The sequence below is a fragment of the Apteryx mantelli genome, chromosome 1, assembly GCF_036417845.1.
Source record: "Apteryx mantelli isolate bAptMan1 chromosome 1, bAptMan1.hap1, whole genome shotgun sequence".
Classification (NCBI taxonomy): Eukaryota; Metazoa; Chordata; class Aves; order Apterygiformes; family Apterygidae; genus Apteryx; species Apteryx mantelli.
The window spans coordinates 218431904-218501290 of record NC_089978.1 but is presented as its reverse complement, the minus strand read 5'-3'; the positions used below and the strand labels follow the sequence as shown (position 1 = coordinate 218501290).

At 49.5% G+C, this 69387-nt stretch overlaps 2 protein-coding genes across 12 annotated transcripts in view; both read left to right on the top strand.

Annotated features, from left to right (window-relative positions):
* The window catches only part of RBM17 (RNA binding motif protein 17), a 15456-nt gene extending 6147 nt beyond the window's left edge, over positions 1 to 9309 (top strand). For 3 of the 5 annotated variants that reach the window (XM_067317498.1, XM_067317503.1, XM_013946810.2), the window contains 8 exons: positions 394 to 491; positions 1517 to 1573; positions 3567 to 3708; positions 5580 to 5731; positions 6437 to 6513; positions 6930 to 7028; positions 7501 to 7573; positions 7716 to 9309. In XM_067317498.1, the coding sequence (XP_067173599.1) occupies positions 394 to 491; positions 1517 to 1573; positions 3567 to 3708; positions 5580 to 5731; positions 6437 to 6513; positions 6930 to 7028; positions 7501 to 7573; positions 7716 to 7819 (802 nt within the window). In that variant the 3' untranslated portion in view covers positions 7820 to 9309. The remainder of the gene's footprint in view (positions 1 to 393; positions 492 to 1516; positions 1574 to 3566; positions 3709 to 5579; positions 5732 to 6436; positions 6514 to 6929; positions 7029 to 7500; positions 7574 to 7715) is intronic. The other 2 variants (XM_067317515.1, XM_067317510.1) reach the window with 2 other exon arrangements.
* Positions 9310 to 23907: 14598 nt separating this feature from the next.
* Positions 23908 to 68226, top strand: PFKFB3 (6-phosphofructo-2-kinase/fructose-2,6-biphosphatase 3). 7 transcript variants are annotated; one of them, XM_067317473.1, is made up of 16 exons: positions 23908 to 23940; positions 51446 to 51571; positions 51973 to 52069; positions 52410 to 52476; positions 53140 to 53214; positions 53525 to 53581; positions 55304 to 55428; positions 56014 to 56221; positions 57547 to 57693; positions 58046 to 58150; positions 59184 to 59313; positions 59523 to 59585; positions 59755 to 59819; positions 61469 to 61639; positions 62905 to 62927; positions 65900 to 68226. In XM_067317473.1, exons 1-16 carry the CDS (start codon positions 23925 to 23927, stop codon positions 65904 to 65906), a joined length of 1482 nt encoding a protein of 493 aa, XP_067173574.1. In that variant the 5' UTR covers positions 23908 to 23924; the 3' UTR covers positions 65907 to 68226. The 7 variants fall into 7 exon arrangements, with proteins under 7 accessions (XP_067173574.1, XP_067173552.1, XP_067173559.1 ...); XM_067317451.1 differs by lacking the exon at positions 23908 to 23940 and adding an exon at positions 46068 to 46208; XM_067317458.1 differs by lacking the exons at positions 23908 to 23940; positions 62905 to 62927 and adding an exon at positions 46068 to 46208.
* The last annotated feature ends 1161 nt before the right edge of the window (positions 68227 to 69387 follow it).

Genomic DNA, 69387 nt, shown 5'->3' with positions numbered 1-69387 from the left:
CAGTAATGCAGAATTTAAAAGGAATTCTGTTCAAAGCAGGATGATTAATGTCTGTTATTTTCCTATCAGTTGCATCCTGCACTTCCATTGCAGTCATTCAAAATTTGGGCTAGATTTATTCATATGGTTCATCATTTCCATACGTTTTCCTTGGCTGATTTGAAAGTGGAAAGTGATCCTGTTGCTTTGGATCCATCTCATATTTTATAAAAATATTCCATAAGGATAAAAACAAACAAAAAAGTAAATGCGTGTACTTGCACCTTAGTGGATAACACATTATGAAATGCTGAGTAGAGTATAGCAGTGTAATTTATACCATAAAGATTGTATCGCAAATTAAAGGAAAGCGTAGACTTGATGTTTCTTATCCTAATATATTGTGTTTCCTAGAAGACGTAAAGACAGACATGAAGCCAGTGGGTTTTCAAGAAGACCAGATCCAGATTCTGATGAAGATGAAGATTATGAAAGGGAGAGAAGAAAAAGAAGTAAGGGAGCTTATTTAGTCTTTTGGTAGGGGAAAAAAGAAGGAGAAAAAAAAATCCACAATCCTGTTCTTGTTTTCGTGGATTCTGTATTCCTGTTTTCTAAGCTGATATGTATCATGTTATTTCTGAGCCTCTAGAATAAAGCCAGTATTTTATTAAGACAAGCTAGTATTTTATTATGACATAACTATTGTAGTACAGAAAATTGTTTTTTTCCATGGAGGGAGATGGCAGCTTACCTATTTGTGAAAAGTTCTTTTTACATTAGCTAGTAGGTATCTGTTACAAGTTTCTGCATAGTGTAGGTTTTGGGAAAGGGGGGAACATGAGATAAAATCAGGCTATGAGAATTACTGTGGAATTTTTCACTATTATTACTTACCGTTCCTACCTTTGTTGTTTGAATGCCCTCAGAACGAGTTAACAAAATACCGATCTGGGTGATTAGATATGTCTTTGTATAAACAAAATTAAACTTTATTTTCTTTCAGTAACAAAGTCACAATAGATAAGTCAAGTCTTATTTTCTTTCAGAAATGAAGGAGAGGAGACATTTAAAATATATTTGCTCTGCCTTGGAAGTCTGGGACGACCTTAGAATTTTGTTCATTAAAATAGAACTTGCATTGTACCCTTATGAAAGTATGGTTAATGTTGAACAGATTTCATTTGGCTTAATTGAGCAGTTTTAGAACTGAAGATATGTTTCATTGCAGTCTTTAATTTCTGAAATCCTCCAAAATTATACATATCAATTTAAGGCAACTATGTTGCACAGCGAAAAATTTTAGAGGGTGTTTAGTATCTCACTGCAGTGATGTGCTTCTCAGTCATTCCTAGTTTATCAGCTTTGAAGCTTCTCAGAGTCCTCCCCCTCTTGTCCCTTGTCTTTACCTTTCTGTCGGCAGCGAGATTTGTTAAGAATTGGCTGGTAAGGAGCCAGCAGCTGCGTTAAGCTTCACCGAAGCTATTCCTAGCTGCAGGACCTGATTGTAAGAATGAGTTGTCTTCTGTTTCGTTCATAGGTATGGGAGGAGCTGCGATTGCACCACCTACATCTCTTGTTGAGAAGGACAAAGAACGTAAGTACACCAAAACCCTGTTTGCTAAAACCTAGACATGCTTTTCAGTTCTCACCCAACCTTCTGTTCAGTTAACGTCCTGCTACTCTTCCCATATGGTTCCTTGTGGCAGAAGGACCTGTACTTGTTCTTCGCTGATGGTGGAGGTTATGAGGAACATGCGATATTATTGATATTCACATTTCTATTCTAAATGAGTGTTTCTGTATTGCTAGAGAAGTGGGTTAGCACTCTGGTCTGTGATAACTGTGTTCAGTTACTCGTTTGTTATATGAAAGAAGAAGAAATGTTGCAAAATGTTTTTTTTCTAGGTAGACTAGAAACTTACCTCCCCATCACGGAGAGAGAATTTTTTCACTACCTTTTGCGTTAGGAGGTACTTCTGTGAATGCCTTTTCTGAAGGGGTTATGCATTAAGGACAGGATCTTGTAATTTTTTTATGAGGGATAAAGTATCAGCTAAAAGATGCTTACAAGACGGAGTTTCCTATCCCTGAGAAAGAGGTTGCAGTTGTCCACTAGATGGCATAATCTTGCTGTAAGAACAGAAATGTTCAGGTTTGTTGCATGTCTGATTGTCTTAAATTTTTAAATTAAAATAATTAGTGTATTGTGTATGTTATTATAAATAAAAAATTTGAATATTATACACATAACAAACTTTCCTTTGGAAGTCCTGATTTAATTTAAGAGTAGATTCAAATCAAAAAAAGTGTAGCTTGGTGGAGTAAGTGAATGACATAATAGCAAAAGCATTTGAAGTGTGTAAACACTAAAAACAGAAAGGAAATGTTTTGTATAAATAATTAAGAGCAATTGAGCAGTGTCAAAGAAAAGTAAATACAGGCTGGAAATGGTAGAAATATCCTGAGGGGGAGGGCTTTTAAAATGTGAGATGATCTCACAAGGGAATCTTTGTATGAGTTGTTACTTGACGCTCAAAGCTAGGCTGGACAAACCTCAGAAAATATTACTGTAGCAGAGTTCCATAATCCAGTCCATCTGCTGCCTAAATAGGATTTTTTTTTTCTCGTACTGTGTCCCGAAACTTCGTGTCTGCCATTTTATTTGGTAAGATACAAATGCTAGTTAGCATGAGAAAATATTCTAAAATGAAGTCCATTTAAAAGTATATAAATACATTCAAGAGCATGATCTTCATAGTTTCTCTGGTGTATTTGGTGTGTGTGTGTGGGTTTTTTTTGTTTTTGTTTTTGTTTTTTTAACTTTGCAGTTTGACTTGTCAGTGGAAGTGGTATAATAATCTGATCAGTATGATATACGTACCTCCCAGGAAAGGGCTTAGTTTAGAAATAGTGAGCAAGATCTCGTCAGATTGTATAAATGTTTTGCTTTGAGAAGTCTTTGCCAAAGATTTTTATGGAGAAGGGGAAATCGGTTAAGCAGAAAACAGTTCTAAATTTGCATTATTTTCTTTTTTTAAAGGAGAGCTGATTTTTTCCTTTGTATAAATGTACAGTGTACTTTTCTGTATAGTCTTTAGACCCCAACCTGTGAGCATTCATCCATTATTGTCATAATTCTGTTCCTGATGAATGGTGCTTTAAGTTTGCTTGCCATCTGCCTGGATGAACAAATTGTGGTGCAGTAGCCTCTTAATGTTTCTTTTCTCCAGTTGATGAGTTTGAGGTTAAATGTATTACAGAACTGTGAAAACAAACTCAAGTTATATATCCTATGAGGAAATCCCAGAAGATCTCAAAGCTTAAATCTTGTATATGAGAGAGAGAGAGAGAGAGATGAAGGGATGTTAAGAAAGCATGTGCAAGGGAAACAGTCTTCTGATTTGGATTTACATGAAAGACCTTTTTTTTTTTCTTAATGTGTGAATATTGAAGAAAGGACAGCTTGCAGATGAAGATCTTTCTGTAAATGAGTTAGATTAAGGTCACAGTACTTTAGGGTTCATGACAAATATGTAGTTCATGCAAAGTAATTTAGTGAAAAAGTAAAAGTCTCCATTCCCTTCCAGCTGTAGCATCATTTCCGTTTGAAGAAGAGTCAAGACCTCGGGCGCCCTCCTCTAAAGCAGCTATTCCTCCTCCAGTGTATGATGAGCCAGAAAGACCTCGTTCCCCCACAGGACCTAGTAACTCTTTCCTTGCTAACATGGGGTAAATACGTTTGACATACTAACGTCTTGTAAAAAAGACATTAGAAGATGGTGGAAAACTTAAAATAGTTTGTCAATAAGAGGAGGAACACAACTGGTTGGTATAAGCACATGTGGTCCTAACTGGGAAGATACAAAACCAGCAGTTGATTTCTTTGAATGAGAGAAAAGCATTTGGGGTGGCTGCATTCAGGGCTGTGCCTTTAAGCGAGTTCTGAAGCCCCATTCCAATATAAAGTGTTTATGGTTTGTACAAGCCAAGCTAATGTAATCTACAGGAAAACACAGATGGCGTGTTAGTGCCTCCAGGTTTCCTTTTCAGCTTTGCCCTAAATTTGCTGTGTACCAGTGGGCAAATCATTTCAGCCCTGGTTTGTTTGTTTCTTCAAAAATGCAAAGCATATTTGTATGAAAGTGGCAGCAGCTGTGGCTGCAAATCTGTCCGTTTACTCTTCTGCCTTGGATTAGCGTTGCGTAGAATGCTTCTATTACTACTGCAATGACAAAGTGAAGTTGAATTTATAATTAAGAACAGCTTAGAGACATCATTTGAAAGGTGTAGTGTTTAGCTTCGACAATCTTAGACTTTAGTCATATCAAGCGTTGCGTAAGTGCAGCCTCGGTGTAATCAAAACTACATCCAGGAGGAACACAGCCATAAAAGCAGAGTTTATAATGTTATTACACTGCATTTTTCATTCTTGTTTTCGTGCAAGTGTTTGATATAAACTTTTTTTTTATACATTGTCCAGAAAAAGGACAGCCAACATCAGTACTGTTGGAGCAGTTTGTGTTGTTACCACCTCTAGTTAACAAAATACCCTAGGACCTCCACTTCTTTGAAAAAAGTGCTAAAAATACTACCTAACCTGCCTTATTTTTACTGCACATTGGCGGCTACTTATTCTTAGTGTTTTAACTTAAACTTAGTGTTTTAACCTTTGAACATTATGTAGCCAGACCTTTTGGCCTTTTTTAATGTTCATTTATGTGTTTTATATTGTATACCTAGAAAAATAGTCATGTAGTCACTGATGCTACATTTTCTGTGTAATGCCTATTAGTGAAACAGGTGACTGAGGACAGAATATTGGTGGTGGTGTGAACTACTGTACCGTAGCATATTTTTGTGCCTTCACCTATCTAGCCATAGTATCCAAAGGAAGTGTCAGCACATGTAGGTATGCTTTGATTCTAGCAATTCTTTCAGTGAGTATTTCAAAATCAGTCAGCGGGGTTCCTTTTTGCATTTGCTCTGTAAACAGATTGGGGAATTTTTTGCCTCAAAGTTCTTGAAAATTCAGAAAGATGAGACATCATTTAAATGGATATTAAGAATATTCAAATTTGTTAGAGGAAGGGGCAGCAAAGCCACTTATTCTGGAGCTTAAGCCAATGTTGAACTAGTAGATAGTGGAATGTGATCTAATGTGGGAAACAGAAATACATCTGCCTGTTTTGATATTCTGATACTTTTCTCTCAAGCTTTTTGATACCAGCCACTGGTAAAGATAAACTGGACTAGTGGGACCTTGGTCTAATGTATTCTGCGACTTTCTGCAGAATGTCTGATGCCGACTTGCACAACTAATGGGAGTCAAGTGGTATTTGGAGAGGTGTGAACAACTTTGAGTTAGTCAAATTTTCTGTCAAGTTTTCCATCTGTAATTCAGGATAATATTTTCCATCTTCACAAGGTTCTGTGAAATCGTTAGGTTATAAACTCATGTAGAAGCTTTTATGTTTTCACTGTGTAATGAGATTTTTAGGATGTAGAATATCTGATTAGTCAGGAAAAGCAGTGTTTGAACAATATTTTGATAATGTTTTGTGTAAGAAACCTTTACTGACTGGTCCTTTTTCTCTTTGCAGAGGGACGGTAGCTCATAAAATCATGCAGAAGTATGGTTTCAGAGAGGGCCAGGGGCTGGGGAAGCATGAACAGGGCCTGAGCACAGCACTGTCAGTAGAGAAAACAAGCAAGAGAGGTGGCAAGATCATTGTTGGTGATGCTGCAGATAAAGGTAATTTTGTCCTGCCCCAGCGGAAAAGGGAAGCTTCTGTAGAAAATGGTCAGGAGAAATGTATGTCAGTGGGAGCTCCCAGATCTTTTTTTTTCCCCTCTGTCCTTGCACAGAATATTAGTTAAGAGTTAGAGAAATGACATGTTCCTTCTTGTTCTATCTCTTTTTAAAAGTGGTTCTCTTAATTATTTTAGTTCATCCTCCTCTTACCCTTTAGGTTATCTTCCTTTAGTGTTCTGTCTGTAGCTTCTCTTCAAGGCGTGATCCTGCACAACTCCTGCTGGCTTTCTCCCTGGCACGTGCGTTAGATATTGCCCTAATTGCCCCGGGGGCTGTCTGGTCTAGAGACAACATCTAGGCTTAGTAGAACAGCACCTCTGCCTGAGCACACGTGTTAGGAGTAAGAAGATCTGATTTTTGTTCTTGGTGGAGCTAGTAAAATTTTGAATTTGAGTGATTTCCTTCAAAGAAATAGTTGTCTATGTTTTGGCTTAATTTATGTGCCATAGCAGTGGTTTGTCTGTTTATTGTCCTTCCAAGTAACTAGGAGTTCTGAAAGACTATTCCTTACCAAGATGAAACTACATTTAGTGGCTTTTATTCCATTGTACGATGACAATAAGATTCTGATAAAAGCCCCGACTGTGAGCTTTAAATGGGCTTTAATTTTAAATTATTCCATGATTCACTTTTCTCTCGTTATAGTAGATGCAGCCAAGAAAACGGATTCTAACCCATTAACTGAGATACTGAAATGCCCTACTAAAGTGGTCCTTTTAAGGGTAAGTTGAAAGTAAGGGGACACATCTTGGTACTTTCAGCATGCATGTCTGCTTGAAATGCTTAAACCTGTTACAATGCCTCTATATAGACAGTTCTGGCCTAAACCTTATACCATTTCTATCCCTTTTCAAAATGCCTTGAAAGCACAGTGCTTTATATGTTGTGGAGAAAACAGGTGCCCCCCTGAAATAAGTTATGGCTGTAAAGCCACACTGATTTCGATTATACAGTGACCATGTCGCAGTGTTTTAGTTCTAAGGAATTGTCTAGCACTGTGATGCTTGAAATGGCTTTTGACTTGGTAAACAGAAGCTTAAAATATTCACGGTCACAATTGCACGCGTTCATGATTTGTCTACATAATCATCTACTTGGGCCACATCCGGTGAGTTGGGTTTCCTCTCTTAACTTTCAGAACATGGTAGGTGCTGGGGAGGTAGATGAAGATCTAGAAGTTGAAACTAAGGAAGAATGCGAAAAATATGGCAAGGTTGGGAAATGTGTCATCTTTGAGGTAAGAGATAATCTGTCTCTTGGTGGCTGCTCTGAAAGCAAATTGGGCATTTGTCTTTCAGGACTAACTTGTTACCCCCTTAAAGAAGGGGCATAGATTAAGAAGATTTCTCAGAGTCCCTTGCAGCCTTGTGATTCTGTATTTTCTGTATCTATAAAAGTACAAACTTTTAAAGTCAGTTTTAAAGTGGGCAAAATCTGTGGGTATTGTGCGTTTGGAGCCTTCTTTAGTTCCTCCTGCTTGAATTAGTCTTTTACATAGAATTGTTTGGAGTTGGCCTGTAGAAGCTTCTCGCTCCAGCTTGCTTGAAAGATTCCCTTAGAGAAATGGGACCCATTTTGGCAGTTTTAAATCTCCCTTCGGCAACTGGACAGCTATGCCTGAATTTTCTATTGTGGTCACTACTTCTGTGAAGAACAACAATTTAAAGCAGTATCTTGGTAATGCTCTAATCAGTTCTGGTTTTCTTCAGATTCCTGGTGCACCTGATGATGAAGCTGTAAGAATATTTTTAGAGTTTGAACGGGTTGAATCTGCGATCAAAGGTAGGATGCTACGTTGTTTCATATTAATTTCAGAATTAACTTGTTTAGAGATTAAACAGCCTCACTCATTAGACTGTTAGCTAAAGAATTTTTTATTTTACTGAATTGCTGCTTGCTGACATGTTTTTTATTTTAATTCCAGCTGTGGTGGATCTAAATGGAAGGTACTTTGGTGGCCGAGTGGTGAAGGCTTGTTTCTACAACCTGGACAAGTTCAGAGTACTGGATCTGGCAGAGCAAGTTTGATTTTAAAAATCTAGCTCGAGGTGTCACTGTTTTGGCAATCATGTTTTCAGCAGTAGGCTGGGAATAAAGAAGAGAAAAGTAGCTTTCCTAGCAAACTGGAAACAAGCCTCATTGAATGGATTTTTCGCATTCGTTGTGACTTACACTTTTTGTAATATAAAGCCCTTTGAAAGTAAAATTCACGTCTGTGTGTTTTTGAATTGCACAATTCTGCTTATTGCTCTGGGAATCCTAATTTTTTTGAGCTTTCAAAGGACTCATTCTTTTGAAACCCACTGCTGAGGAGATGCTTTGTCTGTATTCCTGCTTTCCTTGTTCTGGTGCTTCATCATGGAGTCCACTGTGCTACATCCATAATAAGTGGGAAGCTTTGGAAAAGGACTGTGTGCTATCATGCTTCTCTTTCCTGACGATATCTCCCAGAATTCCAGCCTTGCTCCTAAGTCCTCAGTCTCCGCACTCCAGAGTGATTTGGGGTCGTTGGATGATTGGCAGCTAGTTTGTTCTCTCCTGACTCCAGGACAATACTTCCCATACCAGAATGGAGAGCAAAATAACAAGGAATGAATCTGTGTTTCTTCCCAAATCCAAAGAAAATACATAAGCTTAACCCAGGGAAATGGAAGGAGGAAGGAGTTTAAAATGCCATTTAAATCAGAATGAGTGGACTGTCAGCGGAAGCTCTCTGCTGTTGGGCAATCTTTGCTAGAAATATCGAGCGTTAACTGATTACAGGTCGGTATTGAAGTGCTGTAGGTAGAACTGAGGGACACTCATTCTGCTATCTGGCCAACTATGTGATTCTGACCTTCTCTAACGTCGCACTTAGGTAACTAACTTTTTTAATTGATTCAAACCTGGCATGTGCTCTCTCTCTATATTTCTATATTTGCGGTCAAATAACATTGGGGGGCATTTTTTAAGAAGGCATGCCAGCTGGAGTTTTCAAAACAGTAGGCAATGAAATAAAATTCTCATACGAAAATCTGAAGAGTTGACAAACTAAACTACTAAACGCTGCAACTCTTATTTTATTTTTTTTCTGTCTGATGTAAAATAATACATAGCACTGTTCCTGGTTTTATGTTCGCTTTTTGTTTGGAAACAGTATGTGACAAAGAGTTAGCAAGAGGTGGCTATGCAATGGCAGTTGTCTCTGTGCTCCATCATACCTAGAATTGCCACTGAACTTGTACAAATATTAAAATGGAAGAGAGCTTTGAGGGCATTTTAGCTGGTTGGAAGTTGATGCTGGATGTCTTTTTTCCTGTTGTACACATGTATTGGGGGGAGGGGGTATAGACCTGTAGTTGATCAATGCTGTGAGTATCTCCAGTTATTGCCCTTTTTTTAAGTTTTGGCTGCAGATCTATATGACAAATTCTTGGTCTTGTTTTTTGCTTATTTTGTCCGCTTGTGTTCCAACAACCTCTGTACAAACATTCGCTTGTAAAACAAAACAATTTTTAAAAAAACTTGTATTTTACCTACTGTGTGTCTGCTTCCTTACTGTCATCTTCTGTCGTACAAGACCTTCCCTTCAAGTCGGTCACTTCAGTGCTGTGTGCTGATAATGGCAATAGTTGGGATCTACCACTAGACCCAACCTGACTAATGCTAAAATCGCAGGGCTTGGGGCAATAACAGAATCCAGATTCTGTGACTGGCTCTGCTGTTAACTTTCTGTATGATCTTGAGCAACACTTTAAGGCCTTTGGTATTATACAGTAAAACAAATTCATCTAATATGAATCAGCATGGATTTGCTTGTAAAAGTCAAATAATTCAAATGAAATGCTGTGAAAATGCACTGATAACTGATTTAGTGCGATCTGAATTTAGCGTGAAATACGACTTGGCTTTAGGCAAGGTGATTTATTTATGACTCTTATTTCAACAAATACTGCTGTTCTGAGTTACTGGCTGCTACTCGCTGTAAGCATTTCCTGAGGGTTACAGATGGGTTTTTGTGTCTTCTAACTAGCTGTTCTCCTGCCTTTTCCTCTGTAATAGCAACTTCTGAGCTTCTGATGTGATGAATTTGGGGCTTGATAAAATTTGTCATTTATCGACCGCAGGAATTGGGTCAGCTTAGGCCTGTGTATTTACAAAGCAAAATGCTTATCTTGCCCACTGACATAGGAATAACCTGCTCTGTTTTCTTGTATGCTTTTGCCTTTTTGCTTTCTTTAGGCTTTTGTCTATATCCATTCCATTTAAATTTCTCTTGAAATCTTGCTTTATCTAGGGATCTTCCAATTGCTGAGAATTGCTTTACTGGCCACTTTTGTACTATTTAGTTCTAAAAAATCATTATGGTTGACAATTTGTGGGCAAAGTTAACCCTGGAAGTGTCTGAGAGATGGCATGTTGATTTAATATTTTGTGTAGGAGAAGGGCCGATTCTATAAACAAAACATTTGTTTGTACTATGCAGTCACTAAAATGGTTTACCTCCTTCTAAAGTCTTAGCAGGCGTAAGTTGCTTTAGCTTCATCTCCTACAAGCAGATGGTTTTGGTGGGTGCTGTACAAACACATTATGCTGGGGCCTGTTTATAAGCAGTTGTCCTCTAGGTGCTGCCACAGTAAGCGTTCTAAACACATACACAGATGAAGAAACCTGAAAAAGGATCAGAGGTACCAGCTGTAAGGTCCTTCACCAAGGCTTACCTGTAACAAATAATGTAGTTAGTAGCAAGGGTTTTTTTCTGCTTGGTTGGTTATTTCTGCAAATGCCAATTCTTCCCCTTTGCCTGTGCTGACCTGTTGGCACAGACTTTCTCAGGTAAGGCTGTATCTTGCATGCCTTTAAAAATTTGGCTCCAAATTCACTACTGTATTTCCTACTTTCACTGGAAACTGTTATTACAGACTTTTTTCTGTTTCTTGTAATTTCTCAAATTACCTTTTGCTTAACATCTCCAGCTCTTACTGTTTAAGCATGCCTTATTTCCTCCCCTGGTTCATCAGCACCCTCTCAGAAGGCTCAGCAGCACTTATTTTGAATTCTCAATTATAGCTGCAGAGTTCAACTATGCAAAGACAGACAAGTGCAAGTAGAAGTCACGCACCCACCTCTTTGTAAGGTATGTTGTAAACAGACAACTTCATAACTGTGGTCTGAAGCAATAACTTTTTGTTTCTCTTTTTGGGCGATGCCTTAAAAGCTCATGATTACAGAAAATGAAGGGGGTGGTGGCCTGTCAAGATTAAGATATGTGCTTGCCTTACATATCTTCGCTTAAGTACAGTATTGGTTATACTGCTTCAGATGAAGTGTTCGGTGTTTTTCAGGCTTGATTTCCTAATGCTGAGCTTTAATTCCATGTTTTTAAGTACCCTTGTAAATACTCTGATGTTCTGACATGCTGAATAGGTGACTCCTCTCAGGCTAAATATGAACTGTTTATTACTTCCAGGAATCTAGACTAGATGCCTGCTTAAGGGGGATTTGGCAGTGCCCTGAAGCTAACAACGAGCTGGGAGAGACGTGTAGGACATGTCAGCCTGGAGCTGAAAGAGGTGTCCTTAGTGCATTATCAAACCTGAAGTCTTAAGAACATGGATTTGTACAGTGGCATAACCATTTGCTGTCTTATTCTTTTCCTAACTCATAACACTCTGGTTGCTTTTTTTAAAGTAGAGAAGTATTGACTTGATGTTTTCGTAGCTGTCATAACCCCAAGGTCTCATTCTTGGGTGGTAACAGCTATTTCAGAGCCTTATGTGCATAGATTATGATTTTTTTCTTTTTTCCCTTATGTGCGCTGTTTTGCATTTACCTATATTGAATTTCAACTGCCGGTTTTATCACTTGCCCACTCACTACCAGACTCAAGAAATCTGATGAGCTGGAGCTCACAAGAAATGTGGGGCTTTTTTTAGCATTATTATTGTCAAAATCTAAGCTTGCTGTGCTAATATGTGAAAGGTGAGACTTGTGGCCTTAAAAAACTTGATGTCTAAATAGGAGGGAGACAGGTACGGAAAGTGACTTACCCAAACTCATGCAGAAGACTGGCAGAGCTGGGGTTATACCCTACTGCCCTATACTTGCAACTATGCAACCAAAACCCAAATTCCTTCTGGAGGAATTGCTTTTTATAGTAATGACAAAAAGGTAAGCACCCTTCTGTGTAGAAGAAAATATGCCGTGTAAACTAGCATAGTTTTCATGAAGATAGAAGAAAATACAGAAGGCTTCAACAATGTTCTTAAAGATGCTTCTTTCTCCCCAAGCAGGAGTCTAATGAAGGAGTACTTTCAGTCCTTACAGCAGTTAGTGCAAGAATAGTCCCCTAACAAGACTTTATATATATCCCATGTTAAATGAGGGCACTAAATCATTTTCAGATCATTTCCACTAGAAACAAGTTAGACTTTCTGATGAGCTGTTTCCTTAATTACACACAGTTCATCAAAAGAACATGCTTTGTACTTCTGGAGCAGGTTTCCTCTGAGACAGAGCCATGATATGCAAATAGTTGTTGATTTTACAGAGAAGGAAACTGAGATAAGCCATGCACCAGCAGAGTCTTGGCAGCTGCCACGGGAATGTAGACCACAGGAACAGGAGGCTGGAATTCCAGATTCTGGTTCTTCAGCTTCATTCTGCGAGTAACTTTGCCTGTATGTTATGCCAGTCTGTGTGAACGGGTGAGTTGCAGCTTGCAGCAAATTGGAAATTATTAATGATTTTTTTTTTTTAAACAGATGGAAAAAATAACGTTTTTGCTGCCTCTTTCTGCCAGATGCAGTAATAAGATGTTGACTTTTATGAGTATAGCACTTAAAATAGTTCCCTGCTTTTTCCACTACTGAAAGTACCAAGAGGCACAGCCAGCTTCAGTTCACTGTGAAGAGCAATGTACCATCTGTATCCGAGAAGTTTATACTTTCCTTTTGGATATGGAAAATCATAGTCTTAATATTACCAGTCCGTCAAACCAGGCCTTTCATTACTTTTAATTTCCAGAATCTTAAAAATAAATGAAAATCCTCTTAAAATTGGAAGAGAGCAAGAGTATGCATACAGCCGCCGGCTGCTTACAGATGCGTCTAACATCGATAACATATTAACGGGCAAAACTTCCCCCAGGAACCCTTTCCCTACCAGGTACAAGGCTGCATCTCCGCTCTTCCCCTTATAGCAGCAAAAGCTGCTTGCAATTGCAGAGCAATGAGTTGTCGCTTACAGGCACCTACTGTGCTAATAACTGCAGGACAGTGTGGTAATGGATTGGACTCGGAGTTTATACCTTCGGGTGATGAGGCACTTGTCCTGAAAAGAGGAATGGGGATTGATAGCATCAGCTTTGAACCCTGTCTCTTAATTTGGCATTAGCAAAGGAATGAGAACATACAGCCTGTCTGCAGCTGGAAGGTTTACTGGCTTCTTTGAGAACTCCCGTGTTTTTTCAGGTGCTGGTTGGATTTCTAAACCTTATTTTTGCATTTCCACATGCAAAGAGAACCTATTTTGGGAGAGACAGGCATCACGACGGATGGTCACACCATCATTTCTAGATTCACCCACTGGTCAGACTCCAGCTACTGCCTGGTAGCAGACAGCATCTGAATTCGGGCTTCTCCACAGAGTCGGAGAAAAGAATTTAGCTTTTGCTATATTCTGGATCTGTCAGCTAGGAGATTTGGCTTTCTCTTGTGCCAGGCTGCAGAAGAGGTAGGTTTTTCATAGATGGGTTTGGGGTTTTGGGTTTTTTTTTTTTTTTGGTTGGGTGTTTTTTGTTGTATCCTATAGGCAGTACTTCTAATAAATGACTTCTTCCCTCTTTTTCTGTGATGCTGAAGATTTTATTCTAGTTGTAGAGTTGTTGAAGTGCCATTGCAGGGCCTTTATCCTCTGATCAGTTTGGCTTATGTGAAATGTTTTTCTCACTTCCTCAGGACCTGCCCTCTGTGACTCACAGGCTGCCCTCTCCTTTTAAACCTTGTATGGACTTCCAGAAATGTGGAGGCTTTGGGGTTAGTGCCAGGTTAAAACCATCAACGGTGAGACACTGATGGGCAGCAGGTACCAACTGCTTGACCTCTCGAAACAACAGGTCTTACTGCTCCTGGGCATTTTTCACCTGTTTTCTCCTGTTGGAAACTCTTCATTTGTGGTATTCTGGTCTCTTCAGTAGCCTGCTTGTGTCACTCACCCATATACTTTCCTAAAAATGGAAATGATGGTTCTAGCTCAGCATACAGAACTCGGTAGAGAGCTCATTAAAGAGAAGCAACATGATTCCTGTCTCTCCCTCCTTAGAGCGTGTTCCTCCAAAGTGCAACAGAGACAACAGAATAAAGGACGCTGCTCTCCAGGACTTGAGCACTTGTTTCCCTCAAATCCCATGCACCAGATCCAGATGTTTTGGGAGCTCATCTTAAAGTGTGAATACATTATTCTATGTTGGTTTGTACTGCGGTGGTGCCAGGGCCCAGGCACGGGTCAGCCTGGAGCTGTGGAACAAAAAAGCAGTTTCTGCAGGACATTGCTCCCGAAACAGTACTGGCTTCTAGCTATCAATTTTAAAGTGATTTTTGTGAAGTCCAGCTGGAGTTGGTAAGGCGTCTCTTGGAGGGCTGCATGACACCTGATTAGGTGTTTGATATGTGAACCGCATCTCTGCTGTCCTGTGGCTTGGAACTGCGTCTCAGGCACCGGTGCCTGAAATCACCAGTGATGTCGTTTAGTAGATAAATACATCTGGTGTTTGTTTTTTCTAGATGTTGGCCTGCTGCAGTATTCTGGAGAAACAACTGTTTGACCTGAGGAGGAAAGAGTGCTAGCTCTAGTGCTGAGAGTAATGGATGAGACACATTTGTGGGCATTTTGAGGGGCTGATTGATTGAATAACTGGTCTTTGTGTGAGAGAGAGGAGACAAATCTCATGAAAAGTCTATCCATGCCTACTGGGCATTTTCAGAATGGGCTTAAAAATGAACCTTTTCCTCAAAGGACTGTGGTGACATTTTATACATCACAGAGGGGGAGGTTCAAGGATGCAAAAACTGGCAATTACATTAGTTCCTTATAATGTCAACCAGCTTCAGGGCCTGATGGCCTTAAACCCTGGAGAGCTCTAGACTTTATCATGGTTATTTTATGTCTCTGTCAGGAGCAACAAATGATTAGCTGCTACTTTTTTTGTTTCCTTACCACCAAAGGATCTGCGAATCCCGTCTTTAAACGAGCACTTATGATGGTCATATCCCCTTTGTCTTTCCCCAGGCCGCTGTGTTAGATGCACTGTGTCTTGAATGTTCAGAGTGATTTTTATGGGCTGTTTATTGCAAAATTCTTTTGAGTTATTCAAGTTGCAACTCAGCAAGCTTGTGGAGAGGAGGAGAAAGGGGAGTAATGTCTGCAGGGCTTTTGACTACTGAAAAAGTGGTGGGTGAAGCTCAGAGTTGTCCACTCTTCTGCCCTTCAAGAGATATATGCAGAGGACAAAGTTCATGTCCATACACCCATACTTGAGGGATTACCCCAAACCCAGCAGTAGCTCACAATAAATGAGATGCCAAACATGATCCTGTTGTGCCTCTTTAGTGATCTTGCTAGCTGTCTGTGCCAGGTGGGACTGGGCATTGCTCATGTTTTACTGTATGCGAGAGCAAAAATACAGCTTCCCATGTCAGTTAGAAAAGTTATTAAGAACGGGGGAAAAATGGACATTGAGGTGGAAAAGTTGAAACACAAGCAAGATCAGAGTAGATGAAAGCCAAAGAAAACAAAATGGTTAATTGCAGAAGGGATAGCATGCACATTTCTGCAAGTTTTTCCTCTCATATCTGCTTTCTCCATTTTCTGCTCCCTGCTGAGGTTGTGATTGCGGCTTTATAGCATTTCCTTTATCGTCCTTCTCTTCTGAGCATCGGAAATAGGGAAATCCCAAAGCATGTGGCTTCGTACCGTGTTTCTCTCCTGTCAGTGTAGGAATGTAAGAGCAAAGCGCTACATCAGCTGCCAACAGTCCTGGCTTTGTTCCCTCTGCTGCTTGTCACCAAGCAGCTTTAAGACACCCTAAACGTGTGAGCAGCCAGGGACGAGGGTTGAAGCCGCTCCCGCGGGGCCGGGTTCCTTGCATGGGACGCCCTGCCGCCCCTCTTTGGTAGGTCTGAATTGATTGTCTCCAGCAATCACAGCATGCTCTCTGCAGCGCTGCATCTGGTTTACAGTGCAAACCAGCCGACCTCGGTGATGGCTAAAGCAGGCACCAGAGATTTTGCAAGGATGCTTTAAACGGCACGTGCTTTACTTGCTGATGAAGTACCTCAGATCTATAGAGAACGAGCTGTTTCCCAGAAAGAAAACTACCCTTTCCTGCTGCTCTTAGAAAGATCTTAGCCTGTCTATCTCTTCTCTTCTGCTCCTCATTCCTTGGGGCAGGAACACTTTGTTCTTTCCAAAGCAGTTTTTAAGCCTTTTGCCACTTCGTAACTCTTCAGTTGTTTTAACTCTCCCGGTCTCTAAGGTGTGATCTCCAACCTCCATTTGAGAGTTAATAGCAATTCAACAACTCGGGAATCCATGTGGTCCTGCCAAGACAAAGGTCTTCAACTCATCACAGGTTTCTCCGCCTTTTGCCGCGGGCAGAAAGCTGGGTAGCTTTTTTGGACTTTGCTGCCTCAAACTTGTAAAACTTGCATAGCAACTGTGAGCCAAAACTCAAATGATACTCTAGCAAAACATGCAAAACCGCTCCAGCACATGCTTCTCCTGCGAGGAGTGGAAGAGAAAATGGGTGGGTTTTGTGTCATTTGAGGCGCTTGAGGACAGTGCTGAGGTTGTGTAACCACCATGAGCGCAGGGTCATCACTAGGAGAGAGTATGGGCTGGAACAATTCCCAGTGACTCTTCTTCCCTCTTTGTAGGAGGGAATGATACTGTCACCAGCAATCTACAGGAAAAGGCCTTGCTGGGGAAGTAATCATCTGAAAATGATCCCAAACCAGGATCCAGATGTTTGCTTTGAGCACAGATTTAAGAGGAAGGCCTGGGAGGGTGCAGTCTGTCTCCCTTTGCCACCACACCAGTTAAAGCTCTGCACATCATCCCATATAACATGACGGTTGCTTTTGCGGATACAGCCCCCAAAGTATCGAGTTCACCCGCACGGGTGCAGCTCTTCAAAGGCCATCAGCAAGTCAGGAATTTAGAGTTAATACAGAAACAAAAGTCCCGAAAACAGGGCCAGCCCCCACAGTGCTATTCACATGTTTTCTCCCCCGATCTTCATTTGGCTTTCCATCTGATCATTTCAAAATGTTTTGCTTGGTTTTATTTCTATCTAGCAGGCTGCTTTACTTATCAGCAAAGTCTCATGGTCTTTGTTTTTGGTGCTGTGCTTTTACAGGCAAAGCTCAGGGAGTGTAAAAGCCAGGAAGCTTTTTATATTAAAAAATCATGACTTTGGCATCAATAAAATCAATACGTACATTATTTTCTGATTTAAAAAAAAAAAGAAAAAAGATTTAACTCCGCGGCAAGAGTTCACCTCGCAGAATCACCAAGCCTGGAGTATGTAATATGAAACAGAATTGATTTCCAATTATTTGTCATCCATGATGCATCGGAAGAAGGACGGAGATGTTTTTGCTGAATGTGACGCTTTCTCTTCAGTGCCAGAGATGTGTGTTGTGGCAGTTCAAAGCCACGGAAATGAAGAGGAAGGTTCCCCGAGACCGGAGGATGAGCTAGCTGCATGGGAGGTGCAAAATTGCATTTAGAAACCTGCTCGTGTAGGCAGCTGCGGAGATGGGGAAAAAAGCCACTAAGGCAATCAACAGAGGGTGGTGCTGCTGCAATAGATACAGTCTGTGGATCACTCATGGGAAATGCTGTCGGGCTCCTCGTATGGCTCCTGGGCCTTTCTCTCCAAAACCCAGCAGCTGATCACGGTGAATGAAACAAGACCAGGATCCGGAGCACCTGGTCCGAAGTTTTTGACTTGCATCTCTCTAATTCAGTTTTGTCTCGATGCCTTTATAGAGCACCTAATCTTTGTGGTATGAAGATGCCAGCTCTAATACCAGAGGTCAGCAAAAGTAATCTGTCTAGGTCAGGCTGCAGTGCCTGTGAGGGCTGGCTGGAAAGTTTCCAAAAGCTGATCGTTTCCAATCCGTGCTTCATCTTAAGCCGTGATGACCCTGCTGTGTTGCCTGGTGTCCCAGCAGAAAGCATTGCTCTTGCTAGTGAAAGACCACTTTGCCTTATGCTAACGTTGCAAGGCTAAAGCATGAGGCTTGTTATCAGCACACTGGGAGAGCTTGCTGTGTGAAACGGAGCTGGATACCAGGTGTCACTGGTTATGATGTGGAGTTTAAGCGTGGGATAATTAGCAAAGGCCTTGAAAACGTGGGCACAGGCTGAAAACGGAGGCCTCGGGGCTATAAACAACTCCCTGATGGTCAGCTGCTGGTCACTGAAGAAATGCAACCTTGAGAGCTGGGAGAGAGTGGTTTAAGCACAACAGCAGCTAAGCAAGAAAACAGCTGAGCAATGGGATAAGGTACCTGACCCGGTCCGGGAAAGCAGCACCCTCAAGCCACAGGTAATCCACGGAGCGAAGGCCAGAGACTAAGAACCTGCCTAGAGACTCAAACATCTTATCAAAGGATAAAATAGAACTGGATAAAATAGGAAGATGTAAGCGTAATCCATCACGTAAGCGCATCCCATGATGCATGCAGCACCAGCAACTACGAGCACGCTTGTCTCTTTTGGTTTTGAGCTGCACGAGCAGTTTAAAATGTTATAAATGTTTTAAATGAGCTGCTCACGTTATTATTTGTTCGTAGGGTACAGACCTTGGAGCGAAGGCGATTCCCACGACTGGTGTCTCAGGCTGAAGCTTGGCTCCCGCCCAGGAAAAACTCTGCCATCCCTGGCTTACAGGCTGTTGCCCTGCGTTATCTTACCGTGCTCCTGGCTGTAAGTGAGATCAGTTCAATAGTGATTTCCTGGCTGAGCAGTCGCTGATGTAAAATCCATTCCCCCTTTTAGAGCCAGGCAAAAGGTGAAGACTTCTCTGCTTCTCCATGCCCTTTGATAGAAAGCGTGGTTGCGCAAACCTATTGATTCAATGCAAGATGCAAAAGGCAAGTTACACCTCCAGGTTGGGCAAAGACTTTTCTGGGATTGAGGATGAAGCTCGGGGTTAAGGATGAAGCTCAGCTCATTCCCTTGTGCAAGGCCATGGAGGTCATGGCTTGGCACACCATCCCCTCCCTGGGGTTTAGCACACGTGGAGCCTTTCCCAGACGTCGCTTTTGAAGAAGGATGAAACTTTCCAAGCTGTTAAAGGCCATGGTCCTGGTGTCATTTGCTGGCAAAATCCTTGTTGGTTTTCAGTGTGAAGAGCTTTCAGAAGTTTCTCTTTTCATCGTGGGTCCCAGGAAGCTCAGGCTGCCTCTCCAGCCACCTTCCCTGTGCCTGTACAGCCTTCCTGCACCACAGCTGTTTCCTCAGGCCTAGCCGCTAGCACTGTCTTTTAGCCAAAACCAGGTTTTAAACCTAGTGCAAAGATAAAAGGTCACTGCCTGCTCACTGGGTTAGTTTTAACCAAGTAATCCCCCCCAAATATTAATGGTCATTAAATCATTTTGTTGATTCCTTCAGAGACAACTTCTTACATGCCCTGGTGATGGCGAACATCACTGCTCTGTGCGCGTCTTGCGGCATGGGAAACCAGCGCCTGGAAAGAGCTCAAGAAACCATCTAGACCATCCCTCAGCCCCGAGGCAGCTCTGGCTAAACCGTTCCCAATGCATTTGTCTAACCTGTTCCTAAAAACCCTGAGAGATGTTGATCTACCAGCCTTCCTCTGCCTGGACAGCGTGGCTTGGCTTGGTGCTTAGCCAGGAGGGCTTTCCTGGTCTGAACTGTATTTCATTTGGTTTAACCTAAATCCATTCCAGGGACCAGCTTGCTGATGGGTGGGAGGGGGGTTATTATTATTTTAATGCTGTTCTTTCTAGATCCCATATAGACATGTCCTTGAACAGTGGGTGAGGGATTAAAATTTTAGTGCACACGAATGTGCACTGTTTCTAGTCTCCCCTTTTTATTTTAACCGGCACCACTTAGATGCCCGAGGCACTTTCCGTGGGCAAATATTAGCATCTAATACAGGGAACTAAGCAACGACATGATTTAACTCCTACGATAGCCTTGGCTGTAGCTTGTAAGCTGCTTTCTAGAGATTGCCTACGGGGGAAAAAAAGGGGCAGAGCAGTCTGCTGGGTGTCAGGGTGTCTCAAGAAGGGGAGCTCTCCCCAGGGTGCAGCAGTGCTGGGGAGCGGACGCTCGAGGGCCGGGGACGGTCCCTGTCCTTGCTGCCCTCGGATGCATGCATGCAACGGATGCACATGTGCACCGGGTGGGAGGTTTTGGGGGCTGGCCAGCCTGCGGGGGAGTGGGATGTTGGTGGTATCTCTGCTCAGCCCATGCCTGCAGAGCGTGTCCCAGCATCTCCTAGCTGCCCAGCATCAGTGCTAGCTCCAATACTGGCTTTTGGTGCCTGCAGAGGTGAGTTGGATGCTACAAGGGTGCATTCAGTAAATGCATCCTGAGCAGCATCATGTTAGTATATGAGACACATTTAAAACATCCTAAAACTCAGCTTCAGTCTTTGCACTGCCCCTGGCAGCAGGGCCAGCTCAGAAATGAGAGGAAAGTGTGTCATGGTGGCAATAAACTGGCTTCCCAAAGTGCTTTCCACTTACTCCGCTTGGGTGCAGGTGGCAGCAGCCCACAGCCATGGGTTTTTCTTTCAACAAGTCCAGTGTGGAGTGGCCTACAAAAAGGCCCACAGGGGAAAAAATGGCTCATTTTCTTCTGAGATCCTTCTAGCTCAAAGCACAGAGCAACTGGAACAAACCCCAATTACCAAGCAGACGTTCTCATACTTTTAGGATGATTTCTTAGGGACCAGATCCAATAAAGGACTTAGTTGTAAGCCTCTCCCATAGAATAGCAGCTGGGTCCTGGGCCATTGGGACACAGGAGCAGTCGGTGCTTCAGCCTGCACCACTGCTGAGCAGGTGCCTCGAAATGGTGCTGGAGCAGCCCTCCATCTGCTCGGCTCCCACGGGGCTGGATGCTCTCCTGGGCTTAATCAGTCTTTGCACCGTGCTGGCGAAGGGAGTGGCAAAACCTCTCTGCTTCCCCAGCCCTCCTGCAAGGTGGAGGTGGGTGTCTGAATCCAATGCCCATGAGAGGTCTGAACCCAGGTTAAGGTTTCTTGGGAAACCTCGACCTCATATAGCACCTGGTGTCAACCTCAGCTGCCTTGGGCGAGCTCTGAGATGCTCCTACTGGGATGTTTCTGGAGCCGAACCGCTGGTGTCCAGCAGAGAGTAAGGTCAAAGAGAAAAGCAGGTGATGACTTAAGCATCCTCCAGGCCACACAGACAGTGAGCAGGAGGTTAGGGAAGACATGTTTGGATGTGAGCATCCAAATATGGATTTTGATGGACATGATGCCCAGGTTCCTTCTTGGATCTAAGCCGAAGTATATCCCATTATATGCCTTTTGTCAAGCTCTGGCAGCACATGCTTCAAGACATAAATTGCTGATCATCTTTTATTCTGGGCAATGCAACTGTAAAAATCCCTTTTGAGGCTTTTACAGAGATTTGGAGACTCATCATTTCTAGGAGCAGCCTCCATTGTGCTGAATACAGCAGTGGCTTAGACCAAGGCTCCCATTCTTGCCTGGGGTGAATAAACAGAGCTTATGTGTGTTAGACTTGTTAGACAGAGGGAAGGAGGCCAGCAATCGGGGGAAAAAATTGCTTTATCAGCATGATAACATTATATTTTCTCCTGGTGCTCCCTTTGATGCCCTGAGGACCCAGGACGCCCAGGGACGCAGTGTTAGGTCAAGCCCTGGTCCCTCGTCCCAGCGCACGCTCCCAGCTCTGCACAGACCCAGCTGCCTGCCCTGGAGCTGTCAGCAAAATGCAACCGCTTAAATCTGGTGTTTGGCTGGGGGCCCTTTGCCAACCCTCGAGGAAGATGCCAGCCCTGTGGCCGTCCTCATCCACCCAGGGCCGGAGCCAGCACTGGGACCCTCACGGGCCGGTACTGGCACCTGAGCGCAGCTCTGCCCCATCCGGCTCCCCGAGCAAGTCGAGGCAGTGCCTGGCTCTCCTCCCTCTCCCTTTAATTGCTCCCCATTGCATACCAGAACCCGGCTTGGTGTGCCGAAACACCTGACACGCGGTGGCCCCTTTCAACACTGCGGCACAGCCCGGGTGGCTGCAAGAAGCCAGGCCCATGCGGTGCAAGAGCTTGGGCACGGACTGGGGCTCAGGAGCTTCTGGGTGAATAAAGCAAGATGTGGAAGGAGCCTGAAGGACACGCAAGAGGATTTGCAGGCAGCAGAGTTAGCATCCAGGCTTGCTGAACTGCCTCCAGAAAGCTTCGGGTGCTTCTGCTGCAAAGCACCGTGAAAGCCAGGTTGCTGTCGTGCTGCCCCCGCCTCAGGCGCTGCCCGGGTGTTCCTCTCCAGCGTGCTGGTGGCAGGCCGCGTGGAGCAAACGAGGACTGTCCTTTGCCTGCTAGGCTATGTCCAGTGGTGAAACGCAGACATCTAGCTCTGCTGGCTTGAACCTTCCCAGCCTAAGGCCCTTTAGTTGCCAAAAAGCCTAGTAAAATCAGGACAATACCAGTTTTTGATGGTTTGCCCCAATAAAATGGTCACCTGCCCAATTTGCCTGTGCAGAGATCTTCTGGTCCCAGCCCCAACGCGTCCTGCCTCCAGCCTGGAATGGGGCAGAAACTCATTCCTGGTCCCAGTTTCCAGAAGGATCCCTGGGACTCCTAAAGGGCCTTTGCTCCACGTGGGCTGATTCAAAGCCAAGACTAGTTGTTAAGTCCTCCAAAGAGGGGGCTTTTAGGGACATCCCAGTGACCAGGACCAAGAAGGAGGCTACAGCTCCCCATAAGAGAGTTGGGGAGCAATTTGTGGGAGTGTTCCTCAGCCACTGACTTAAATAGGTTTCGGGGCAGAGAGAGGTTAAGCCAACCTGGCAGACCCTGCTCTGGAGTGGATGAGAAGTGCTCACGCTGTCCATCTCAGCGGTCCTGATGGGCTGGAGCCTGCAGAAGATGGGCAAGGAGGCCTTATACCCCCATGGCCACTCATGCAGTGACGGTTTGCTGAAGGTCTTGGTGGCTCTAGAAGGCAGGAGCAGCTCTGCTGTCATTTGGCCAAAGGCAGACACAGCAGAGGGCTTATGATACCATTACCCCTGAGATGGAAGGACCAACTCTGCAGAGCTTAGAGAGTTTCTTTTGAACCAGCTCCAAGCCAGTATCTCTCTGTACCTCTGGACAGGGCAGTAAAGGAACCGCAATAAAAACAAATAACTTTCCCAGCTCATAACGCTCCACTTTCACTTCCTGCAGCAACCTGAGCTGCAGGTTGAATTTTAGCCATTAAGCTTCACAAGCCCACAAAACTCTGGGCTCAGCTTGCCGTCGAGCCCTGGCTCGTCCCAGCCTTGTGTGCGCTGCCCTGCCTCCCCTCCCCGCTGCGATACCTGCAGAGGGGATTTGTGCTTCTCCAGCGTGGAATTTGCACTTCCCTGGCATGCAGGTTGGCACAGCAAGATCCAAATCTCTGCTTGCCTTGGCTGTGCAAGGACAGCCGGGAGATGCAAAGTGGGGGATCCGCGCCGTTATCCCCTTATCCCACCTACGTCCACCACATGACGCCCAGCGCTTTACTGGTCCTACCAGTAAAAAACAAAGCAAAACAGGGTCCCCAGCGCCACATCTCCCTCGCTAGGGCCATCAGCTCCCTGTCCTGGCCCTCTTCCCCCTCCCTGCCAGCCTTGTTGCCATCGGGCGGCGAAGGGTTAAAACCTGCCGAAATTGCAAGAACTTCCTCCTTTCGGCAGCGCCTGCCTCCAAATGACGCCGATTTCTGCCGGGCTTTGCCCAAATACGTCCGTTTCCTTCTAAAGAAGACGGGGGAGGAAGGAGGGGGGGGGGGGAGAAAAAAAGCGAAGAGCAAGAAATCGGCCCCGGGAGGGGAGACCGCGACTGCGGAGCCCAGGCGTCCGAGCGCAGCCCTGCCCCCCACATGCCGTTCCGCAAAGGTAGGAGGCTCGGGGCGCCCAGGGTGGGGGGCACCCCGGGGGATGCCCTTGCAGGGGGCCAGGCTGTGGGGGGGCTGGGGGTGTCCCTGCCCCCTCGTGCTGGTGTCTCCTGGTGGGGTGGTGGGAGACGTGGGCACCCAGGCTCTGGCCTGCAGCCTCAGGCTCGCTGGGGAGGAAGAGGAAGGACGTGCCGGTATGCCGAGCAGGACACCGCGATGCCGGGCAGGTGATGGCCATAAATGCAGCTGAGCTTCTGCGCCGGGCCTGGATGCACCTGCGAAGTGCAGCTTTCTTCTCTCCATCTTCCCTCGGCGGTGGGTTTTTAACCTCCCTGAGCTATGGTGGGGAAGAGGTGTTCTGGGCAGGGACAAGATGAAAAGCAGGACGTTTCCGTGCTGGCAGGCTGTTCCTGGGCGCTGCAGGCTGAGCCCCGGCAAACTGCACGCATTTGTGTTGGTCTTTGCCGGTCTGGCTGGGAGATGCTCAGCTGTGGCTGGAGGAGCTCAGAGAGCCGAGATTTGGGGCCTGGTGGGAGAGGGCAAGGGAGGAAAAGGGGGCTTTCAAGAAGGTGTATCCCTCTGGGGCAGCCCTCTTTTCGCTCCGTGGTGCTCTCTGATCTGTGGCAGGGCCTCCAAACCATCACCTTTCCCGCAAAACTCCATCCTAGCAACTGGCAAAAAAAACAGCCCTCGCCTTCTTCCCGGCGTGGCAGGTTGGTATGGGGCAAGGGGGACACAGCCTACAAGACCTAAGGCCCTGACCGCTGGTCCTGTAATACCCCCTGGGCGGATGGAGGAGTTGCCCATCCTCCCCGGGCCATTGCGAAGCAGAGGCCGTAGTGTCACCTCCTCATCCCCACGGCTCTGGGTCCCAGTGGGATATCGCAGTGCGGTTATGGTGGGGAGCAGAGTGGGATGCTCGTGGTGTTGAAGCAAGGCGGAAAGGAGGTGGGCATGTTGTCTCAGGAGCTACACTGGGAGAAAAAACGTGCACGAGGGAACAAGTCTTCTCTGAGGTGTCAGACATGAACTGATCTCGCGTGTCTTTGCACTGCTGGGGTTTGTGATGGGCCACGTTACCTCTTGGATCTCACTGTGTGCCTAAGAGCCCTGGCCGTGAAGTGGACCCTGCTGGGTTTTGCTGAGCTGACACTGGCCGCGGAGGGCCAAAGGGAGACCCACAAGTGTGAGGAGCTGGGGGAAGTCAGGGCGTGCAAGGACGCAGGGGGAGGATGCTGGTCGGCCACTCAAACAAGGTGCTTTGCTGAGGTGGAGCGGTGTTCCCGAGCTGGTCGGCAGCCGGTGCCTTGCCGGGGGCCGGCGGTGATGTGCTGGGGCAGCTGGTGCCACTGCAGAGATGTTAGATGCTGCGGTTGGGATGGCGAGAAAGGGCAGCTGGGAGAGCTGGGAAATTTGGGGGAGAGGGGCTGGATATGTTGTTCTCACCTCTCCCTGTTCGGGGAGGATGTGCTGGGTGTATGGCATTCTGCCTGGAGTTATTTTCACAGATCCCATGATGTCAGGCAAGGAGATTTGTGTTGCCTTTTAAGGCTCAATGAAGCGTGATGTGGTTCACACCCTCGCATCTTGACAACACTGCTGACTTCAGGTCTTGAATTAATTTTAGGCGATAAATGGATTCATTTAGAGCATAAGGAGATACACTAGGAGGTGGGGAAGTTGGAGGAAAGCAGAAAGTGCCATGCTTTAAAAATACTAAACCCTTGGCACTGGGCGTGGAGAGCAAGGGGAGAGCCTCCTGTGTCGAATGGCAGCTGGCATGGCCACGTCGCTGCCTCAGCAGCGATCCCGAACGATAGGAAAGATCGGCAGGTCTCCATCACTTGGGACAATGCGATGCGTTTGCAGTGATGAGGATGTATCTCTCTGTAGTCCTGCCCAGCACCGCTGAATCTGGGAAGACCTATTTGCTCTGGCATAGGACCATGCTGTGTCTGGCATCAGCTCCAGATACCTGGGGCACAGCTAATCTGCAGGTCCTCCTGGCCATGCTACTGGCAATTCAGTTCTGCAAGTGTTGGGTTGCTGGCCCAGCGACACCTCACAGGCTGTGAACCTCCTCCAGAGGTCCATCTGAAATGCCAGAGCAGTCACAGGAGGGAACAGCTGCCAGGAGCTCTCTGCATTGACTTGCAGCTCCTCCAGGAAGATCTTGGGAAGGTCCAACATGGCACAGTGGCCAGTGTGAATGGGTTTTGCCCATCACTTGTGTGTGCATGCTGAGCTCATGCGGGAGGACCCCCCCCCCCCCAAAGGATCCCTTCTTCTTGCAGATGGAGACTGTAAGACTGACTTAGGGAAAGAACTAGAATAGACCTCTGTGAATTTGGCCGTGACTGTGCTTGTAGAGGCTCTCTGTAAGGCCTGGCCCTGAATAGCCCACTCCTCCCACGGTGTCACCTCCGAGTTAAGCTGCTCTAGGAAACGGTGCCCCTGGAGCAGTGTCTCCCCACAGGGCTTTCTCAGCACCATCCAGATGTGGGGTGCGAGGAGGAGGCTCTGCCTAGAGGCTGCTGATCTGCAAACCCCAGGTAGCCTGAGGCACAAGGAAATTTGGGGATGTGCATTTCTGGAGGCCCTGAGCTGTCTTTGCACAGCCCTGTGTGGGGAAACAGAGTATCCTGGGGGGGGGGGGGTAAATGCAGGCAACCTCCACGCTAGGTCTGCTGGCTTCTCACCGTTCGTTGCTTTGGCATCACTGTCTCAGGTCTCCCTCACAAGTCTGCAATAAATCCTCAGTATTTGGCTCTGTTCTGCCTCCTTTCTCTCTGGGCTTTGTAGCCAGCTGCACTGCCCCAGGGTCTAAACTTCGCATCTGTGAAAAAGTTGCTGTTTAGCCAACCTCAAGTGCATTTTGCAGTTTAAGACATTAAACAAAAGTATTTCTAGCAGGGATGTTCCAGGGCAGCCTGGAGCTGGGCTCCGGGCAAGAATTAATTTCTTACTGCATCACTGCATCAGCTGGGAGAAGGTCCTGTTCTCTGAGCAGTGCTATTACTCTGGCAAAGCCCCAGCCATGGATGCAGCTCTGCTGATGGGAAATGTTGTCAGTTTTGCATCTAAAATGCCCTTCACCCAACCTGAAAAATACAGTTTAATTATGGCAGCCAAGCAGCTGACATAAGGAAGACTGGGAGATTACAGGAGATAAGCAGTCAAAATAGTTATTGTCAAAGAACAGGATGTTTGTCATCTGTCAAAGGTCTATACCAGCCCTTCACTGTATTGTGGGCTGGGAAGGACCTGGAGATAACACTGAAAGCCACGGATCAAAGACTGAACGCATGATGCCCGTGGTGATTGGCTCCCAAGGGTATGGATACAGCAATTATCCACTTGGAATGGGCATGATAGATGCATGATCAAGATGCTTCCCAGTTGAAAAAAAGGCATGATAACATGAATAAGGACCCGAGTATATATAAAGGCATAGGTTGGATTTGAGCTCTTGGATAGGTGAACTCTGCTGGGCACTGTTTGGATCACCGGTCATGAGGGTCTGTTACTGCGAGACAAGTCTGAGCAAAGGAAGCTGCATGGTGATGCCTGCCTTGAGTCGGGCAAGAAAGGGGCCTCCAGGCCCTGCTTGGTGAGTGGGGCAGATTCGGGAGTGGCTGGTGTTGATTTTGTCCATTGATGGTCTTTTCTGGGACAGCTGAGCAGGACCAAGGTCCCTGGTGTGCCGATAGGAGAGGTGGGCCTGGAAGGACACAGGCTGTGGTTTGGAGAGGTGATGGTGGATGCCATGTCCCTGCGAAAGGGCTCTGCTGACATGGAAATCAGCAGGGGTGTTGTAACACCAGCGTAACCCCAGGCAAAGCCCGTGGCCGTTGCACTTACATGGCTGCAGCTGGCTGTGCTGGGCAAGGTGTCTTTGCAGGATAAATGAGAAGAGCTCATAACGAGATGGAGACAAGAAGAACCGTGGTTGTGGTAGACTTGCTTACCTGCACCATTTGCTTTGTCGCTCCTTCCCCAGACAGCATTGCTGGAGGTGTTTCTGGGAAGCCCCTGAGGAACTGTACCCTGTGCTACGCAGAGCAGCCGCTGTATGTCACCATCCTGCCATGCAAGGCACTTGGGTTTCTGTGCAGCATCTGAAGGAACAGCCACAGCTTGCAGAGGCGAAAGAGGAAGAAGGGACACCGGAAAAAGCACAGTGATCTGGGGCTTCCTGGATGGGTCTGTGCTGTTGCATGTGGTTGAAACCTGAGCTTTGTCCTTTATCTTCCTGGTTGGCAGCAGGAAAGGAAGCATTGCCTGGTGGTTGCTGCAGAAGAGGTAGACCAAACCTCTCTTCCCAGGCTGGAGAGCGATCTGGTGTGAGTCCTTGCATATATCACTTGGGGTGAGACGGCTCTCGCCTTCGTTAGTCCTCTGCAACGAGGTGTCTAGTGTGAACCAGACATGCAGGTCCTCCCAGACAGTTTTCTTCAAGATAGCTGTGCTCAGCTGAGATGACTACGACTTCAGGACTTGACAAGGGGCTAAAGGACCTGGGCACCCACTGCACAGGGAAAACCAGCAGGTGCCAAGCTCCCCTCAGCTCCTTTGAAAAATCAGCCTTATTCTTCCCAGAGTCCTTTTTCCCCACATCACATCTACCACCTGGAGGTGCTACGAGGACTGATTCACTCACTGTCAGCCAAACTGGAGATCTTTGAGACTGTAATGGCAGCTCCCACGTCTAGCCCTCAGGATGCTTGCAGGGCAGAGATGGTCTGCAAAGAGATGTCTGCATGGTGCGTTGCATCATTGACCCCACTGTGCTGCAGACATGTTGTGTTAGATGTCCCTTGAGTGTGATGTCCCAGTCACTACGGGTGCTTGTCTGCACAGAGGACCCCTGGTTTGCAGGATCCCATCAGGGCCCTGTGGCATTGGGAGGGAGGGGGGAACAGCATCTGATGGATGTGCACAAAGCCCTGCTGACCTCCAGCCTCCTCTGGCTCCTCTCTGCTGGGTTCCATCAGAGCAATCCCTTGCGAGCAGCTCCTACTGAAAGGTGGGAGAAGCTGCCACCGAGGGGGAAGGTGATCACGTCACCCGGCAGGAGCTGTTCTGGCAGGTCTGGAGCCTGGCAGCTCCGTACGTCAGGCACCTGCAAGAAATGCCCTGGCGTGAATAACGTTGCGGAGGTGATTTCTGGCACCAACCGCTCCGACTTCAAGCTGCGTGCAGGGAGGAGCAGGTAAACAGACCCGCCGTTACAAAAACGCTGCTCATTATTACACCTTTTCACCCTCTGTTAGCAGAAGCTGTGACGTGTTATGGCCCCGTTTCTGCCTGCTGAAATCAAGGTGGCTCTGCTATTTGTTAGCAGGAGCAGGTGCCTTTTGCGCGTGGGTACGAGGAGAAAGGGCACGGCAATGCCCTGTCCTGGTGGTGTTACTTCTGCTGCGTATCCTCTTCTCTATCAAACACGTACTTGAATCCACAACTCCTAGATATAATCCGATTATAACATTCCCTGTTGGGAAACTACCGACTTTTTCAGGGTGATTCAGGCTAAAGGCACAGATTTGCCTTTCTGTGGATTTTCGGTACTGAAACGGATGAGTTTGTCACCTTTGGCTGTTTTCTGGCTTGCTGAGAAAGCCTTGCAGATTTATTGCTGCTGCGTTTGCTAGCCAGGTCATCCGTTGCTTCGGATGTCGTGGTTTCCTGACAGCCTTGTATTCAGCGTTTCCCATCGAAGGCGCGCAGGGCGATTTCTGAGTGCTAACGCATTATGTCTCCGAGCCACACAGGTCTGCCGGATAGGGAAAACCAAAGTGGGGAGCAGGGAGCTGCCAGGGGGCATCTGCCCACTGCATCTGTGCTCTGGGTCCAGTCTGGTGACCGGGACCACGGAGGTGTTTGCTCAAAGCCACCCCGGCTTGCCTGACGCGCTGGCTTCCGCCGTCTTGTTTTCAAAGAACAACTTTCCTGGGAAACTGGAAACTCCCTTACATCCCACTTCCCTCCTCACCTGCATTTCTCGCCAGGGTGTTTCTTTGAGGCTCTTGGTTTCGTGTCCTCACCTTTCGCCTCGGCTGCTTCTCCAGCAACCGCTGTGCAAAACAGGAATAAATGACCCAAACGAGCAGTGTCCGTCCCCCATCCCACCGACCCCAGGCACGTTTCTGCTCTCTTTAGCTCCGAGGAAGTGTTCAGGGAGCACGGCCTCCCCGCTGCCTCTTTGACATTAGAGTTTCTTTAGCACGTTTCTTTAGGTGTTTCTTCAGAGTTTTTTAATAGGTTTAAGGAGCCCCTGTGTCTGGCACTTGTCAAGGAGGCATGTGGGTCGTCATGGCCTTAGAAAGGGTGGCATGCTGTCAGGAGTGAGCTGTAAGGTCGAGGGGTTCAGCTGTTCAGCACCGGCTCTGTCGGGACCCGCTCTGCACCCAGGTTACGCCTCAGAAACCCGCCGCGGTGGCAAAGATGGGTGGTTAAAGCTTCTCAGACTTCCTGAGTCTGGGAACTGAAACCACCTAAAGATGCAGTTCCTGATAGCAGCTCTTCATTTCCTAACCTAAGAGCAGACAAACATGTCGGTAACTGGCATTTCCAAGGCCGGCAACCCACCAGCCAATTCAATGTGCTGGCAAGTGACCTCTGAGGAGCTGGCAAGTGGTTTGGAAAAACCCTCCTTTGGGCTCTTGCCTTCCTCCTGCGTGGCTGGAGGACTCTCGTGTGCCATGTTTACACGGTAAGCAGGCATGAACACAACTCATGTGTTTTCTCTCCACGCTGCTGGCTGAAGGCCAGGCTCAGTGTCCATGTTATTTGGGAAGAGTCGAGCTGGCTGGGCTTGGTCTGTGTGAGATGGGTCAGGTCACCCCTCCAGGGAGCTCAGGAGCTTAGCGTGAGCCTGGGCTTCAAACGAGGGCTCAGATCACACCGTTGACTTACTGCAGGTCACTTCTCAGCCTGGCCTCAAACCATCTCAGGTGCCTCCCCCAGATCTTCTTCTCGCCATCAGTAGCCCATGTTGCCAAGGTGTCTGGCATGCCTAATCCTTTCCTAACGCACCTGGGACTATTGAGAAATGAACCTTGTCATAAACCAACTCCCGAGTCTTTCTGGATCTCAAGCTTGGTCCTATTCCCTCATCCTCCTTCCTGTTTGCCCTACTTTGATTTGGTGCTTGGGGCTTGAGCGCTGTCTTGGAGTTTTGTCCCTGTTACTTCTCTTGGAGAAGCAACTTGCTGAAATCATCATCATTTGGCCTACACAGAAGCAAAATGAAGACCCAGAAGCAACAGGTTTCTCCTCCATGAGAAACCCTGCTGCTGCAGAGAGGGGCAGGTAGAAATCCAGCCCCTGCCCCTCCAGACCGATAAGCAATTTGCCTCTGATGACCACAGCCCTGCAAGCCCAGATACACAGGCTTACATGAGCCTTGAGAAGGGAAACACCAACGCATCTTCTCTGGAGGAGCCCAACTCTGGAGGTATTGGCACAAAATCAGATGACCCCGGGATTTTCGTGGAGGTACGTGGGAGGTTTTCCAAAGCGGCAGCTGGCAAGGTGTCACTGCTGTTGGCCTGGTGCGTGCGTGCATGTAGGCACACCTGCACACACACGCACACGCAGGCTCTGCCCCAGCCTCTGCTGGGCACCCCGCTCTTTTCCACAATAGCCGCATTTTATCAGCAGAAAGGCTAGAAAATGTGACTGGCGATGTAAGGCAAGACCAAACCCTTTGGAGCAGTTTTAAATTTCTCCTTATTTTTTTTTTTCTTATATTTTCCCCTGGGGGATTCCTTATGCCCCCCAAGACAGCCTCCCCCAGGGTTCCCCTAGTAGTTGGACAACTTCTCCTGTATCTACCTTGAATCTTCCTTGCTGCATATAAGGCTATCAAGATAGTTAGCATTTTCTTTATAACACTCTTTTTCAGACAGAAAGCTGTTCCCGTGCTTTCTCCCCATGCCACATCTACAAGTTTCTCCCTTATTTTGTGCTCTCCCATGAATCCCAGCCTGGAAACATCTCTGCTGTTACCCTCCTCTGGACTGTCCCTGGTTTGAGCTCTTCTGAAAAGTGTGGGGCCCAGAGTGAGACATGTCCCTCCTCGGTGCTGAGCAACCAGCACCAGCAGGGCCAGAAAACCTGACCTTTTGCATTTTGGGTACTGCTAAAACAGCCTGGAATGAGGCTTTCCCTTTTTGTGTGTGGGTTTTTTTTGTTGGTTTTTTTTTTTTACAGTGGCATCACGTTGTTGATTCGTATCAGGCTGCTGAGATTGTTTTTGGCCTGCCCTTGGCTAGTTAGTCCCTGTTTTCCTTCTCTCTTCTTTTCTTCTCTTTTTTCCCTCTCTTCTCTTCTCCGGAGGATTAACTGTATCATATGAGGCAGGGGAAACTGAGGCACGGGCAGGTGGAGCGATTTGCTGGAGGACTTGCTTAGGACTGTGGCTTTCCTGGCTCCCAGGCTGCTGTCCTAAGCGTGAGCCACAACTGCTTCATTTTTATGGGTTTTCTTTCTATATCTGCCCTTACCCTGTTTCATTCAGCACGCGGGATCTGATGAGCGTGGCTGCCGTGGCTCAGCTAGCGCCACGGGAAGGGATCGGAGCTGCTGAATTCGGTTTAGTTTTGCTGAGCCCTCTCCATCCCAAATCTAGGCGGCCGCGGCCGCCTGCGTCTGGGGACGCTCCCACGTACCGTATGGCTGGGCCGCGTATGGCCGGAGCTCGTTGCACAGCGTGGCATCCCACGTGGGTTGTGCACATTGCTGGGGCAGAAATATCTGCCCCCCCACCCCCCCATATCTGTGCCCTCCGGACAGGGCTTGCAAGGAAAACCAGCTGCTTTTCCCGCAGCCAGCCCTCCCGCCAGCTCTCCCTTGGCCGCGTTTCCTGGCCCAGGGCCAACTCGGCGAGGGGTCGCTCCGGCCGGTCCGAGCCCAGCTTGTTTCGAGGCCGGCAGCGAAGCCGGTGATTCGATCCTGCGGGCAGGACGCGCCGTGCCTGCGGGCCGTGCCGGCGCTGCTGTCCCCTGCCCCGGCTGGTCCCCGCGGCCCGCGTCAGCACGGGACGTTGTTGACAGCGGCTGCACGGGGACTTCAGCCGAAAAAACACGCGGGCAACCCCCTGCGGCTGTTGAAAGGACAAGCCGGCTTGTCGTGAGCCTGTGCTCCTGCAGCATCCCCCAGCGTGTCCCTATGCCCAGAAGCCTTCTTTGACCTTAAAGTGGTGCAACGTGGACCTTCGAAACCAAGCCCTAGCCACTGCGGGGTAGGACCAGGGTGTCAAAACCCCGGCGGAGAGAGTCGGGTTGGAAACCAGGGAGAGCTTTGACAGTCTTTGGCATAGGTTATTCAAGGGCAGGGTGGTGACTTTGCCTTAAGAGCAGGTTGCAGGAACATCTCCCAGAAACTGGTAGAAACCACGCGGCCCCGGGGCTGGGGAAGGGGTGAGAGTAAATCCGCCGGGAAAAAGGAGACGCTGGCCAGGTTTCTGCAAAGCCTCCAGCCCTGGGATCAGCCCGCTTAGCGGGGAAGGCAGCCCTCGGCAGCGGGACTTTTGGGGTGGACCTGGCAGGGATGGGGTTAACTGGCCCTGCAACGCGAAACCCTTGCAAACAGTTATGTTTTCCCCTGCCCGAGCCAAAAAGCATTGCGGAGTTCGGTTGTAAACTTGTTTGCCCGGCTGCCCGGCGCGGGGAAGGGGGGGGTGACGGAGGGACGGATGAACCTGTTTACTTCTTTCGCTCCCCGCCGCGCCGCGATGTCCCCGTGCGAGGGGCGCTGGCGGCAGGCGCCGAGCACGTGCGAGCGATCGGGGCCAGCGGCGCGGGCTGTGCACGCCTCGCTCGCGTGCGCGCCGGCGGGAGCCGCGTGGGCCTCTCCTTGCCCGCCGTCGCTGCCCGCCGCGGGCTGCCGGCGGTTCCTCCGCAGCCGTGCCAAACACGCACGCACGCAACGCCCGCGGCCACGCGGAAGGGGCATGCACAGCCGTCGCCCGGGCGCTGGTGCGCTTCCTCCGCCTAGGAGGGGTTTCCGGGAAAGCTGGGGAACGGCTGAGCCTGCAAACAAGGGAGACGGATAGCTTTCGGGGGGGGGAAGGCGGGAGGGATGAACAGGCAGATAACGCGCGCTTCTTGTGCCTGGCTCGTGGGCACGAAGGCGGGGGCTGAGAGCCACGTCTCCGATTGCAGCGCCCCAGGAAGCCCCGCGGCTTAATTATTCTGTCCCCAAAATTGCAGCCGGGCGCCGCTGGGTTGTCCCGTCCGAGGGGAGGGTGCAGGCACCCAGGCGCTAAGCGGCCGAGGTGTCGCCCGTCTCCGTTCATTACAAGCAAGCTCCTGCTTTCAGGGTTTGACCCGGCCGAGCAGCCGACCTTGATGCCAACGGGGTGACTCTGGGCCAGAAATTTGAGTCTTTGACTCGTTTTTGCTCACTGTCAATATTTTGGTGATAAACCCCCATATATATATGTGCGTGTGTGTGTGTGTGTGTGTATTTTTATATATATATAAATATATATATATATATTCTTGTTGTTGTTGTTGTTGTCATTTTTTTCAAATCAGGATCCGTTTCCCAGTTGGAGCAATGGATCCAGCTCACAGCCGAGGAGGATGCTCGGGGGTGGGAACAGGGACTGGGGAGGGGCTTTGCCAGCGAAATCTCCGTGCTGTTGAGCCGTGACCTGAGCAGAGTGAGTCGAGACAGAAGAGGCACCTGCCAGCAGTGATTTTTTTCGCTTTGTTTTGTTTCTCCGAGGTTTAGTTTGCCAAAGGCAGGGAATGGATTTCCACCTTGTAGCAGCAGCTGGGAATAACACCTAGGTGGGAGAACACAGCTCAGTCTAGTTCTCTTAAACATGCAATTGCCTCTGGTTGCTGCTGCTACCCCCCACCCCCTCTTTTCTCTCTTTTTTTTTTTGAGTGGAGAATTTGGTTTGGATGCAGCTGAGCCGCACCGAAACGAATCCAAGTCAAACACATTGGCTCTGTAAATACGTTAATAAATGGTTAAAGGATGGTCCACAAACGGTTGTCGGAATTGCAGCAATCTGAGCAGCTTCTCGGTGGCGGATGCATGGGTGGAAGGAAGTCTTTTTTACGTATACTTTACAGTCTGACTGCCAGATTTTGGAAAATCTGTGGTTGCCTTTCCTGGTTTGGGCTGCCACCGTCCCACCGCAAAAGCCGCGGCGTGTTTGCCATGATGGGGTTAATTCGGCGTAGTGGCCCTGGTGGCTAACGGCCTGGTTGCAGACAAGACAAGACAAGGCAACGCGGGATGCGGCTGATGCCTGCTAGTGCTCGGCGTTAGTCACCCTGTTTTTTTTCGATGACTGACTCCGTCTGAATGCAAAATGACCAGACTTCTGAATAACATTAGAAGTCGGTGGTGGTGCAGGCTGCCAGGGACTGAGGCGCTCGCGTGCAATGCAGCACGTGTCCCGCAGCCCGAGCGAGCTGTGCTCTCGTGCGGGGTTGGATTCGGGCTTGGGTGAGGGGGGTTAGCAGGGCGTTTGCACCGGTTACCTTTGGAAGAAAGCGTTTGAAATGGGAAGGAGGCAGGTTTGTAGCAATGGGAAACGCTCTGGGCTGCGCTGATGCAAACCCCCGTGGATCTCACCACCCGGGCGAGGACAGACTGCTGCCCCGCATCCATCCGAACTGCAAGGCGTAGCAAGCCGAGCAGCAGCAACGACGTGGCTGGGAAATGCGAAACCATCGCTCTGACCTCGCCGGTGCTGCAAGCGTCAGCCGGGGCAGGTGGGAGCAGAGGAGTGCAGACCTCGGTGTGGTGGAGATGGACATGTGGGCACCATGGAGGTGGATGTGTGGGCTGAGCTCACATCCCTTGGAGCTGTCTTTGATTTTTGAGGAGTGGGAAGAAAAAATTGCAGCCTCCTTGGGGCAAGGAGGTTGTGCTGTGATTCCTCAATTAGTGGCGGTGCCAGAAAGACAGAAGCAGAAAGATTGGTGTCCCCTCTTCTCCATCATATTAGGTGGGAACTAACCATGGTCCACTGGCCAATGTCTACTTGCATCTGTGTCATTGACTCTTTGCTCTGGCTCTCAGTTCAAGTGACAGCAGTAGTTTTGGGAGGAAACTGGGATACTCCCTGGTGCTAAGAAGCATGATGTCTTCCCTCGTGATACCTACCCAAATGCCACTTAATGCCAAAGCGCTGATTTGCTACTATATGTTAAACCCCAGGGCAGAAATATAAACGTTTGTGATGTCTTTTTTCCAAGGAGCTGTTAACAGCTTGTCATTGTGGGTTGGAAAATGTAAATGCATTTGAGAAAATATGTTGGCAGCAAGCTCCCTATATTGTTTCAGCTTGTCCCGGAATTCCAGAGAAATTTCCCATTAATATTTTTCATGTCCGATTGGAAAATATTGGTGGGAAAAAAAAAGAAACAAAATTCTGTTGACATTTTTGCACAATTTTAGCCTTTTTTTTTTCTCCAGCCAGGTCTCCACTGCATGGAAAAGATTAAATGAAATGCACAAATTAAAAACATCTGCTAGGAATTAGATAAATGGAAATCTTTGCCCCGTCTGCAGAAAAAATAAGAGAACCCTGATAAAGAAATCTGATTATTTTACTTCTGCATTCCAGCAACCTGTGTGATCTGGTTCCAGCAACTTGGCCCCCAAAATTGGTTAGAAGAGTTGTTAGGAAAAACATAAGATCTAAAAGGCAACCTGGGGCAGGCTTTGACTGTAGAGAGCTCCAGGAAGACATATGGAAACTCAGACTGACTCTCGTATCTAAAAAAGACCTGCTTGAGATATCTGTTGTGTGAAGGGCAGATCCTCAGTACAGCAGAGGCCTCCTGCTCAGGAGAATTCAGAAGTCTCTGCCATCTCATGATGGTAGTCCAGTTTGCTGGTGGTTCAGTTTGCTGGTCCTTGGACATTTTTCAGTGGAGTTGTGGACCTTCCTATTCCAAATTTCAAGCTATTGACCGTAAGCTTTCTCTTTTAGTTACCTTTCACAAATGTCTTAAAAGCAGACCCTGCAGCTTGGTTTAAAACCATGTTGCAGCAGAATCAGGACATTTGGACATCACTTCTTGATGCCTTACGGTTTCCATCAGCGGGCTGGAGAGATGAACCCTCTGAGAGGCCAATGAAAGAATCAGCTCAACCCGAGAAGCGGTGTTGAGCCTGGGAGTGGTTCTTCCTGGCTGGGGTTGAGGAGGTGTGTGGGACAGCGTTGGGCAATCCTCATCTGCCATTGCCCATGTCGTCCCAGCCCTTTGAGGAAGCAGAGACAAGCAGGTTGTTGATGCAGCAGACGTGCTCACGAGCACGTGGAAAGATTGCCAGTACGCTGTGTCAGTGCGTATGGGGTTTCGAAATGCCAGCCCTCATCCAAGATTTCCTCGTCCTCCCTGCATCGGATCGTGTTTTCAGCAGCAAGGGACTGTGTTTTGGTTCGCCTTGCAGCTGGAGCGCACTGAGATTTGCGTCACGCAGTGTTGGACACAGGGCCGAGGTCTTCCTCCATGCCAGGCTAGAAACACCTCCCGGACGTTGGCCCACAGCCAACATCCATGACAGCACAGGTGAATCCCTCTGGAAGCACCTGTTTTTCTCCATGGACGGTAGAAGTGGCCAGAGGTGACCACTTTCGTGTAGACACCTAAACGGAGGTTTTGTGACTGCTCAGCACCCCGGAGGAGCCCATCCTCCCCAATGATGCACATTATCCCTGGCTTCTGTAGGTTTTACCGCCTCCTGATCAAAAGCGCTGCTGGCAGAAGCCATACTGATATTAGCAGGGGTTGATAGCAAGGATAAATATATATCCTTTTTTCCTAAGCTGGGATTAACCTGTGCTGCCTACGAGCACCTCCTCTCTTCGTCAGCAGTAATACAAACCAACCTGTCTTCTTCCTCTTGCTCCTCTCCACCCCCAACCCCAGCTGCCCGCAGGCTCACTTGAGACCTTTGCTGAGAACTTCGCGTTGTGGTAGGTCGTTGCGTTGCTTTGAAGAGTCCCTTCCATCTCCTGGGCAACTGGCTTAATGACATCATCGCAGGCTGCCCTTTAGGTGCATGTCGGTCACCACGGTAAGGCCGAGGTTGTCACCGGCCTGGGCTCCTTAGGTCACAGGGTGAATCAGTCGCAGCAGAAGAGGCCACAGCCTTTGCCATTGTTTGGTTTAATACCCTGCAATGATGAGATAACGATCCGGGCACTTAACGAGAGGTAGGTGTAAACAAGGCATTAGGAAATAGCGCAGTAGCCAAGTCCATGGGATAATGACCGGCTGTGATTTCCGGAAGCGACCGTCGTCCACCTTAAACGAATCGAATAGATTTATCACACGCTTCGGCTACATCAACTACGCCCGGCCGTGCAGGGCAGGAGGCCTGGAGGGCTCCCAAATACACCGGGGGCTGGGGGAAAAAAAAACCCCGACCCTGAAAGATTGGGCACCACCGTTAAAATGAGTCAAATGATCCGTGCCCTGGGAGTTTTGCCACTGCGGTCAGAGGAGGGCTGGGGTTTTCATTCTTCAGTGCTGGATCTCTGACTGGCTGTAGCACAGGTCGCATCTGGATCGGGTGCGAGGACAAGCCCGCATTTCTGCAGCTCTGTCTGGAGAAGGCAGGATGGTAACACACGCCAGTTCTGTGCTGGCAACAGAAAGACAGGCAATATCTGATCTGGCACAGACTCTGCTGGGACAGAGTAACCCTGTAAATATGTTTTTTGTTTTTTTTTTTCAAACCAGCAGGATTTTTTAACGGATCAGTGCGTTGCGTCAGGTGGTTGTGGCGTCTCGATTAGGGACTAGGTAACCGAAAGTCAAATTTATCATCTTGGGGAATTATGCTCTGTATCAGTCCCAGGACTTGAGTGGGGTTTTTCACTCCAGGTGTAAAATCACAGGGCAAACACGGCTGGATGAAATGTGCCGACGCTTCGGGGATGGAGGGCAGCGGGTGAGTAAGGATGTTTTGTTCCCCTCTTTTAGTGGCGAAAATGAAAGTCCCTTGGAGATTCTGTGAGCTGAACTCACTTCCAAAACGTGGGAGAGGTTCACTTGGATGTAACTAAAAGTGCCTGGGAATAGGAGGCACAACAGTGTGTCAGGCTAATATGGATAGTGGCTTCTTGGAGTCCCTGACAGTGCCAAAATCTGAATTTTAGCTCTCTGTCACAGGCTCACCGATCTGCACCCCTTGCCCCTTTCTGTTGGGATGAAGCCTGAAGCTTTGCAACCAGATCTTACTTCAAGGAGAAACGGTATCAGATTCCCGAGACTGGAATATTCCCAACCTTTTGCCATGTATTTGCCATCTAACCACTTTTAAAAACCCCTATTTGCTCCTCCAGCCCATGGAGCTGGGTATCTTTATGGCATGGCAGTTTGTTAGGTGATTTGCGTTTTGCATTGGTCTTGAGAGGTCAGGAGTTTTTGGAGGCCGTTGCACAAGCCTCTCGCACACGCTTCCTCGCAGACCTGCCCATGTTGAGAAACATCCCCGTTCCAGTGGACACTGCAGGCTCAGAGCGTTATTTCCGACTTCTCAAGAATTACAGGAAAGATTCGGAGCATGGCTTTGAGTTGCTCGGCTGGTGTCCCACAAGACACGCCTCATCGACTGGCCGTGGGGATGTCCTGTATCCCAGCATCCCGATGGTTTCTGTGGGACCAGGGCAGCATATCAGGTTGGAAGAACAGCAGCGAATGGGTCGCATCTCTGATGTTCTGGTAAGGCAAGACTGTTCTATGCATCAGAGGTGCAACTCGAATCACGTGTGAAGAGTGGTGGACGCACCTGCAAGCACAGCGCTTGGCTTTCAGAGGCCTGCATTCCTTCTCATCTCCTTCAGACTGGATAAAACTGCTCTCTGCTCCTCGGCGGTGCTGAGAGGTCACAAGACGGAACTCCGCACCTTCTTGAAATCAATTGCAAAACTCACGGCCACTTCAGCGACACCAGCATTTCCCTGACCAGCCTGCTTCTGGAGCTCCCTGAAGGTTACTAGCCACAGTTTGATGATACTGATGATACTGTCTCCTTTGGCAGCCACAGGGAGACCTTCCCACCGGTTTGCCTGGGCTTTTAATTAGGAACAAAGGTCTGGGAGACTTCTTTGGGGCTATCAGGCCTTGCTGCTGGAAGCCCATCTTACGTCTCCCACCTCTGCCTTTGGACAGTATGGCATGGGTCTTCCCAGCTACCGGTGAGGCCCCTTCAAGATTTGGCCACAGTCTGCAGCACCCACTGCTCTCCAAGGACCACTGAGGGATCCTTGGGCATTTTGCTCCTAACATGGGGAACGGAGGTTAAATCCAGACTCTTGTCCTTCCTTCTTCCATATATTCGTCATGGCCAGACTCACAGACAGTGCATCTGTCTCTCCCACTCCTCCTATCCGCCTTTAACGCTGTCGCTCACTTAATTATAACCAAAGGTCTTTAGTTAAGGCACAAATCTGACAGCTCAAAATATTTCTACATGCTTTCTTCTCCATTTTTAGCAGCTCCTTCGAGCCGCTGAGTTAACTTTCTCCTACGCTGCTGAAGGATGTGTTTCATCTGCTGCACTCCCGGGCTGCCTTTGCCTTTTCTAGCAGTGCTGAAGTCAATACCCTTTGCGTGCTTCTCTTCCCTCGTATCAGTGCAAGTCTCTAAACCAACACTATTCCTGTCCTTAGCACTGCTTTCCTCCCGAGGGATCCCAAACAGCTTTGCAAAGCCTGTTGCACTAAATCAGGCGCTAACTAGGCTTAAACCCCACGTCTTTCTGCCTGAAGGGCTTCTGAATGAAAAAAAAAAAATTGCTTTTAGCAAGGCTGGTGGCGTAGCAAGAAAGAGCTGGGAGAGCTGACTTTTGGCAGAATTTACCGTCCCTGAAATAGCTGCTGTGTAGCACGACGGCTGCAGCACGCACCGTGGCTCGGAGCCGAGGTGTCGAGCAAAAGCGCGCGGCCCCCCACGCTTACTGTACGGACTGTAGGTTGAGTACATTGCGGCGAGAAAAATCATTTAAAGAAGATTGTGGAGAGTCTCTTCGTCGCTGGGGGATGGCGAACTGAGTTTTTCCCACGGCGGGCAGTGCCCGAGGTTGCAAGCGAGCCCGCGGGCGCCGCCAGCCCGTTCGCACCGCTCGCCGCCGGAGCGCTCGGGAGAAGCGGCCCCGCTCGTTTTTGCAGATGCTACGTGCTCGGTGGCTTTTTGCTGCCGAGCGGCTGTCGGGAGCGGCGAGGTCAACTTCCCGGTGCGGTGTTCGACTGGAGCTGATACAGCAGCGGCGAGCAATGCGTTGCGCCTCCCCTGCGGATTTCCCCCCTCGCCCTGTACCGGCAGCACCGGTTCCTCGTTTTTGGAAACTGGACCCCTTTGAATTTTCCCCATCTCCGCGTGCAGCTGTTTGTGAGCAGAGCTGCCGCCTGCACCTAAGGGCGCCCACGCGGCAGCCCCGGGCGCCTGCCCTGCTGGTACTTCACCGCCGGGGCGGTGGTTGCCCCCAGCTGAATTTCGTCCTGTGGGGAAGGATGAGCACGCCAGGTCGAATTACCGCGCGTAACGGTTGCAAAAATCCCCTCCGGCGCTGGGAATGAGGGGGATTCCTCCGGCGTTTGCACCCTGTCCCGGTGGCGGGAGAGGGGCGGGAGGGCTCGGGAGCGGCTCTGAGCACCCGACGTCCCCGTCCATCTGCCTCGCCGCCGATCTTGGAGGAGGGGACGACTAGTCCTGCGCGGAGCCGCAGGAAAGCGTGCCTTTAATACTGGCAGAAGGCATTTTGCCCGATCTCCGTGCGCCTTTTGCCAGCGGCAGGTTTAACATCGCCTGGTTGCTGATGAAGACGGCGCGGGTATGGTGGTGGGGTTGCAAGGCAAGAAACGGGGGGAGAAAAGGCTCCTTTCCGTGGCAGAAACATGGTGCTGCAGGTCGCTGCGGGCCTCCTGCCTGCGCAGGATGGGAGAGAAACCGGAGAGGGTAAGATGAGAAGCCGAGACAGCTCAGTGCCCGATGTGCACAGTTTGCACAGCCAAAACTCACCCTCGCGTGCTGCCAGCCCGGCCGCCAGAGCCGCCCTCCGCTCAGCCCCGCGGTTATTTATCCTTGCATTGCAATACCTGCTCGGGGCGAGCGGCAGAGGGCCGGTTGGACGTGCACGCCCGGAGGATCGGGAACCGCAGCTGCTTCTCCAGGCCTGACCGTTTCCTCGGTGTTTGCAAAACCCGCCGCCCGGCGAGCGGGGAGCCGTCGGTGGCTTCGGCGAGCGCTCCCAGGGAGCGCCGTCAGCAGCGAAAACGGTTTGGCATCCCGCAGGCGAGAGCGGGAGGCAACTGCTCCGTTTCCTCGCTGACCTTTCCAAAGTCCTGGCTTCTCCCGAGACGTTGCAGATGATTTGCTTGGCTTCCCCAGGGCCTTGCTGATTTTTTTTATTTTTATTTTTTGGAAGTGCAAAGAGATGAATGGGTTTTCAAATACGCATATAAATACCCCTCCGCCACCCCACGCAAACAGCTTGCTCTGTTGCAATAGTTAGTATATATAGCATATGTTGCAATGCAGTTAATGCAGGAAGGAGACTTTGGGTAGCTGCTAGGTGATTTTTGCAACCTGCCTGCGAGGGAAAGGAGAGTCGCCTGTGCCCATGCCACAGCCTGGCAAACTGAGGCTAAGCTGGAAACCGCGGATGGTCGAGCTGCCCATCATCAACAGAGGATGGTCGCACGGAGAGTTAAGCACATCTCCAGGCAGGGGAAAAAAGCAACCCAGTCCTGGCCAGAAAGCTTTGAACCTCTTTCGCATAATAGCCAAATAGGGCTTTGGCGTTTGCTTCGTGTGCCGGAGATGATAAACCATGTCAAGTCGTCTCCGAGCTGAGGAGATGCAGCATGGCAATCTCAAGGGCCCGGCGTCAGACCGGGAGAAAACGGCCCAGAGGGTCCGAGGGAGGGAGGCGCAGAGGCCTGGGAGCGGGGACAGCGGCGCAGAGGAGCGGAGACCAGCCGAAAAAGGTGAGGAACCCCGGTTCTGCGAGAACGGGACCCCCATCTCTTACGGGGCTTGTAGGCCATGGTCTTCTCTGAAACGCAAAGTCAAAGCCACGCGTTCAATTCTCCCTTTCGTTTCTCCGCTGCTGAAACACCCAACCAACCTGGCAACCAGTTCCCAACTGTGGAATTAAGCTTTCCCTGAACGTGGACCAAAACCCTCGAATAAAAGTCACCGGTCACTGCGGAAGGACCCGCTGATGCCAGCGGGAACCAGCCAGCCTCCCCGGCTTTAATTCCCGTGGCATCGAAATGCAGGGAACGGCAGCAAGGGCTCTGGGGAGCGGCGAAAATCCCTGGAGTGGCGGCCAAATTCCCGTGGCTCACGGGCCCGGGCAGGCGTCGGGGGGCCGCACGCAGCATCTCCCCAGCTTGCTCGGCGTGCTAGCCTGGATGCGGCCCTTTTCTGATACAAGGGTGCTCTTTTTGTAGGGAACCGGGATTTTGCAGAGCGGGATTTGAGAGAGAGGATTAAAAAAAAAAGCCTTACTGCACCTAGGGCTGTGCCGCGCACGAGGCAATCCGCTGGCCGTGGTGAAAGTGCCTTATAAATAGCAACGAGCGCTTCTTCCAGCCGACCTCCCTCGAAGCAGCTGGGGCTTCGCGCTTTTGCAAATGAGGCCATTTATTTAGGCGTTTACGCAGGGTCTCGCTTTACGCTCCAGTTATTTAGGCGTTTTTAGGCGAGAATTGCTAGGCGGATCTAATTTGAAGTGACTGTGAATTTAATTCAGGCAGAGTTTCACTTTCGTATTCGGGGGGGGCTAATCTTCTGAGCAGCCCCGGAGGCTTCCGAGAAAACCTGCGGGGACAAGGGCTGAGCTGCTGGAGGAGGAAGGGGAATGCCCGCACGCGATTTTCTGTCGACCTCGGTGGGAACGAGTCCAGGGCTGATTTATTAGCAGCAATCGTGGCGTCCCGTCAGCCTGCCTCCTTCGGAGGTGGCATCGAGAGCAGCTCCTGAAACGGACTGGGGTCCCGTGGGGAAAACTGACAGCCAAAATCTGTTGAATGCACGGGGAAAAGTCTTCCCCTCTCTCCGGAGGATATGTTCTGCGCGTGGCGCGGCAGGCACCGTCGCGGGTCTAGGAGCTGCGTTTGGCGTCTAGCGGGTTGAACCCCCCACCCCCCACAGCAGCTCCGCTCTCACCCGCTTCCTTTCCCGTCATCCATGAATCTTTTCCCAGCTCCCTCATTCCTGCCGATGAATATAGTTTTCCCTGTGTAGGAGAAGGAAGGATTGTGTATTTTTTTGCTCCATCACTGTGGGCTCCCTATAAGGATATATAGCCCAAGACACGTTCTCTCTAGATCTGTTATAAAAATAGGCGCCTTTGCTTCTAGAGGTGGGAGATCCCTGATGTAAGAGGACAGCGAATATCTTAAGTGTCTGAGAGACTCCTTAGCGGCATTTTAATTTTCCAGCTGAATTTGCTCTCTTCAAACCTACCAAAGCGGAGGCACAGCTCCTACATTTACAGCTCTTTCCAGCTCTGAAACATTTACGTATTTCCCCACTTAATACCGGTGGCATGTTTGCCACCTCGCATCCCGCCCGCAGAGCCAAAGAAACGCGACACGTCGCGTAGCGGTGCAGCTTACGCGGCAGTCCAGCCCTTGGCGGAGGAATTATCCTTAGGCCAAGCAGGGATCTGTCCCATTGCTCAGCCTTCGAGGGGGGCTAAGGGGCATGCCGGCAGCCACAAATCCAGGGAGAACGCATTTTTTCCGAGTGTCCGGTGCATTCTTCTGGATGACTCACGGATTTCTCCCACCCGCTTCAGTCGCAAACGCGGGTTTCTCCGTCCCTCTGTGCAATGGGGGGTTATTATTACCGCGGGGCCGCTTTTAATAGCTTATCTGAAGCCTGAAAGGTCACCTGCAGCAAGCGGGGCTGCTGGATTAAAAATGAGAGGAAAAAAAAAAACCCATGCCCGCGTGAGGAGGGAGCTTCCACCGCCCTCTCCCACCCCCACGGGGGCGGCCGCGGAGCGTGGCTTGCGCGGCCGCGGAGCGGCGCGGCGGCGGGGCGGCGGCGGCAGCCAGGGCATCCCCGCCGGGGGAGGAGGCCCCAGCCATGTGCGACGTGAGCGACGTGCCGGAGCGCTGCCCACCCTCCTCCTCCTCCTCCTCCTCCTCCTCTTTGCTTGGGAGCCCCCCCTCCTTTCCCCGGGAAGGAAAAAAAAAAAACCAACAAAAAAAAAACGCGGTACGAGCGCAGGGGGTGGAAAAGTCCCGTTTGCCCCCCCTCACCCCACCCCATCACCACTTTTTTTTAACGCTACTTTGAATTTATTCAGCGCGCTATAGGCATGCGCACGGCTCCCGGAGCAAAGGGTTGCAAAGGATTGCACGGGGGGGGGGGGCTGCTCCCGCTGTGTGTGTGTGTGTGTGTGTGTGTGTGTGTGTGTGTGTGTGTGTGTGTGTGTGTGTGTGTGTCCGTCCGTCCGTCCGTCCCTCCCTCCCCGGCAAAGCGGCGGGGGGGGGGACACAAAGGCGCCTCCTTTGTCCCCGCTGCAGTGCGGGGGGCCGGCGGCAGGAGGCATGAGGCAGGCGGCAGCGCGGCCCCGCCGCCCCCGCCCCGGAGGGCGGAGAGCCGCCGGCTGCCGGCCGGCCTGGCTGCCTAGAAATAGGAGGCAGCTGCCGGCTGTCGGCTCATTGCAAGGCGAGCGAGGGAGCGAGCCGGCAGCTCCGAGCCTCCTTCCCTCCCCGCCGGCGAGCCCATCCCCCGGCTGCAATTCCGATTTTTTCCCCCTTTTTCTTTTCTCTTTTTTTTTTTTTTTTCCTTGCATCCGTATATAAAACATTAGCGGCGGAACTCGCCTTCCGTCTTCTTCCCCGCCCCGGCACCAGCGGCCAGCGGCGTTATTTATTTATTTATTCATTGCCGTGCTGGCTTTGTGCCCCGAAAGCCTCCCTCCTTCCGCCTGCCCGCCGGGCTGCGCCGCGGTAAAGCCTGAAAGAGCCTCCGGGAAGCGGCAGAAAGCGCTTGCAGCCGCTGGGGCAAATAAGCCCCCAGAGCAGCCCTGCGGCGACTGCAACAAAAAGGCGTTTGTTTTTTCTTCTTTTTCCTTTCTTTTTTTTTCCTCCTTCCCCTCCCTCCTCTCCTCTTCTCCTCCTCCCGCTCCCGTGCAAACGCAGCAAGGTGGACTCGGAGCGCAAAAAGACCTTTGTTTTAAAAATGCCCATGGAGCTGACGCAAAGCCGCATCCAGAAGATTTGGCTGCCCAATGACAACCGGCCGGCTCTGCCCCGCCGCTGTGAGTAGCGCCCCGGCGGGGGATCGCGGGTGCTCGGCGCTGCGCACGCTGCCGGCGGGGCGGCTGCTGCGGGCCGGGCCGGGGGAGGGGAGGCTGCGCGCATCGGGGGAGGCTCCTGGCAGCGGCCCCTCCCAGAGCTCGCCGCTCTCTTCCTAATTCCCCTTATTATTATTATTATTTATTTATTTCCCACGTGGAAGAATAATAGATTCTTATCAGCAGCTTTTTGCCCCCGTCCCGCTCCAGCATCGTCCCTGCGGCCCCGCGACTCGCCGCCGGCCCTGGCAGCGTGGAGGAAGGTCCCCGGCTCTGCTGCCCCAGTGCAGATACCGCACACCTGCCTTGATCCCTGCCTGGACCGCGGGGCCGGATGCCTGGCGGAGGATGCCAAGCCGCAGAGATGGGGCCTGACCTAATTCCTCCCCCCTTTTCCACCCACCCCCCCCACACGCACACATGTAGGATTAAAGGGGCACGAGGCAGGTTGTTAACCTTGGCCCTCGCGTCCCAGCTCAGCTGGGATTTTCAAGGTGGTGGGTGCCTTGCTTTGGGGCCTGTGGGTGACTTTGGGGGGGTGCGTGTAGGGGGCCGGCTTGGGGCGATGCCAAAGACCTCCTGAGAAATCGCCAGCCACCGGCGTTCTTCCAGGCCACGCTGTGCTTGGGGTGAGATAGGAGGCAGGTGGAAGGGAACCAGTCGGTGCAAAAAAAAAAAATGCACGCTGGAGCTCTTGCAGCGCTTTGCCTCGTTTTTGAAAGCGCAGCATCCTGGTGTTTCAAACTGACCTCTGCGCTTAAAAAAAATAAAATAAATAAATAGAGGCAGATGCTTGGGTCATCCAGGTGTTACTGAAATACAAATCATGAATCATAATGCGATTGTAAAGCCTCTAAGCCGGCGTTTTTAACTCGCCCAGTGCCAAAACTGACAGCCTGCCAGTTGTGCAACTCCGGACAACTCTCTATATAAAGCATCGCAGGAATCCTCGCCGATTTTTGGCGAAGGATGGGGAAGACGGCCTTTTGCAATCTGGAAATGGATGGAAGTTGCTCGGACGCTTTGAATCAGTCTTTCCGATTTCTTATTTAACAGGCGGCTGCATTTTTTAAAGTCACTTTGGACCTTTGTTTCCCTTGGCCAGAAAAGTTCCCCCTTTTGGGGGGAAAAAATATATATATATATATATATGTCCTGGCTATTGACCCTGTTAATTTGCCACAATGTGAGATGTATTGCGGTTGTCACCCTACGGCTATGGGTCACGCGTACCCTAAGAGACGGCCTGAGCCCTGCGGGGGACGCCTGGGATCAGCGAGGTCAGATGCACAGCATAAACTGCCTCCGAAAGAAATGGCTTTCAGCAACAGGCTGAACATCTGGGTTGCCACAGGGCTTTGCTTTCAGCGGGGTAAAATGTCTCCTGGCTGGGGGAATCGGCTTAATGCTTTGCAGATGTATGTGTTTGATCTGATTTGTCTTTTTCCGATGGATCGCTCTGCGTAGGGACACCTTTGAAAGAAATCCCTCACGAGCGTAGCCCTTTCCGGTGCTTCTTGCTACTTTATCTGCGTGGTTCCTGACAGGGGTGAATTCACCCCTTGCAAAAGAGAGAAAACTAGCATACTTTAACACGCTAAGGGCGCGGCGGGGTAGCGAATACCATCGCGTGGCTTCTAATGATTTTCCGTGGGGCGGAACGAGTCGCGTGGGGCATCATTCGTTGCAATCCGCCGGCAGAGAGCCATCAGGCATTTTCAGGTCTTTAAAACTCGGGGAGGAGGGGGGTGTTTCCGAGAGGCAATCTTAATTAACGGGCCGTGACGAAGAGCACGGGCACAAAGGAATTAGCCCGGCCGGCCGAAGGCTCGAACCGGGTGCGATACGATGCCTTTCGCCGGCGGTCCATTAAATTCCCGCCGGGCTGCACGTCGCGCACGTAGGGGGCCGCGAAGGCGAGCTTGATGGGCAGAGCCGTTCGCCGGGGCGAGGGGAGGGGGCTCGCGCAGGGGGGACGTCGCAGGAGGGAAAGGCCTTCGGCGCGCCGGCTCAGCGTGCGCGCGCTGCCGACGTGGACGCGTGAAATCCCCGGGCACGCGTGCAAAAGAAGCTGGAAAAAGAGAGTCTAACAGACTATTGCAGAACGTGCGGCGTGGGTTTTGGGGAGAGGGGGGCGAATGCTGCAAATGCATCCTTCAAGGAGATGGTAAAAACGATGAGAGTGGGAAGGTGGATATTTTACCTAATTTGGTTTTCTAGAGGCAAATTTCCTGCTCTTTTCTCCTTCTGCCTGCTCTGGTGAAGACCTGGAGCAGGCACGCGTGGGCTTTCAGCAGCTAGGAGTGATGAGCTCCTCCTAAACACACTGGTCGAGACTTTTGAGAGTCCTCCCTGACCTTGACTTACATCGATAGATGTCAATAATGGGGAATGAATATGCATTGAAATCCCTGACTCCTTTCCAAAAGAAGGGATGAATCGGGTCTTTGTGAAGCGCTCGGAGCCAAACACCGGCTTCTGTTTCATCCCCGCTGCAAAGTTTGCTGGAGCGCGGGGGAGGCGTTGGCCGTTCAGCCGGGCTTTGGGTGCGGGCTCCTGACCGGAAGGCGCCCGCGATGCCCAGCGGCGACCCGTCCTGCCGGGGAGCGCGCTTCCCCGGTCCGATGCTCCTCAGCGGTCCGTGTGGATCTGGGATCTTCCCTTGCACGGCAGTCGGGGAGGAGGGGACTTGCTCCGACACAGGTGCCCGGGAGGCCGCGTGCGTGCTCGGAGACAGGCGCAATTAGCCGTCTGGAGCCGAAGGGGCGCAGATAGTGCGCCGCATTGTCCCCATCCCCGTGGAGGACCGATGACTCTAATGGCTCCTAATCCTCTTGGCTCCCATTTCTGAGATCCTTTGTCTGCTGGCAGGTGGGGGAAGGAGGAGTTTCTCTCCTCTGTGCAGGTATTCCTCCTTTTTTTTTCCCCCCTCCTCATTTAATAAGTGGTCGTTCTTTGGTGCAAAAAAGAAAAAAAGGTTTGTACCAAATACTGGTTGAGGATGTGAACCCGTTGCTGTCTACTCTATGCAGGCGGAGAGGAAAGAAGTTTCTCTCTGGACGTGTCGCGCAGCCCCCTCGGCGCCCCGGCGCGCGGAATAGATGCTCGTCCCCGAAATCGGTGGGAGCTGCCCTGGGCTTTTGAAGGCAGGCTCTGCCGAGACAGGTCGCACAAAGGGAGCGAGCGTGAGGGCAGCTACACCCTGAGGAATGCGGAATATTTAAAAAAAAAAAAAAAAAAAAAAAAAAACCCTCTTTTGGATAGTTTTCTCATCTCGTCTGCTGAGTCGGCTTTGGCAAGACAGCCGAGCAGATGACGAGTGGCTTTTCTCCGCTGTCCTGGACACCGTTGCCTTAACTCCTTCTTGTGGCCTGAGTTTGGTTTCCTCTCGTTGTTGCTGGAGTTTTTAATTAGAAGGAGAGGGAGATTTCTTGCCCCAAACGCTCGTGCTTTGCGAGCTCCTTGCACGCCTCTGAGTTGGTTTGCGAGGTCTCGGGGCTCGCTTGGCAGGAGCGCCGGCTGGAAGGGTGGACGAGGTGGCATCCGGGTGGAAAGGCAGGCAGGGAAGAGGGATGCTGCCCCCCAGACCGCGCTCGCGCTGCTGGAACCGGGCAGGGGAGCGGGGTAGGAAAATTCCCGAATTGCTCGGTTCGGCAATTTCCTTTGAACTGAAGCAGAGAATTCATTTCCTAAAGGATTTTTTGGAGGTAGCGATGATTCGCCTGGGCAACCTGGAAGCTAATTTGTGTGCTTTTTGGCTGTGCAATTGGCTCGAACGGGAGAGGAGTTTCTTTTAACTTGCCGTGTCATCGTTGCACTGATGGCTCTGGATTTTTTTCCTTTTTTTCTGGCTGTTTGATACAGGCTCCTCTTTAAACCGGGGGGAGAAAAAAAACAACCCAGCTTAAAGCAGATTTAGGAGAAAAAGAGAAGTCGCTTGCGTATATCTGCTTTTAGATGCTCTTGATTCTGCAGCTCACTAATAGTGTTATGACCCTGTATGTCTTCAGAAAAGCGGTTGGTTGCATTTGCTTGTGCATTAGCTTGAAATGTTTTTGGAAGTTGCTCTCTGAGGGTTAAGATCTCAGTCTTGCAGGGCAGTGCAGGCCTTTTTTTTTTTTTTAAATTTTATTTTTTATTTGTAGTACAGTGGCTGTGTCTGAAATCTGTCTTTGATTTTTTTTTAATTTTATTTTTTTTTAATTCTCTTCACCAAACTGGCCTGCAACGAGCAGGGAGGCTCTGCGGGGCAGGACGGAGCTATGTTGGCCGAACGAGCTAGGGGAAAAATGTGAACAAAGCCTGCATTTTTTTTTCCATGGGGCTCCCCAGGTGCTGGTTAGCCTGGTCTCCCCCAGCTGCCACCTGAAGCCTTGGTGGGTGCTGCCACTTGGGTCCACGGGTGGCTGCTTCGCCGTGGCCGCCGGGGTGAGCCCTTACCAGGAGCTGGCTCTGCTTGGGTGCCTGCCCTCCCCGCGTGCTGCGCTGCCGGGGCAGGCTTCGAACGGGAGACGGCATTGCTGGGACCTGCTTTGGCTGAGACCTTCTTGAGCCTCCGCGAACCCTGCTAAGGAAGGGATCGGCATCCACAATGTCGCATCAGTTAGCGGCATCCTTGGGCAAACCTTTCTCAGGATTGTTGCAGCAAGGGTTTCTGTGTTTAAATCCAGCAAAAACTGAAAACTGTACCAAAATCCTTGGTCATCCTCTCAGTTTTTATACAATCAACCAAACTATGGGAATGGGAGGTTGCATTTGCCTTGATTTTGCAAGTGGGGAAACTGAGGTGCAGAGGTCCTTGGAGGACACTTGGTTCCTTGCCCATGTTTCAGCCATCAGGATGTTTGGCTCTTGCCTTAGCTGCCAGTCTGCGACTTCCATCCTTGGTCTGGGTGGCACCAGGGTGAATTTGGGTCAGCGTTGCTGTTGTGTCTCACTGCTAGGCAGCTGTGGAGCCAGCTGCCATCCGTCCCTGCTCATTCAACAGCTCCTGTTTTAAAAATGAGTAGGTGGGTTTGCTGGCTCGGTTGTCCAGGCTCACGGAAAGCTGAGGCACCAGGTGCATGAGGAGCATGTGGTTTTCTCCCAGCTGCCAAGGGACTGGGGACAGGCTGGATCAACAGCAAGTGCTTTGCAGGATTGATGCAAGACGAACTGGCATATTAATAGCTATTTGTGTCGTTTTCTCCTCTTTCTTGTAGCCTGCGGGCCGCAGCTTGCCAATTCGCCCACTGTGATAGTGATGGTTGGCCTCCCGGCCCGTGGGAAGACCTACATCTCCAAGAAGTTGACCCGCTACCTCAACTGGATTGGTGTCCCCACAAAAGGTGAGACCTTTGGGGTTCTTTGGGGTGGTGCGGCCATGGGGGATTTTGCCAAGATCTCACTGGTCGGGTGTCCATGTCCTCATGTCCCATCTGCTGCAGCAGATGTTTCTCCTTCACGTGGAGACCAAGGGATGGCTTCTTGCTCCGAGGACGTCTCTGCTTGGTCTGCGGCTGGAAAGCTTCATCCGCGGGAGCTGTCACAGCTGAAAATTGAACTGTGCCGTGCTCCTCCATGCCTGGGGTCTGAACACCTCTCCAGGACTTTGTTTGCAGGGTTGGAGCTCCCCATACGGGCCGAGGGGAGGTGGGAATCCCCGGCTGCCTCCCTGCCATGGTGGGAAGCCGGCTTCCCAGGCTGACACCTCTTCTTGGCTTTGACGGTCTTTGCCTTTCCCGTGCAGTTTTCAACGTGGGAGAGTATCGCCGCGAGGCAGTGAAGCATTACAGCTCCTACGACTTCTTCCGCCCCGACAACGAGGAGGCCATGAAAGTCAGGAGGTAAATGCAAGTGCCGCAGCTGCCCGGTGCCCAAACGGATGGCGAAGCCTGGGGCTGGCAGTGGGCTTCCCCCAGGGACATGCTGGATGGAAAGGCTGGGGCTGAGATCTCCCTGCCCTCCCAGCAAGGGCCTGATCGCTGCTGTGCTCTTGCCTGCTCGGGTCCTCTGGATTTGGCGTGAGGCTCCCAGTTTTCAGGCATGCTGAGGACATTGTCCTTGTACCTGCCTGGGAAGGGGGACCGAAAGGAGGGGAGGAGGCACGGGAAAGGTCCACATGCCAGTGGCCGCGAGTGTCTCGGAGGATATCGGGAAACATGTGGCCATCGCCTCTTTTTGCAGGCAATGCGCCCTAGCCGCCTTGCGGGATGTCAAGCTGTACCTGACGGAGGAGGCTGGCCAGATTGCGGTGAGTTTGGAGAAAGACTTTGCTGTATTTGGCAGTAAAGGTATTCCTGGTTTCAGCATAATTTGTGCTACCTCCGGCTATGCTGCCTGGAGAAAAAGGGGTTGCCTGGGCCTCTTGCACCCTCATCTCGCACTGTTGACATCATGGGTGCATTTTGCTTTAAAACCCAAAATTGAAGCTGTGAATCTTGCATGAACTGAGAAACAAGCGCTTTTTTTTTTTCTTTCCCCCTCTCCTCCCTCACCCTGTGTATCCTACAAAATATTTCCTCCTTCTGAAGCCCAGTTTTTAATCAGCAAATGCTCTGGTGCCTCCTGTCCATTCCTCAGGGGCTATTTTAGTGTCTCTGTTGCTTCTCCTCCCGTATTTTTTGGGCTGGGTTTCAAAGGCAGGCACACTCAGGCCATCACATTTGCCTGTTGGTCTCCCCAGTAACTTCTGAGCCTGCTGGCCCATTTGAGCCAGACCAGGCAGAAGGTGGGGTTCCTGAGGAGATACAGTTCCCGTGAGTTTCCTGATGCCCTTAATGAGAGAGAAAACTGTGAACTGTGTGAGCTCAGCTCTTGTAAAATATCTGCTGATCCACCTGGATTTAGGTTGAGGAAGGGCTCGGTGGGAAGCCCAACGTTCTTGGTGCTAACATAAATGTATGTGTTTCTAAAGGTTTTTGATGCCACCAATACAACACGGGAGAGACGAGGGATGATCTTAAACTTTGCCAAAGAAAATGGATTCAAGGTTGGTACCATTGGGCTGCCGCCAATATTGCATAGCCTCCATTAGCATATTGTTGGCCTGTCTCTTTCTCAGTAACGTAATGTCCTCATGATGCTCCTGTGTGATAGAAGCTGTTTCCCTGTTGGATTGATCACAGATGTAAAACACTTCCCTCCTTCCTGGCCTAAAGCCCCAGAGAAGAAAAGGGAAGGGAGTGGGGCAGAGGGAGAGCTCTGAGTCAAGCTGGGAGGAGGCTGGGTCAAGCGAGGAACTGTCTGAATGCTATAAACCTTATTTCTGGCCTTCAGGTGGGTTTTACTTTGCTTTGTAGGTGTTCTTCATTGAGTCTGTCTGCAACGATCCCACTGTAGTAGCTACCAATGTTATGGTAAGTGTGGAAACATCTTTTTTAAAACCTTATGTAGTGTGTTGTTTTTACGTGCACCAGAGCCAGTCAGTTGAGGGTTAGCATATCTTTTTATGATTTATTTGTCCTAGAATGAGAAAGAAGCTCTTATCTCCCTTGACCCAGGGCCACCTGGATGTAATAAATTCGAAAGCTGTCTGAGCCTTTCCCCAGAAGCCTCCAATGCTCTCTGTTAGGTTACATGTTGATGTGTAACTTAACATCAAGGAGAGAAATGCATGCAGTAGGCTTCAGTGACCACAAAGTCCCCATTTTTGGAAGTGATGGGTGTGGTTAGGGGGTTTGAATCCCATCGGAGAGTAGTCAGACTTAGTGTTTTTGGAGACATAGTGTTTCAAAATGTATTTGGGGTCTGCTTGGAGAAGAACATCAGCCAAGCTTGGAGGTTTCTTGCCACTAGCTGAAAGCTTGACTGGGAAAGCAACATAGAACATTGCTTTGCGGACTCCTTTGGGAGATGCTGGATCTTTGATCTCCCACCATCAGCAATGTCCCTTTGCTTGGTAGACTTGGCTAGGGCAGATAGAAGCTAATTGGTCTACTTAGTTATAACTAACCTTCATGAAAGTCCTTTCCTCCATTGGGCTGTGCTCTAGTCTTATATCCAGTTGCACATCTGAACTCTGAGAGTTGTTCTGCGGTGTCTGGGAATGTGTTGAAAGATCCCCAAAGCCTGCGAGATGGGTTTCATTGGGTTTTGTTCCTGCCCCAGGACAAGCTCCACCGTGGGCACCCAGGGTAGGAGGTTAAAGCATGGCATTTGCTTCTGCTGGTAGCTGATGCCCCATGGCAAGCTACCAGCTTGCTGGAGGTCTGCACACAAGATCCTCTTCCTGATGCTAATAAAATGCTCAGTTTTGATATATCATTTTTTTCCCCCCTGCTTTCTCTGAAACACCCCGAAGCTGGATTTTTGCAGGATTTAATCCCTTTCTTTGACAGCAACTAGTGCTTGAAGGGGGAGAGAATGAACTACTAGCTGCGCGTAGGCTTCTGCTTCGCAGGGCACTGCAACTGAAGGGTGTTTTTAGTGCTGGGATCAGTGCAGAAAATACGCTGTAGGCCTGGAGCAGTGCTGCACACATCGCTTGGTTGTGTTATCCCATTGGCTTCCGGATTGCTCATGAAGTTACTAAGTGTAACGTTGTTGCTGCTCAAACCCCAATCTTCAACAAAAACAACCTGTTAAAATAGTTCAGTCAGAGCTTCGCCCAGGAGGATTCTGGATATTCGTATTGCTCGTTTCTAGCGTCTTTCACCCCAGTTATCTTGAAGCAAATCGCCCATGGAAGGAGGTCAAATGCTGTTATCCTCCTACCTCAGATGGGAAACCGAGGCACAGCCAGGTTGCCCTGTAACTGCTGGGAGCTGTCTTCACTCACAAGGCAGAGGACAAATGTCTCTTCTAAAATCATGCACTTTTCATCTTCTATACCAGAAATGCAATGAGTTATATCAGGTTTGCTCATCTTGCGCTTAGCTTTGGGTCTAGTTTGCTTTTTCTCCGTCTCTCTATAAATGATGTAAAGTGGCTTAGCCGATAGCCGAGACTTGGCGTAACTTTGAAACCTGATATTCGCATAGTAGGATTGTTGTGAGCCACAGACGGGGCGACAGCCTTCCCTGCCCATTTTGGAAATCTTCCTAACGGCTCCTTTTGGTGTGCTTTCTCCCCCGCTGCAGGAAGTGAAGTTGTCCAGCCCTGATTACCGGGACTGTAATTCGACCGATGCCATGGAGGACTTTATGAAGAGAATCAATTGTTACCAGGCCAGCTACCAGCCACTTGACCCGGATGACTATGATCGGTAAGAAACTTTGCTGACTTCCAAACAGGCTGGCTTTGAAGGCCTTTTGTCTCCCAAGTAAAGCAGCAATGAAGTTTGGAGCTACGTTTCACTTCCTATTCAAATACGTGACTGTGCTAGAATAATGTCTGAGCCAAATCTCACTGTAAATTCAGGCTTCTTTCTCCGAGACTTGAAAATGCCACTCTGTTTTCCCCAGCCCTATGCCAGGGAGTCAGGCATCCAAATCTTCCCAGGGTCTTCTGGGCCTAGAAATGCTGGTCTCAACTTGTGTGCCCTATGTGGGTGATCCTGGTCCTGCTCAGGAGATGCTGCCCCATCCTGGGGTGGAACTAACTACCTGCTAGGCTTATTTAATCCCCTTTACTGCTGCAAGAAGAAATGGCAATTGCACTGATGTTACTTAGCCCTCCGTGAGTTGCCACTACCTCTTGGCTTCCCGTTGAAAATTGTCTGCAGGAAATCCTTTTATCTGGGTGATTATATTGGCTGAGATGACTCACAAGGCTGTTTTTTGAGCGTGGTGTTTCCTTCTTTCTGTTTTTCCCTTTCACATCTCCCTAACCCTTGCTGTGCTTTCCCTAGGGAACTTTCTCTCATCAAAGTCATCGATGTTGGCCGGCGGTTCCTGGTCAACAGGGTTCAGGATCACATCCAAAGCAGGATCGTTTACTACCTAATGAACATCCATGTCCAGCCCCGCACCATTTATCTCTGTCGGCATGGCGAGAGCGAGTTCAACCTCAAGGGGAAGATTGGAGGTGACTCGGGGCTCTCTAACAGGGGCAAAAAGGTAAGGGGGAATGGACTATTTCCCTGCGGCTTCTAGGAGAGATTTGGCTATAGGAGATGCCATGCATTGGGCAAAGAGCATCTTTGATGCCATCTGGGGTGTTTGGGGGGTTTGTCTACAGGGCTGGTTAAATTTGGGCTTGAGCCTGGCCTCAGACCAAGATGCTCCAGGTGTTCACATTGATTGTATGCCTGCATGTAACTGTTTCACAGAGGCTGGGCTGCAGACCTCCCTAGGAGAGAAGGGCAGAAGTATCTTCACTGCTTGGGTTTAGATCCAGACATTGGTTCAGAACTAGAGCAGGCAGGGTGGGATGCATTGTGCCCTGTTGCATGCCCACTGAGGACTGCCACTACTCTTCAGTAGGGCTAGCCAGCTCAGATGATGCTTTCAGATTGCTCACAAATCACTTCATCAATGAGATGGGCAAGGGAGCTGCTCCAGGAAAGGTGAATAGTTATTTTGGCTTTCCATATCATTTTGAAGCCCAAATAGAGTGGCAAAGATGGAGTCACCTGAGGTGTTACTATTATCAAATACTACAGGATACATCAAATTAGCTCTGTTTATTACAAATAAGCAAAACTATGGTTAAAGGAGGTCTAGGGTCTTCCGTATCAGCATAGGAGAGTCCAAGTTGTGGTGCTATTTCTTGATCCTGGTGCTGTTGCTTGATGGCATGAGGTGACGACCTTCTCCTCTGCCATTCTCTCTGATCTCCTACCCTGGCAGTCACTCCTTATAAGTTCTTAGCTGTTATGGAGATCTACTTTTTCTGGCTGACCAGGGTCTCATCACAACTTTCATGGACAGTCAGCCCTCACTTTGCATCCTCCTGCTTGCCATGATCTTCAAAACTGCCTCAATCTACTTTATCAGTAGATTAGGCTCATGCAAGCAGCATATTTGCTGAAAGGTCAGCTTCTCATCAGTCTGTTGCTTGCCAACTTGTTTGGCTGGGTGTTGCTGCAGTACAGCTGGAACAACTGTGCCTCCTGCTGCTTCTGGGAAATGCAGCAGTAGGACATGCTGCAAAACCAAGGAATCTATCTCTGACCCAATCAACCTGAATTTGTCCTGAACTCAGCCGATCCTACCATAGTGCAGACACTTTAAGCCCATATGACAGTCAATAGTGAGAAGGTGTGTGGCCCTTGGGGATCCGTATGTGTGAAGCTGCTATGCACCTTGCAGCGTGAGGCCAATATGTCTGCCTTTGGAAAGAGTAAGAGGTCCTGGAGAAGGAAACACTTGCTAGGAAGGAGGGAGGAAGGCCCAGTGGGAAGCTGTGGATCAGAAATCAACCTCTTCTTTGTGTCCCACAGTTTGCATTGGCACTGAACGAGTTTGTTGAGGAGCAGAACCTAAAGGACCTCAAAGTCTGGACCAGCCAACTAAAGAGGACAATACAAACGGCAGAAGCTCTCCAGCTGCCCTACGAGCAGTGGAAGGCACTCAATGAAATAGATGCTGTAAGCACTTTTGATTACAGTAGGAACAGCTAGATCATGCTGATTGGGCAGAGGGGGTAATAGCACTGGTTTCTTCATTTTTGCCTAAATCTCACCACCTGGGGAGGGTTTAGGGAAAGAGAAAGGGAACATTTTCTTCTCTAGTACCTGCAGTTTGACTTCTGGTCTTAGCTCTACCTTATGCAGATGCTCCAAGATGTTGGCTATAATGATTTCTGCATGGCACTGCTCTATTGCTGAGTACTGAGAGGATTAAAGGCAGTTTGCCTGGGAGAAGGGTTGAATGCTGTGTGGGTCAGCACCAGTTGATCTGAACGTGGTCAGTAACCTCACAGCTATCCTATCCCGGCAGGGTGTGTGCGAAGAAATGACGTATGAAGAGATCAAGGAGCAGCATCCAGAGGAATTTGCTTTACGTGATCAGGATAAATACTATTACCGCTATCCTTCTGGGGAGGTAGGTCTGCAAGGAGACCCTTGGAGATGTGACTTTGACTTAAAACATGGCCTTCTTGTCTTCACACTGTCTTCTACATCCAGACTAGGGGAGCAGAGGGAGAAACAGGTGCTCTGAGAAACTACAGTCAAGAAGGGTCAGGGTGCTCATTTGCCTTCTGCTTTCAGCTCATGTGAGGTCATGGGAGGGGAAGATCTCTAAGAAATGCATCATTTAACAAACTGTCCTATTGATTTAATAGAAAATTAGTTGGAAGGGTCCTCTGGAGGTTTCTAGTCCACTCAAAGTGCTGTGTTGCCCCGGGTTTCATTTTCTTTCATTCCAAAGGAGTGGTTTCTAGCCCTGCTCTCTGTGTCATTTGCTGAAGGTTGATGGAGGTATCTCCATTTGTTCCTGACATGAGGAACATGATCTGCTTTTGGAGTGTGAATCAATGAGGTGTTAATTGATGTCAGTTCTGGATGATACCTTAGGTTGTGTATTGGGCTTTTTATCCTTGAATTAAAAGCTGTGTATATTGATTTTTCCCAAATATCTATGTTTGGAGACATCCTAGTGACAGTGCGCCTAACAGGAGAAAGTCTGAGGGTGTTTGACACTGACTCTGGGCATCTTTTTTTTTTTTTTTTTTTTGATGGTTCTTCATTAACTTAGCCCTTCAAAACACTGGAGATCTCCAGAATGCTCCAGGCTTTTCAGAACTTACAAATCCTGTAGAAAGTCAGATTTCAAGACCGTGGAGAGACAATATGTCTAAGCCTGGGTGCAGTTGTTACCTACCTTGATAGACTCTTTGGGACTGTGGTTCAGACATGAATAGCTTCTTTCTCCCCTGACTAGAAAAAATAGATACATACCAGAGTGGCCCAAAATTGAGGCTTTGTTGAATTTGTTCATTTTTAGCAGTAATTGCATTGGTTTGGTTTAGTCAAAAGGATGAAATTGATAGATGGACCAGGACAATGGTCATCGCTTCTTGTAAGGTCCTGGTTTTCCTAATTTTTATGTCCATCCCCCTGCCCTTCTGTCTCAGTCCTACCAAGATCTAGTGCAGCGTCTAGAGCCGGTCATCATGGAGCTGGAGAGACAAGAGAACGTCCTTGTGATCTGTCACCAGGCTGTCATGCGTTGTCTTCTGGCTTACTTCCTTGACAAGAGTGCAGGTGAGCTCCCTTTACCCAGGCAGGAGAATGTTCCCACTGGTGGGTAGGTGGTAGAGCTCTGAGGGGATGAGATGTATGCATGTCTGTGCAGGGTCTGGAGCGTGCATCTCTTCTTGATAGGGGGTAGCCATAGGTGCTGAGGAGGAAGGTGTCTGAGCCTGCTGTGGGAGTGGGCATGGGATAACCCACCTGCTTTGCTTTCTCTGCAGATGAAATGCCCTACCTGAAATGTCCCCTTCACACAGTGTTGAAGCTGACCCCAGTAGCCTATGGTAAGTGGGCATTTCTCCTTGACATGTTGAGGTACTTGACTTGCACCTCATATCCGAATCCAGGCTGCCTCTGGGAGATGGGCAGAGGTCTGGCTTTGAGCATTTCGTAGCATCTGGTGACTGTTGAGTTGTTGATGCCCTCTCTGTCTCCATATGCTCCCTTCTGCAGGCTGCCGGGTGGAGTCCATCTCTCTGAACGTTGAAGCCGTGAACACCCACAGGGAACGGTCAGAGGTGAGTGTTGCTTTTCCTCAAAGCCAAGCCTTGGTCTGCCTTCTTTCCCCTATGGTCACATGGCAATGAGGAATACTTGGGGGTGGCCATGGTGGGGGGAACTGCTTAGCTAGAGGCTCAGAAGTGCTGCTGGAGAACTGGAGCATCCAACAGGTTCTCACCCCACAAAGATGCAGCCGATCAAGGGTTTTACAGGGGGAAAGGACTGTGGCACATGCCTGATTTCCAGGTGTGTTTGCCCAGATTAAAGCTGATCCTGCAGCAAGATCCTTCCTGGTCTTTGACTTTCGCCTGTACGGTCATCCACTCTTCTGAGTGGGATTGGAGCCATGGATGGAGAAGGTGACTTCTCCAAGGTCTTCCAGCAGACTAGCAGCATCCAGAGCCAGCAGCCCACTGAAGTATTTCTGCCTTCTCGCTTTTTCTCTCTTGCCCGTGGTTTTGCGTGTTTACCTCAGTGCCGTTCTGCAGTGGGGGTAGATATGCAGGGCTGATGGACGCTGGTGGAAGGAGATCCCTCGTGCTTGCGCAGCGCTGAGGAAGGGGATGAAACCCCCAGTAATGTAGGGTTCATGCGCTGTGCGTGACTGCCACAAGCTCTGAGGCCAGAGCAGGGGGACACCTGCGTGGTGGTCGGGCTGAGAGGCCACCAAGGAGACAGCTCTGCTGCAGGAAGGGTGCCAGGAGCTGAGGGAAGGCACATGGCTCTGGGGCCCACGCTGGCGGGGCTGGTGTCCTGCGGGCTAAGATGCAGCAGGGACAAGGCGCCGTGCCCTCTCTGGCTTGTGTGTGGTGGTGATGTGTGCCCAGCTGGGTGGTGAACGGTCAGACCTGTCCCCTTTTGGAGCAACTTCTTTTCTTTGCTTGCTAACCTCAGCGGACAGTAGCATCTTGGCCGCCTTTCCTTCCCTGTGGAGGAAGCCGATCCTTCCTCCTGTCATTTGGGCCATTGACTCCTTCCTTTCCTGCCAGAGCTCAGGGAGGCAAGAGACTCACATGGTGCAGTTAGGATGGAGCTAGACATGTGTAAAGTGCTTCGGTTCCTCTGCTTAGCTTTGAAGGCACTGCTCCTCCATCCCCCATTGCTTGAGTTTGAGCTTCTTGTGGTACCAACCCTCACTGGCTACTCTGTCTGATTTCCCGAGTCCTTCTTGCTAGCCCGGGCTGGCTCATCTTTCCTGTTCTTGCTTTCACACCTCTCCCTGAGTCAGAGGGAATGGCTTGGAGGAAAAGACCGATGGGCACATCTTGCTCTCGTCTCTCTGTCATGCTAAGTCATGGCCTTTTACTATTACTACATTTTTTTAGTAATGTATACTTAATTTTTTGTGAGCAGAGACTCAGGAGAGGAGAAAATTCATCTCATTCTGAGTGCAGGGCCTTTTTTTCACTCCCCTTCTTGGGAAATCATGCTGCATTCTTGAACTTTTTCATCAGCTTTTTTTTTTCGGTGTCCAGAGCCTTTCAATGCATCCAAGTTGCCCTTTGCACGTCGACAGCGATTGTGGGGGAAAAGTAGAGGCTGCTTTAAAGAGGAAAACAACCAAAAAAAAAATGCTTCTTTTTTTTTCTTTAACTGTCGCCTTCTTCCCTTTTCTTTATTTTATTTTTTATTTATTTATTTTTTTCTTTGTCTCACTCTAATTTAGGAAGCAAAGAAGGGACCTAACCCGCTCATGAGACGTAATAGCGTTACCCCTCTAGCAAGCCCAGAGCCCACCAAAAAACCTCGCATCAACAGCTTTGAGGAGCATGTGGCTGTTTCTTCCGCCCTGCCAGGCTGTGTTCCTCAGGAAGTGCCCACGCAGCTGCCGGGACAAGTTAGTTGAACTCTCTTTTTTTTGTTGTTGTTCTTGTTGTTTATTGTTTGTCGTCTTCCTGTCGCTCCTGAATCTGGGGAGCGGCTTTCACTTTGTTTCCATCTGTGCTGCTGTTTCTGAGATGCATCGATCATGGTTGCTCCCATGGCTGCTGTCCCCCCGCTGGGTTGGCTTCGGGAGCACCGAGTGAGTTGGCACTGTTAATCCTCTCTTGGATTTGGAGATCATCGCAAAGCCCCAAAGCTCTGGGCTGAATCAACTGCCTTAATTTAAAAGGGTTCCTCTGCATCCCCCGTCTGACCTCTGGGGTGTCAGTCCCTGGGGAATTGCTCCCCTGGAGCAGGCAAGACTAAAGGGTTTGTCCCGGCTCTGCTCCAACCCCAGCATAGTCCTAGGTATTGCAATAAAGCAAATGTTCTTGTGCTTCCCTTGAGAAGGAGCTGCCAGGACCCATCTTTGCCTGGAGGTGTCTCCTCCTTCCTGGAGCACTAGGCAAAACAAACCAAAAATGAGCAGCAGCCGTCTTTGCTAGCGCTGGGCACGGGGAGCCCTGTCACCTCCTGTGGCCCTGGGTGCAGCCTCTGTGGATAGCTGCTGTTTAGGCCGAATGGATTTGACTAGCTGTGTGTTTGCAACCCTGCCTGGTGGGAGCCAGCTGCTCCTTGCAGGGTCCGCTTGTGTGTCCTCTCCTCTTCTGACCATTTTTGAAGGGATGTGGCCCAAACCTTGCTTGGTGCCCACTTCTCCAGGAACAAAACACCCTTCCCTCTCCTAGCTGAGGAGCTGGGATGATACCTCTAAAGGCCTTCTGAGCAGCTCTAGGTATATAGGAATCCCGTCACCATGCTGTCCTTCCCACTAGCTGCTTGTTGGATCTTGCTGTCTGGCCTGTCCCTTCAAGTGCCCTGTTGTCTGTATTGTCTGGTGTCTTCTTGCCCCCTCCTTGGCCAGGCCCCTGGGCAGGTTAGGAAGGATGCTGCGTTCGTTAGAGCTCCTCCAACCTGCTGTGAGCATTGCCCGCTCTGCTCAATGGCAGTCTTCATTAACATTTCCATCTTGGCTATCACTAAATGGGGCAGCTCATTTGTCTCTTGGCTTTGGGGGCCTCTGCTTGGGCTGGTGGAGTCTTCTAACTAACCCTCCACCAGCTTAGGTTTTGGAAATGCTCTTTGCTCGGGTGCCCCGCGCGGATGTCAAATGTCTTTTGCCCTTTCTTGCGCTGTGTTACTGACACCTCTCTTTCCATTCTCTCTGTCTCTTTACAGCCTTTACTAGGGAAGGCATGCCTGTAAGTACCTTCTTGCGTCTTATCCCCCTCCCACCCACTTTCTATATCTCTTGCCATCCCACTGGTTATTTTGTCGTTGCTGTGAAACTGGGCTGGGGCATGGACTTTGAGTTAATACATCTGTGTGTGAGTGTGGAATTTGGATATGCATTAGGAAAGATGAAGATGAGACTATGGGTGTCGCTTTGTCCAACCTCTGTATCCTGGCTTGATAAAATGTCCTGGTTGTGTTGGGAAATCAAGCAAATTATCACCTGCCCTCTATCAACACTGTCTAAATTTTCTGCCTTCTCCCTTGGCAGCCAATGCATGGGAGATGCTAGTGGATTTTCATTGAGTTGTCTCCTTTGCACAGCCCTTTGTAATGTAGGTGATGGACCCAGATGGTCTGTTCATCCTGTGGACTCCTGGTTGTATATATGAGCGATTGCACCAGAGAGATTTCCTTTTATTCACTTTTATTTCAGCGCCTGGCAGGGTTTTATTGCCTGCATGGGAGCAGAAGTGCATTTTTGGACTTGGGCTGATCCTGAGTCCTTGCATCTGTGGTTCCCCAAAACTGGGTTTGGGGAATAGTCTGTTGGGATGGCTTGGGCAGACTGGACACAAGGACATTGTCCTCCTCTAGCTCTAGCCAGGAGGCAAGAAGCCTTGAGCATTTAATGTACAAGTTAAGAACAGTCAAGGCTTCAGCGAGTTGGATCAGTGTCATTAAATCCTTGGGAAATAGGCACACGACAGCTGGATAAATTTGGAGCCTTCTGACTTTATTCATGCTACATCATTGAGTTGAGAAAGCAGCAGTCCTTGGAAGCTGTGCTCAAATGTCTTCTCAAAGGCCATGGAGGTTTTTTTGTTTTGTTTTTAGTTTTTTGTTTTTTCTGGTTCGGTCACAGTCTACGAAGGAAACTAATAGGCACTGGCTGGTTGTCAGCAGTCTGCTGGGGTTGAGCTGAGGGTGGGGCAGTGCCTGGGGATCAGTTTGCCCTCCATAGAGCGGTTTGCATCAGCCAACATGCATGCCTGTCCTGTTTCATCTTGTGGGCTGAGGATGGGGAGATTAGCTGTTAACCAGCTGGGCCAGAATTGGATCCTACTTGCACATAACAGCTGATGAACCTCACGTTTTTTCCCCTTTTAGAGTAAATAATTTGGAAGAAGGGAGGTTAGAAATATCAGACTGGGTTTTGCTCACAGATACATTGGGGAAGAGCAACCTGCTGCTACCACGTGAATGCAGAGGTTGAGTTGCTCAGCATGGCATGCATGCCTGCTCTCCTCCCCGTGCTGCTCATGGGCGCCAAAACCCATGATGAAGTTTTTGGTCTTCTTGGGTTGCCTTGAAGGTATTTTTGTGTCTTTATCCATCCCTACTTCCACCTTTTTTCCCATCTATGCTGTAATAAAAAGCACTACATGCCTCAGTGCTGGCTGGGACACCAAAAGCATGCACTCTGAGTTTACCGCCTTTGGGAGGTACTTGCATCACGGTTTGGCAGACAAAGAGCTCTGCTGGGCCAGGTGATGATGGCTACATATCCCAGATGTAGGCCTGGAGGAGCAAGTTAAAATCCCCAGCTGCTGGGGGCCTGCCTCAATCCACCTAGCTCTGGATTTAGAGACTGCTTTTGAGGGAGCCAAGAGGAGGTCTAGGGAGGTGCAAGTTACCTCCCTTCCAGTTTGCACCTCTGGCAGCATGAAGCTGCGCTGGAGGCTACAGTTGTGTTGTGTTGGCTTTGCTGGTGGTGAGGGTCCCAGTGCGGAGCGGGCACAGCCGGTGTGGCGTGAGCCCCCTGTCCCTGACCGCGGGCTGCCGCAGGGCCAGCGAAACCCCTGCAGAGCCTGGGGACACCTGAAAGCCCTCCTGGCTGTGGGCTCAAGCTCCCGGGGAGCCAGTGGCCGAGGATGGCTGGGCCGTGGGACCGATGGTTTCTTTTCGTTGTGCTTGGTCTGCGATCCAAAGCGCGCTTTTTAACAACGATCCAATTTACAATTTCTCCTCCCCCCCTTCCCCTTTTCTCCCCTTCGCTTTTCATGCTTAAAGACGACCCGTTTGTCACTTTCTCAAAGTTTTCTCTTTACTAATATTTCCAAGGTAAATGGCTGTGGTGCATGTGGCTTTCCTAACCCTGACCCTGTCTCCGTAGATAAGGCAGAGAGAGCAGCTCAGCCCTCTGCCTCGTAGCCTGTGTTGTGGGTCCAGCTGCAATTCCTGTTGCTTGTAAAGAGTCAATTTAGGTAGTTAAAAATAAATATATAGTGTTGAGAAACCTTCCTGGTCATTTCCTAGTCCTTTTTCCACCCCCCCCCCCTTTCCTGTAGCTTTGCAAATTGGAAAATATCCCTGTTATGATGACTCCTTGGCCATCTCCTCTAGTGGATGCTCGCCTTCTGACCACCGCTCTCTGTGGTGGTGCCGCTTGCTCTTTAGCTCGTTGTCTCCGTTTTTTGTGGTCTTCAAGGCTTGCAGCTTTGCCATGCGTGAGCAAATGTCTCATCTGGGTGCCCCGACGCCGTGGGAACCTGTAGTGGAGGGGTGCAGGCGTCTTCGCAGTGGGTGGTTTTCCATATGGCTCTATGTGCAGGGCACCACAGGGTGTCACGGGGGGGATGGTCAAGGATGGGTAGGTGGCGACCTCTTCCCTGGCACAGCTGGGGACTTGGTTTTTAGCTCAATTTTTAGGAGTTTGGGATGTGCCAAATCTCAGCCCCGCGGTTAAACGCAGGCGGCGCGTAGGGAGCCAGTAGAGGAGGCGCCCAGCGCGTTGGCCAAACTCCCCCATCATTCTCCTTCAGTGGACAGTGTCCTCTCCCTCCATGGTGGATGCTTTCGTAGTGCCCTGTGTCGTGGCTTTCTGTCTTCCCCGTCCTTCTTTATTTGCATGGGGAAGGACGCGTCTGCATCCCCCACCGGGCTGGGGTCCACGTCGCTGCACGTGACACCCAGCCCGGCTCCTCTTGTCTTCTTGCAGAACATGAACAACTCGCAGAAGCCGTCGTGACTCGGTCGGCGCGGTCCTGAGCCCACCAGCGACGCCGGCTCCCATCCCATCGTCATTTCTGCAGCTTGCTTGTAACCCGCTCTCCTCGGCCCGCGGCTGCTTCCGCCCCCGAACCCGTTCACCTGCGAGCCGCTCCAGCGAGCGAGCGGGGCCGCCGAGCGATGGGAGGAGGAGGAGGAAGAGGAGGAGCCCGTGGGGCGAAGGCGGTTTCACCACCCGAACCCTGAGGCCGTGGCTCGGCGCCGCTCTCCTCTCCGGCGCGCTGGTCTCTCGTAGCAAGCTGTAAAGTGCTTCTCGTGCACGGGAGGTTTCCAGATTTAATTTTCACGCGTAGGCGACTTTTTTTTTTTTTTAAATCTCCTTTTGTATAGACGATTGGTACCGGTCCATCCCGTGGTGGAGTGTATATATGTGAATGGTGTGGGGTTAGCAGAGAAAGATGGGGTTGGGGGGACAAAGGGGCTTTTAATTTTTTTTATTATTATTATTGGTGTTGTTGTTATTATTTTTCAAGAAGGCCCCTAACGCACTGTGCTGCAGTCCTTTACGCTGCAGCCTGTCACATACACACGTCTGGTCTCACCAGCGCGTGCGAGATGCACGCAAAGAGGGCAACAGGCTGTTGCATGAAGTCCTTCAAAGAAAAAACTGCTGGTTTTAACCAAAAAGGAAAAAGGAGGTTCGGGGGCATTTGGACCACGGCGTCTTTGCAGGACAGGCTAAGCTGGATGCGTTCTGCAGATGTGCAGGTCTCTTGGAGGTGACCAGAGGTCTTGCTAGGGTGCAGAAGTTCGTGTGTGACTAGAAAAAGCCACAATAAGAGACACTTGTCCATGACTTCTTTTTTTTGATTTAATACGTACACATGCATGTGCGCATATGTGTGTACACCTGGAAAGCGCTTGGGGTTTTTTTTTGCACTTTATTTGTGGCAGGAGCGTAACTATTTTATTTTCTTTTAGTTTTTCCAAGTCTTGCCCTTTGAACAGGGAAAGCCTGGCCGCCACCTTTATTTTGGGCCGGAAAGCTGAGACTCCGGCGACGTGGCCGTTGCAGTGCCAGCGGCATGCGGGGCGAGGTGCTGGCTTAGGGACTAGCTGTCGCGATAACTGGCTCCCAGGGGGTTTTCCGGGCGCGATCCTTTCCCCACGACCTATCCCAGGCCACAAGACACGGGGTTAAAAATGCTAATTAACCACTACAGTTTTGTGCAAAAGTCTGTGGACGCTGATTTGTTTTTTCTTTCTCTTTAGGGCTTTTTTTTTTCCCTCCCCTTTTTGGAAAAGGGGAACCGCAGTGCCTCCTGTACAGCTGAAAAAAAGTGTTTTTTTCTTTTCTTTTTTTTTCCCCCCTTTCCCCTCCTTTCTTAACAGCTGCCTTAAAGGCAGGCTCCTCCAGGTGTGCTTTGCGTGTTTGACACCTGCCCTTTCGGTTCTCCCCCGAATTTGAGACGGGCTCGTGTTTCGGGAGGGCGAGTCCCTTGTCTCCCCAGCCCGTTTCCTGGGGAGTTTCTCTTTCTCCTCCTGCCACGAAAAGATAAGGCGGCAAACGCAAGCATGTGACGTCCGGCTGCCCCATGATCAATCCTGTAAACATGTAATTCTGCAGACGTTTTTTTTTTGCGTGTATTTGTGTGTGTGTATATATACATTATATATATATATAAAAATATATATAAAAAAATCAACCAACAAAAAAACCCCCAAACCCTAATGACCTGAAATGTCATTTCTTTCTCTGGGAATTATCTCAGTCTTGGTAGGTCCTACAAAAAAATAAAATTAAATTAAATTAAAAAAGCAAAATGGGAATCTGGTGGGTTTTCAGGCAAGAGGGAAATTAGGCTCCGAGCAGTGAAACGGTCCTCTTGTGCTGCGGGGTAGTGGATGGGCTGCTGTCCCACTGTCCGGGAGACTTGCTGCCCCTTGAATTTTGGTTAACCGGAGCCAAGGAGCGGGCAGCAAGGAGAGGGGACTTGTCGAACCACACCAATGATTTTTTTTTTTTTTTTTCTTTTCTTGTGTTGTTTTACTTTGATACTTGAATTTATTATTTTTATTATTTTTTTTAATAGCAAAGTGCTGTTTATTTATTTAACGTATACTGCAAAGCTTGGAGAGAAGGGTAGTTACTTGGGTTTTTTTTTTTTTTTTTTGGACTTGTGGTACATTAACTGTCCTGTATATATGTCTGGAATAATTGCCTGATATAAAGCTGTGCCAGCTTAAAAACAGGGTATGCCTTTCAGAAATTTGTATATTTTGCAGTTGCTGGACCAATAAAATCTCTTGTTGAAATACAGGTGTGACCTGGGTCTTCCCTTGCCGTTGGGAATCGTGCTCTCTTGGATCTAGCGGGGCCATCCTTTTTTCCTATAGTTACAGCAATTTTAAGGCAGGAGCGCAGCTTGCAGCAATGCAGAATTAGTAGATTCATTAAAGGAGAAATTTGTTAGCGAGACCCCGTTTCCTCCTTGAACAGCAGGGTTGAGAGGCTGTAGACAGCCCTAAAAAGAGAGAATTGCCGTTGAGCTTTTTAGTGACATTTGTGGATTTAGTGGATGGACTGGGGTATTTGGGGCTCAAGTGCTGGAAACTTCTTGAGTAAGGCTCTATGCTGAGATGGGCCACCTACCACGGTGGTGGTGACCGGTCGCCTCACCTCAGATGCCCGTGGTGTAGGGATACACCTAAGCCTAAATAATTAGCTTCAGTTACAGTCAATGAAGAGCTCATTAGTAGCATTTAGGGGTGTGATTCGTCAGACCAACTGTAGACACCTACTTAGGGCAAGCTGAATACACCCCAAACTCTATGGACTAGGTCATGAGGAGTATAAAGGAAGCCCAAGGTGATGTTCTGGGATAGGTCCTGGCTAGACCTTCATTGAGGCTGTGAACTGGCCAGGACTCGCCATCTCTTCAAACCTGGTACAGTTTTTGCAGTCAAATACTTGCTTAAAATACTTTGGTGTTAAATGAAGCTGAAGGACTGGGCCAGAGCTGTCTCCCGAGATCATGATTGTCTTTGCCCTGAAGGCAGGAAAACAGCAGATGCGTCTCTGAAGGGAAGTTGTCAAATTTGCTGGAAGGGCTTTTTTATTTTGTTTTTTTCCTCTTCTTTCTTCTGGCTCCAGAGAAAACAGTGGGGGAGGAGACAGGGAAGATGTAATTTGGACATGGCACTCTGGTTTGAGCCATGGGCAGGCTCTCTTGGGTTGATGCTCCCCGTGTGGTTGGAGGCTCATCCCCTTCAGGCAGTTGGGCCTCTGAAACCTGGCTAGGACTAAAAGGAGGAAAAAAAAACCAAAAAAACAAAAACAAAACCATAGCTCTGGACTTCTGCATGTTCAGGCTCAGCTCAAGCTGGCTCCTGATAGCTGATGAAATGCAACCCCTGCCCAGACCTGCTCTGACCTCCTCTTGGGTGTTGGAGCAGGTTGAACCTTGATTGGGGACG

Bases quoted from the DNA above. Each gene is read 5' to 3' on its own strand.
- PFKFB3 (XM_067317458.1), top strand. From the start codon at position 46,130: ATGCCCATGGAGCTGACGCAAAGCCGCATCCAGAAGATTTGGCTGCCC. The intron at 52,477-53,139 runs GTGAGTTTGGAG...GTGTTTCTAAAG, and splicing joins AGGAGGCTGGCCAGATTGCG to GTTTTTGATGCCACCAATAC. The intron at 56,222-57,546 runs GTAAGGGGGAAT...TGTGTCCCACAG, and splicing joins TCTCTAACAGGGGCAAAAAG to TTTGCATTGGCACTGAACGA.